Raw genomic sequence first — 69,814 nt, forward strand, 5'->3', positions numbered from 1 at the left:
CCTGGACTCCTCCGCGGCAATGCAGCCAGCATCACCTCTCAGCCCTGGCCAGTACAGACCAGCACTCCGCTGCCACCAGGGAGATCAGAACGGTGCAGGGTCGTCGGAGGGAATGGAGCCTGGTGCAGAGAGACGGAAGCATCCCTGTCATCCTCCTGTCTCTCCCTTCAGCCTCCCTGCCTCATAAAGTCTCCTGGGCTTCCCAGACCCTCACGTGGAGCCTGAGAATACACCCAACGAGTGTTACGTTAGGTCCGACAGAGGCTTGAGTGAATGAATGAGTGAATGAGTGAATGCTCGTCTACAGAGGAAATTCATCCATCTTCCCTGGCCCTGGCATACCTTCCCCCAGTCTTTCCAAATCCCTCCTTGGCTTCTGGCCCTCCTGGGCAGGAAGGGACAGTGGCTGGGAGATGTGAAGCCCACTTGGACAGGAGAGGGGGCACGTGCTGAGTCTCCCACATCTGTATCCTAAGATGGGCTGGCAGGACTTCCGAGAAATCGTGAGGTTTTCCATCTCTGAAATGTTTTCTGGTTCCCAAAGTTTGCTGTGGACATTTTAGAAATACCCGGGAACGAAGGTGCACAGCCACACGCACACACACACACACACACACACGATGCCACCTGTGATCCCCCCAACCCAGAGATGGTCTCCACGAGCATTTGGGAGTCTGTCCTTCCAGAATTTCTATGCATAATCACATCTATTTATATTTTCCAAACACCTTTCTGTTCAAACCATTGCTAACCTGTTCTTTCACTTAATGTCTGGGGAACACCTTTCTGCATCATTTTAATGTCACAGAATGTCAGCTCTGAGGCATTCTCCGTCCCCTACAGCTGGGCGCTGAGGTCGTTTGCTTCTCCGGATGTAACAATTTTTCTGATTGCGGAAAATACTGGTAACACAAGATTGACAATTTCAACCATTTTAACGTGCATGATGCTAAGGTACTGAGTCCATTCACAATGTTGCACGACCACCACCTCTATCTAATTCCAGAACATTCTCACCCCTGCAAGAAATCAATAACCCCGCACCCGGTAGCAGTCACTCCCTGCCCCCACCTCGCTCAACCCCCAGCAGCCACCTGTCTGCTCTCTGCCTCTTTGGTTTGACCTGTTCTGAACGTTTCATAGAGATGGGATCCTACCGTATGGCTTCTCCACGTAGCAGAATGTTTTCAAGGTCTATCCATGCTGTAACCTGTGTCAGTGCTTCACTCTTTCTGATGTCTGAGTAATATTCCATTGCACGGATGGACCAGATTTTGTTCTTCTGTCCATCATTTGGGCATTTGGGCTGTTTCTAGACTTTGATTACTGTGAATAGGGCTGGATGGACATCTGTGTGCAGGTTTTCGTGTGGACGTAGGTTGTCATTTCTTTTCTTGTTTTCATTTCATATCCCTGGGAGTGGAATTGCTGGATCATATGGAAATTCTACCTTTAACTCACTGAGGAACCGCCAGACTGTTCTCCACAGTGGCTGCCCTGCTGCACATTCCCTCCAGCAAAAGGGTGACAATTTCCGTGGCCTGATCATGTCCGTGGGCTACTGGCCTGGAGGCTGAGGTGCAGGCTGGGCGAGGGAGGAACATCTGCTTTCACCGCCACGATTCTCTCCAGAAAGACTGCTCCAGGTCACGCTCAGTCCTCATAGGACCCCTCTGGGTGACAGGCATCTTGAGGGGACGTGGATAGCCCTGGGCTACCTTGGGCACATCCTGCCCCTCTCGGGGACCTCATTTCAGCCTCTGGACTGGTGCTGTATGTACAGAGTCTGCCTCGAAAATCAGTGCTTCAGGGGGAGAACTTGGAGGGTCAGGGCTCCAGCAGGTGGCCCAGCTGGAGGCAGGGAGGCCAGCCTTGTCAGGGTCCCTGGGGTGGGGTGGGGGGAGGCCCTCTGTGCTCAGACTTCCTGGGCAAGCCCTGGTCATGTTCAGAACGCCGCTTTCTGTAAGTCACTAGTGTGGAGGCTGGGAGGGGTCCCCAGCCCCTCTGGCTGGGGTAGAGGGAGGGAACCGGAGCCGACTGACGCCAAGGGTGACGTGTGAGGCGTTTCAGCGGACATTTCTCGAGTGTGGTCCTCGGAGGCTGGGCTAGGATCACGGGCAAAGAGACGAAGAAGGGTAGTTTGGAGTCCTCCAGACAGGGAGTGAGGTGGAAGGATGCTTCCAGAGCATCAGAGAACACCCCCTGTGATGGGCGTGTGGGCAGACCAGGAGCGGGGGTAGCCAGTCCGTGTCTGGGGTTGGGATGCGACCCCTGAGGACCCCAGGGATGAGGAAATACATGCGTGACATGCCCAGGAGGACCCATTACAGAGGGGCGAGGAAGTCTCCCCGGGTGGCCCTGAAGGGGAGCAGACACCGGAAGGGAGGAGAGAAGAGGGACGTCTGGGCAGGAGAAGGGCAGGGCAGAGGCCCGGAGGTGGCCTGTGCCAGGGCAGAAGGCCGGGCTGTCTGGGGCCGCGTTGTGGGTCCTGGAATGCCGGTCCAAGGCTGGCTTCCCCAGCATCCGAGCAGCGTATCAGCATCCCCTCGCTCTGCCCTGAGAACAGCCTGCCCTGGAGGCTGCGGGACCCGCAGCATGGCCCGGGGTGACCCAGTGACGGGACAGGAGAGGGCTGGCCTGGGTGCCAGGAGCCAGATGACCCTGGCCACGTCCTTCCTTCCTTCTTTCATGGTTGTCACTCCCACCTGGGCCCGAGAGGGTTACCGAAGACTTTGTACTTCAAGAGGCCCTTTCATCTGCAGCCCTTCGAGGACTTTGCAAGCCTGGCTTAATTAAGGCTCCCAGCACCCCAGCCTCCTAAGTGCCGTTTTGCAACTGGATGGCGTACAGAACAGAGGGATTAAGTGATTTGTTCAAGATTGCACAGCAGAGCTGGGTAGACTCCTGTCCCTGGCGGGAGGCGGGTGTCGGGGTGTATGGGGGGGTAAGGGGTGGGCACTCCCAGCCTCTGCCAGCCGCCTTCTCTCTCCTCTTGTTGAGTCTTGTCCTGCTAGGCCCTGAGTGCCCAGCCGACGGCCCTCGGCCCCCTGGAAATCCACGTTGCCCCTCCTTGCCCGCAGCGAGCCCATGGGCGAGCCAGGCAGGGGACCTTTCCCGGATGGGGTGGCCAAAGGCGAGGGTGGATCTCCGGGCCTGGAATCTGCTCCCACGGGGCCTCTGGGGCCCCACAGGGCTGCTGCTGGCTCGGGACCTCTGGGCACTGGACCCAGCAGGGGTGAGGGGGCCGGGCACAGAGGCATGGCTGTGGGGAGGGGAAATTCCTGACGTTCTTTCTTTGGGTCTGTGAGCTCATGAGCAAGTGTGGTGGGTGCATTTTATAGACCGGAAAATAAATCATTCATTGAAAAGGAGAAAAACAAATGCATTTCCAATCTGAAGTGTCAGTGGCCATCAAAGCCAAGGCCGGGGAGGCCGCCTGGCTGCGTCTCCACGAACTGGGCCAGCGTGGGATTCGCAAAGAACTAGCTCCCGGCCCGCCTACCTGCCCCACCCACCTCCCAGCTCTCCTCTGGTCCCGGCCACTGACCTGCCGCCTGCGTGATTTCAGGGGCCACCAGGCTGCTCTCTGCTTCTTGTTCCACCACGGTCTGTTCCCAGCCCAACGGTCAGAGTGACCTGCTTACAGTACAATCCCGTCGGGCTCCTGCTCTGCCCTAATGGGCCCAGTGTCTCCCACGTCACTCCAAGTAGAAGCCAACGTCTGCCTCTGCCCTCTGCTACCTCACCAGCTCCTGCAGCCACTGGGCTTCTTCGTCTCGGCTGTGCCCTTGACCTGGCACAGCCTCACTTTAGGTCCACCTGCTGGTCCTGCCCCCATATCAGTGCTCAAAGTCCTTTTCTGTATCTGCAGCAAGGTCTTTCCCACCACTCGGATTAAAATGGCAGCCTCCGCCCCCAGCCCGTGCGCACACCGGCACTCCCGTGGCCCTTCCGTGCTATGTTATTAGAAATGTAAGCTCCTGGGGCCGGGAGGCTTGCACCTTCACTAGTATAGTGCCTGGTATACAGAGGGCAGCAGGAAATGTTTGCCCGATCCCAAGTGCCCCATGGTCCCTCAGAGGAGCGGGCAGCCTGGAGACGAGGAGGTCCTCAGTGTGTTACGTTCAGAATCAGCTGTGGGGCAGTTTGCTCAGAATCATGAATCAGGGAGGTGCCCAGGGAGGGAAGAGAGGGTCAGGGGTAGAGCTTTTGAGCAAAGGTTCCCTACGGCTGTGCCTGGGTGATCCTGGGGGAGAAGGGGGCACTGAGATGGAGGCAAGCCCTCAGGACAGCTCCACTGGACGGCATCAGACATGGGATCCCAGGGCTTCCGCAACACGGCCCCTTGAGAAACGTGAATTCCTCCCAAGCTACAGTGAGCCGTGAAATGACTTAATGCACAGCCCCTCGGTCAGGACCACCCCAAAGTGGGACCCCAACAGGTCAGCCAAATCCAAAGCTTGGGCTGGACCCTGCCCGTCCTGCCCTCGTCTTGCAGGTCACAGTCTCCCTGTAAGACCTGCCCTGGAGAAAGGGGTGCAGAAGAGTCCCTAAGGCTCCAGAAAGAAGCGCTGGGAATTAGGGTTGCCAGATTTAGCAAGTAAGAACAAGACATCCAGTTCAATTTGAATTTCAGATACAAAGCAAATAATTTGTAAGCAAATAATAAGTATTTCCCAAATTCAGTATGAGTATATCCCACGCACTAAACTGTTTGCTGTTTACCTGAAACTCAGCTTTAACTGGGCATCCTGGATTTTCTCTAACAACCCTGGAGGGGCTGGGACACAAGCCTCCTGGGGCAAGAGATTGAGGTCCTGGAATTCTAAGATTTTCAGGGTCGGAAGCAGATGGGAGAAACTACCGAGACTCATTTTACAGATGGGGAAACTGAGTCCTGCCTCCCTGCTCTCTGCACACACCCACTGTCTGGACGGAGTGTGGGCCAAGGCCTAGTGTGAACGGGACCAGAGGTGGGAACCCAGGCAGCCCCCAGGGACCCAGCTGCCTCGCCTCACACACCAGCTGGGTGAGAGCTCCCTGGGGGAGGGACTTGCTGGCCGGGACCCACAGGCCGGCCACCCACCTGCTGGGCCCTGTCTGTCTGCCCGGCCTTGGGTTCTGGCCCCTGAGCCAGCCTTCAGGGTCCTGTGCCCCTCACTCCGTCTGCCCCTTCCTTGTCAAAGCCCCAGCTTCTGGGGATCCCAGAGGCCCTGTGTTTGCACATGAATAGGTGGCGATTTCCTGAGACCATCTTGCCCCCAGAAATGCACATTTCTCACCAAAAGGCTCCAAGTCAGGCACTGCAGCAAGCCCGGCTGATCCTGTCCCCAGGGGTCTGCCTGGCTCAACCTGGGAATCTGCAGGAGCCAGGACTGGAGGCCCCCAAATGTCCCCAGGGCCCTGCCTGGGAGCAGATCTTCAGGGCTAGACTAGAAAGTGATGCTCTCTGCGCTCATTCCTTCACTCAACAAACAATGGTCCCGCCCCTGCCGAGTGCTGGGTGCTCTTCCAGATGCTGGTGATGCAGGGACTTGCTCTCATGGGCTCGGAGTCAGGGGCGGGGGGTGGGGGTGGACACATGACACATGTTGGTTTGGGTCGCTGGGGGGCTGTCGGGGAACGTCCAGGAGGCTGCTCTAGCTGGGGTCGGGGAGGTGGCTTTCAGATGTAGAGGAACTCACCTGGGAAGATCTGGGGCAAGGGAACTCCAGGCTGTGGGAGCAAGTGCCAAGGCCCTGGGGCTGGATGGTTTGGAGTGCTGCAGGAAGATGAGGGGCATAGGGAGGAAGGAAGGTGAGGCTGGGGAGGGGGCAGGGACCTTGAGGGCTGGGTGACGCTGGCTGGCTGAGGTGGGGATGGGCTTCTGCTTCCCCATCTGTGCTGGATTGAATGGTGCCCCCAAAGAGATATGTCTAAGTCCTAACCCCCGGTACCCGTGAGTGTGAACTTATTTGGAAATACGGCCTTTGCAGATGTAGTTAAGGGAAGGATATCAAGATGAGATCATCTTGGATTTAGAGTGGACCCTGAATCCAGTGACAAGTGTCTTTACAAGAGGAGAGAAGGGGGAAACCAGAAACAGAGACCGAGGGGAGAAGGCCAGGTGACAACGGAAGCAGACGCTGGAGGGATGCAGCCACGGCCCGGGAACACCACGAGCCCCAGAAGCTCGAAGAGGCAGAAAGGATCCTGATTTTGGACTCTGGCCTCCAGAACTGGGAGAGAATAACCTGGTATCACCTTAAGCCACCTGGTGTGTCATCATTTGTTACAGCAGCTGGGGACACTCATACGCCAGCCTTTGACCTCTCTCTGACCTGATCACTGGAGATGAGACTCAAACACCTGTGACCCTTCTCATCTCTCCAGCCTGGACAATCTCTCGAGCCCTTCACTGGGGAGAAGGGGTTAAGGGGAGTCTAGGGTTAAAGAGATTTGAGGGTCAAATGGGGCCCCTCCCACTAGCCAGGCGGGGAAATTTAGGCTGACTGTCCTTACCCGTGGAGTGAGGTGACCGCAGCACACACTTCACAGCGTCTGCAGGGCCTGCCTCTCTGGAAGACCCCGAAGCAAGGATTTCAGCAAAACTTCAGAGCTCTGCAGATGGATGGCGGCGCTGGGCTCCGGTCATCCTGGGCAGCCCCCCGGGAAGGTGATTGGGGGCTGTTTGGGTCCATTAACATATTCTGGCGACAAACGCGACCTTAATCACATTAGCTCTGAAGTACAAATCAGGTCCGGCCCTCGAGCTGGTTTCAAAGAGTCAGGGGCTGGGCAGGTTCTGGGTTTTTCTCCAGGCACTGTTTGCTCCTCTCTTGAAATCCACAGGCTCCTGGGCTGGTGTCAAGGAGCTGGGAAGAGGCCAGGGGCCTCCCCAGGAAGTGTGAGTGTGCGTAGGAGGCACGGACCAGACCCACAGGGAGAGAGACCATCTCCGCAGCTGGGGCGTGTCTGGGAGCCCATGGCTTGGCCCTGGGGCCTGTGGTCCCACACCTGGATCTGGGCTTCTGCCCTCGGTGTAGATTTGTGTGTCCTTCATCTCAACCTGGAACTTGCGGGCGTATTCATGACGGAAGATGGCCTCACCCACAGACCAAAGCAAGTCACATGGCCAAGCCCAAATTCAAGGAGAGATGGACTCCACCCTTTAATGGGAAAACTGAAAAGCTGTATTTCAAAGGCAGATGCTACAGGACTGGGAAGAATCTGTGGCTATTGTAGCCATCTACCAGAGTTGCTTTCCTTTTTTTTTTAATTTCCAAGGCATAGAAATTCTAAGATTCATCTTAGATTTGTTCATTTATTGTCTTATAACATTATACTTTTCTTGGGGTAAGGGGATTCATTAAGCTTTCTTTGTGGCTGGATATGCAATCCATCAATGTATTCTGTGCAATACATTCCATATGTGTTACCTCTTTCTTTAGAGCGGAGGGGTTTCTCTTGCTGATAAATTACTCAACTTCATATCCATTATGTCTCTGCTGATTTTTGGGGTCCTCCTTCAGTGTTTCCCAAAGCGTGGGCCACGTATGCCTGCTGGTTTGGAAATGGCACTGAGTCATGTTAAATGACCTGGTGGTGCAGGGATTGCCTTTTCATCCTCCTTCATCCTTCCAACGGGAAGTCTCAATGCCAATATACCTCTCAGATCTTTCTCGGACTTGCCAATCTTCACTTGTTGACATGGAGAGAGACAAGACACAGGCTGATGTTCTAGGGAGGACCAGTTCCATCTGGAATTTAATCAGGATTTTACATAGTCTGATCTATGTGTATGGTACTCCTTGTTAATATCAAGGGATAGCAGTTTTCCAATTACAGGATGGATACAGAGTTCCCTTTAAATGCAAACTGAGTGGATTTAAAGGAAAAAATGAAGTAAATAATTGAACAGATTATGCGGAAAAGGCAACCATCAGTCCAGGTGATTATTTACATTAGTAAATCGTCATATTTCTTCTGTTTCAAAGATCTGTTCTTAACCATAGGTAACCAACTCCAGTCCAGCTATCCTCAGATGTTCAGGTTCCAAGTATTCATTCAGTTATTCATTCAACAAGTACACAGGGAGGCTCCCCTGTGTGCACAGCCCTCCTTCTGGGGTACAGCCCTGACCCAGGAAGGCAAGGCCTGACCCAGGATCTCACCGCAGAGAGGAGGCAGAAACAAGCAAGTACGTGCAAAAGCAGACAACTATGGTCATTTCAGACGCTCACACACAAGGGGAGAGTGGCGGGCAGGCCAGCTCATCTGCTGGGATCCGAGAGTGCCCCTGAGCTGCTGCTCTGAGCGGGATGCTGAAAAGAGGCCCAGGAGGGGCAACGTGCAGAGGCCCGGGTGCAGGACAGGATGGAGGCCGGGAGGCTGGGGCGAGGCTGGGAGTGGGGAGTCAGAGCAGAGCAGCGAGAGGCCTGTGAGCTCTTTCTTCTGGATAAGCCTTCAGATCTCTGACTCAGGCGTCACCCCTTTCCCCTGCCAAATCCGTCTAGTGAATATTTTAGAAAGTAATTGTTCCATGTGCTTTGGACGCATGTCTTCAAGAGATGTCTTTCTTATTTTTGGTCAGTCTCCAGTCATGTCTCCCTCACACACTGGACAGGGCTTCCTCCCCAGGCAGCTGAGGGCCCCGGGACATGTGGTCATTTTTCTTTGCCTATTCATGGCTTTGTCTTCCCTCAGCCCTTAACTGCTCAGGCTGAACAGCAAAGGACGACAGGGACCGTGGAGGGCAGGAGATGCAGGAAGGCAGAAGGGAGGGCGTCCAACCATCCTGTCTCTGCTGACTCCGTGCAGAGGGAGTCAGTTCCTGGGCCTCTGGTGCACGTGGCAGCCCTCTGCCAGTTCCTGGGGCCAGAAACAATTCATCCTGTTAAGTGGCCCCCTCCTGGTGCCCAGGGCCATCCAGGAGACCCATCAAGGAACACGGCCCTTTGATGCTGGAGGTGCCCCAGGGCACAGGGAAATCCTAGATTCTTCCAGAAGCCTCCCAGACAAGTAAGCAGTGTTCTCCACCCCATTCCCTATTCCCCTCCCCACACCCAAGAAGCAAAATGCCCAGCTGGCCAGCCTGCCCTGGATGTCCTGTGGTTCCAGGGAACGAATGGGTTGCAAAGAGAGCTGGGTGTATGCTTCAGTCCATCTTCCCTGCCTCTCTGCCAGGGCCTACTCCTGTTATCTTGTGCTGTATAATCAACTCCCCCAAAACTTAGTGGTATAAGACAACAGCCATTTTACTGGGCTAGGCAATTCTCGTGAGGAACTTGGACAGGACACACAGGATGGCTCGTCTCCGGGCACGACATCTGGAGCCTCAGCTTTGAGGACAAAACGGCTGGGAGCTGACATCATCTGGGGGCTCCTTTACGTGTCTGGTGCCTGGGCTGGGATGATTTGAACTCCAGACACAGCCAGGCCTGTTGCCAGATGGCAAGGACACATGGCCTCCTCATGCAGCTTGGGCTTCCTCTCAATATGGCAGCCTTGGGTGGCTGGGCTTCAAGGTGGTGGCTCAGGGCTGTAAGCATGAGAGGTCCAGGGCACAGATGCTGAGTCACCTTTCATGACGCAGCCCCGGAAGGCACAGTGGCGCTTCCACTGGTGGGAGCAGTCAGAAGCCCACGCAATCACAGGAGAGGGGTCATAGACCCCACCTCTCAGTGGGAGGAGAACCCAAAAAATCACACCCACTTTTAAAACCTTCACAGAACCTCCTCTATCATTTTATCCGAGAGTCTGGACTTCTGCACAGAGAGGAACATGCCGGCAGATCCTCGTGGAGAGGGTGCTCTGGAGTTTGGCTCCAGGTCTGTCCAGAGTCTCTGCTGGTTTTGCCTTTTTTTGCCTATTAACAGGGTGTTGTACAAGCACAGACTGTCATGCTTGTCTCCATCAGGAGAGGGAGTTTAGGTAGGACAGAGGTGGCATTAAATCACAAGGAATCCCACAGGGAGAAAGTTATTCCCTTTCAGCCATTTTCATTAAGAGGAGAAAGTTTCTGTTTGGTGATAGAAAGCCCTTCACACATCTCTAACGCTTGCAAATCTCCCTTAAAAAAAAGAAAAGAGGGAGCGCCCCAGGCTCAGAGCTTTCGGCAGAACACCGCATCTTGCAAGAATTTCTCAGCATCATTTTGTGTTTGTTTTCTTGGGTTACCTTCTGTGTACGGCAAGTGATGATGTTTTCCCATTTCAGCTGGAGTTGTAAAGTTGGTTTTTAAAAATTAATTAATTAATTAATTTGGTTGCACCGGGTCTTAGTTGCGGCAAGCGGGCTCCTTAGTTGCAGTAGGCGGGCTCCTTAGTTGCGGCTCGCCAGCTCCTCAGTTGTGGCATGAAATCCCCCCAGTTCACTTTTAAATGCAAGAGATCTGGGGAAAGAAAGACTCGGAAATAAGTGAGCTATCTGCTATTTAAAAAAATAAGATCATGGGACTTCCCTGGTGGTGCAGTGGTTAAGAATCCACCTGCCAATGCCGGGGACATGGGTTTGAGCCCTGGTCCGGGAAGATCCCACATGCCACGGAGCAACTAAGCCCGTGCGCCACAACTACTGAGCCTGCACTCTCGAGCCCGTGAGCCACAACTGCTGAGCCCGTGTGCCACAACTACTGAAGCCCTCGCACCTAGAGCCCGTGCTCCACAACAAAAGAAGCCACCGCAATGAGAAGCCCGTGCACCACAACGAAGAGGAGTCCCCGCTTGCCGCCAACTAGAGAAAGCCTGCGCACAGCAACAAAGACCCAATGCAGCCAAAAATAAATTTAAAAAATAAATAAGGTCGCTTTATCTAACACCATACACAAAAACAAACTCAAAATGGATGAAAGACTTAAATGTAAGACCTAAAACTATAAAACTCTTGAAGAAAACATAGGGCAAAATCTTCACGATATTGGATTTGGCAATGGCTTTTTGGATATGACACAAAGACACAGACAACAAAAGAAAAAGTAGAAAAGAAAGGATCATTGTGGGATTATATGAAATCATGGAAGGGAAACTTTTGAAAACTGTAAAACACTGTATAGAATTTAAAGAATCTTTCATTCAATAAAAAATAGACAAATTGGACTTCATGAAAATTTAAAAATTTTGTTCATCAAAAGACACTGTCAACAGAGTAAAGAGGTGATCCACAGAATAAGAGAAGATATTTGCAAATCCTCTATTTAAAAAGGGATTAATAGCCAGAATATATAGAGAACTCATAAACTCAACGGGCAACTACATGATGAAAAAAATGGGCAAGGGACTTGATAGACATTTCCCCCAAAAAAGACATACAAATGGCCAATAAGGACATGAAAAGATGCTCAACATCGCTAATCATTAGAGGAATGCAAATCATGACTGCAGTGAGGTATCATTTCGCACCCATTAGGTAGCAACCATCAAAAAAAAAAAAAAGTTGAAAAGGATGTGGAGAAAGTGGAATCCTTGTGCACTGTTGGTGGGAATGTAAAATGTTACAGCCACTATGGAGAACAGTATGAAGGTTCTTCAAAAAATTAAAATAAAACTACCATAGGATCTAGCAATTCTACTTCTGGGCATATACCCAAAGGAAGTGAAAGCAGGGTCTTGAAGAGATATCATAGCAGCGTTATTCACAACAGGCAAAAAAGTGGAAGCCACCCAAGTGGCCGCTGACGTTTGAATGGACAGGCAAAATGGGACTATTACTCAGCCTTAAAAAGGAAGAAAATTCTGACACAGGCTACAACATGCATGAACCTTGAGGACATGATGCTCAGTGAAATGAGCCAGACACAGAAAGACAAACACTGTGTGATTCCACTTGTAGGAGGTCCCTAGAGGAGTTAAATCCGTACAGGCAGTTGAGAGAGCGGTGGGCGCCAGGGGCTGGGGCAGGGGGATGGGGAGTTAGTGTTTAACGGGGACAGAGCTTCAGTTGGGGAGGACGAGAGAGTTACAGGGACGGATGGTAGGGATAGTTGCACATTATGAAGGCATTTAATGTCACCAAGCTGGTATGCTTAAACACGGTTAAGGTAATAGGTTTATGTTCTATTTTCCACAGTTAAAAAGAAAGGGGAGGGACTTCCGTGGTGACCCAGTGGTTAGGACTCAGCGCTTTCACTGCCGAGGGCCCGGGTTCGATCCCTGGTCGGGGAACTAAGATCCCGCAAACCAAGCTTGCTCAATGAGCCGATGTGGACACCAGGCAGCCCTTCTGTTAGCCCCCAGGGGCTCCTTCACCAGCTGAAACTGGCTCCTGGTCTCCTGTCCAGAGGGCGGAGTGTGGACTCGGGGGAGGGCATGCACACTGAACTTGCACGTATGACCCAGGAAAGGCTCCCCCTGCCCAGACGCCTGCGAGGAGCACCTCATAGGTACCCAGGGCCGTCCTGGGTCCTGGGGATGTTTAGATGGTGAGCAAATCCAGGCTCAGCCCTGCCCTCAAAGATTCCTGTCTTGGGGAGAGAGAGAAAGCAGGCCCAAGCAAATAATTCATAATTCTTTAATCAGTTCATAACTGTGGGAAGGTTACAAAGAAGTGCTGGTGTGGTAGATGTTGGTGGTCCCCACCCAGACCCCTTCCCCGGGACGGTGCCGTTATCCCAAAGCTGCTGTTGCCTCATAACCCCCTGCCCCTTACCTTTCCTGGAAAGGCATCACCTTGCCTGTCTGTGCCCGGGGGAGTCCACTGTCCCCTGGGGCAGGCTGCAGGCAGCGACAGACTGATAAGAGGAACAAAGCAGGGACCCCATGCTTTCAGGTGGGACATTCACATCCAGAGCGCCCCGCGGGGTCAGGCGGGCCGGACTCCCTGCTGTCACATCTGTCTCTTTCCTGATCCAGGTCTGCTTCCCTCACTTTCTTCCAGGTTTTTCCGAGAGTTCCTCCCTTAATGAACCCCTTGCTCAAGAATCTCTGTCCACAGATACAGAGAACAAACGTACGGACACCAAGGGGGGAAAGTGGCAGGGGTGGTGGTGGTGTGTGATGAATTGAGAGACTGGGATTGGCATATATACACTCATATGTATAAAATAGGTAACTAATAAGAACCTGCTGTATAAAAAATAAATTAAATTAAATTTTAAAAAAAAGAATCTCTGTCCAGGTTTGGCTTCTGGGGAAGCTGACCTAAGACACAAAGGAGCAAGTCGCTGGAAACGTGGCTCCATTTGGGGTGGGAATCGTCCAGGGAAGGTTCTGGGCAATGACGATACCAGCAAAGCTGTATAAGCGTCCCTGTATGCCAGGCCTTTTCCTTCCCAACACAGGACCGGTGTTCATTTCTTTAGTCCGTATAGCAAATGGCCTTTGAGTTGTGATTTTAATAATAAATCAGGGTTAACGGATGTGCTGGGTTGATTCGTGCCCTCCAAATTCATGTCCACCCAGAACTTGCTTGGAAACAGGGTTTTGGCAAATGTAATTATTCAAGTTCCGAGGAGGTCATCCTGGCTTAGAGCGGGCCGGAAATCCAGCGACGGATGTCCCTGTCATGAGAGGGACAGAGACACAGAGGAGGCCATATGAAGTCAAAGGCATAGACTGGAGCCATGTGGCCACAAGCCCAGGGACACCTGGAGCCCCCAGAAGCTGAAAGAGGCAGGAAGTACCCTCACCTGGAGCCTCTGGAGGGAGAGCAGCCCTGCCCACACCTTGATTTCAGACCTCTGGCCTCCACGCCATGAGACAATACATTTCTGTTGTTTTAGGCCACCTGTTTTGTGGTCATTTGTTAGGGCCGTCCCGGGACTCAGACACACCTGGGTAAAGAGTTTGGAGGCCAGGAGGGCAGCACGTGCAAAAGCCCGGTGGCTGAATAGATGGTGCCTTTGGGCTCTGATAGCAGCAGTGTGATGGGAGCAGGGCTGAGCACCAGGGTAGGGGTATGGGGAGACAGTGGGGTGGCCGTGGGTGACAGCAAACTGGGCCTTTGCAATAGATTGAAGAGGCTGCAAGTTCTGTGCTTTTCTCTCCCCCAGAATCTGAGCTGGTCGGGTGGTTTGCGTGACCAGTGGCAGAAGTGGTGTTCTAGAACTTTCCAGGCCAGGCCATAAGAAGCCTTGGGTCTCTCTGAGCACTCTCCCTTGAAGCCTGAGTTGCCAGGGAAGAATTATGACCCTCCCTACCCCAGTCGAGCCCATCCAAAGGCTGAGTCCTTGAAAAGCCCATGTAAAGCAGAAGAGTCATCCCACAGGGTCCTGTCCAAATTCCTGACCCACAAAACTGGGACGTTTAATAAAATGGTTGTCTGAAGTCTCGAGTTTGGGGGTAATGCAGCAGTAGGTGATGAGAAAAGCCTCTGGGACCATGCCGTCGAGGGCTGTGCTCCTGACCCTCGTTGCAAAAGGAGGCTGTGGACAGACTTCCAGCAAGGGTGAGGGCAGGGATTGTTGGTGTGCTCTGAGAAGGCCCCAGAGAATGGGCCATTGTGGGTAGATGGAGGTAGGAGGCCAGCTGAGAGGCTGCTGCAGCCACCTGGGCCCATGCAGAGGTGACAGGCACAGAGGTCGCTGCCTGGAAGGTGGGGAGATGGTTAGATTTCAGAGCCAGGATGGCGAAGCCAACTCTGCTGAGTGGGGTCCGCAGGCGGGTGGGAAGGGTGGGGAGGGCATCCCAGGGTTCGGCCTGTGCACCTGGGTAGGAGGAGGGTGAGGCTCGGGTAGGGGTGGTGCTGGGGATGGAGGCTGGGCAGGGCTGCTGTCCAATGGTCCAGCCAGGTGCCCGAGCTCCTGGGTCTCCTCTGGCAGCTTGGCTCCCTGTATGCCCAGCATGTCCCCAGCGAGGACATGGCCCAGCGTGGGCACCCCTCCTTCTGCCCACCTTCTTTTGGCCACGATTTTTTTTTTATGGACGTATAGTTGATTTACAATGTTGTGTTAATCTCTGCTGTACAGCAAAGTGACTCAGTTATACACGCATGGACATCCTTTTTCATATTCTGTTCCATTATGGCTTACGGCAGGATATTGTGTATAGTTCCCTGTGCTATACAGTAGGACCTCGCTGTTTATCCCACTTTTTTTGAGTTGGGGGGGCCACACCGCGCGGCTTGCAGGATCTCAGTTCCCTGACCAGGGACTGAACCCGGGCCCATGGCAGTGAAAGCGCAGAGTCCTAACCACTGGATCGCCAGGGAATCCCCCCACTTTTTTTTTTTTTTTAAAGAAACACTTAGGATTCAGATTCTAAATCAAGAACAATTACAATTTATTCACACTGAAGAAAGACTGAGCGCAGGGCCCCTTGCCCCGTCACATTCTAGAACAGACAGGAGTGGACCAGTGCGGGCTCCTGGGTGGGAGGTGGGTTCCTGGAGTTCCCTTCAGAAACAGGGCGAGGCAGCCCTCCCTCCGAGAAGACCCCACCACACCCAGATGAGGGTCTTTGTTCTCTTTTTTTTTTTTTTGCAGTACGCGGGCCTCTCACTGTTGCGGCCTCTCCCGTTGCGGGGCACAGGCTCCGGACGCGCAGGCTCAGCGGCCATGGCTCACGGACCCAGCCGCTCCGCGGCATGTGGGATCTTCCTGGACCAGGGCACGAACCCGCGTCCCCTGCATCGGCAGGCGGACTCTCAACCACTGCACCACCAGGGAAGCCCGGGTCTTTGTTCTTTATGACAGCAACTCCTAACAGAGTTGGATGGGCCAGAAAATCAGGCCATCAGCACCCCAAAGATGAAAAGGGTTGGGACTTTAAGACTATAATTAAGTCTCTTAGGAGAATAACAGTGACGATAGGGAAGGGTGACTTTGTTGTACCGGGCACTTCACACGCATCCTGTCCTCAATCCACACACCAGGCCCCTGAGACACAGAGAAGTCACCTGCCTCGTCCAAGGTCACACAGCCAGCCGGGAGGCAGTGACGCTGGCCCGCAAGTGGGACCTGTTTGGTCACCAAGGACAGACAGAACTGAGGAGGAGGTGCCCTAGAAGCCAGGAGGATTTTGAGAAACCCCAGCAGGGCCCCCTGCTCTCCGCTGGACCGTCTATTCTCAGCCTGGCCGCCAGTGTCCCTTTTCCGCTGTCCCCAGGGCATCGAGACGGACTCCACAGCCCAGCCTCTCTGTCTCCTCCCGGCCCGTCATGTATCGTCCTCTCCCTCGGGATGAGGGCCCTACCCGGCCAGGGATCTCTGTTTTCCTCACTGGGGTATCCCGAGCTCTTAGAGCTGCGCCTGGCACACAGTAGGCATGCAACAAACAAGTGTGAAGTGAATGAATGACTTTTCAGTCCCCTCTTTGGACCCAACGTCAGTCTAGAGGCAGGAAGGCCAAGCGGTTCAGCTGGCAGATTCCGCCAACCATGGGCAGGTTCTCGCCTCAGAAGCTGGATGAAGCCTTCCATGTTTGGCCAGGGCAGATATGGACCTGGGGACCACAGGGGACAGCAGGAGAAAAGGCCAAGGCTGGGCCTCTTCACTCCTTTTCCACCCCCCACCCCAAGGAGTATGAAGAACTACCCCACTAAGTTCCCCTAGGGCTGCAGCTACAAAGGACCACAAATCAGGTGGAATAACGTATTGTCTCCCAGGCAATACGTTAGGTATTGTCTCCCAGGCCTGGAGGCCACAAGTCCGAGATCAAGGTGTGGGCAGGTTGGCTCCTTCTGAGGCTGAGGCAGAGCCCGGGCCAGGCCTCTGCACACCTCCTGGGGGTTCACGCTGTTCCCTGGCATCTCCTGGCTTACACACGCATCTCCCCAGCCCTCCTCCATCCAAGGCCTCCTCCCTGTGGCTGTCTCTTTCCACGACCTTCCTTTCATAAGCACGCCAGTCACAGAGGACTAGAGTTCACCCTAATGACCTCATTTTAACTCAATTCCCTTGTAAAGACCCTATTTCCGAAGAAAGTCCCATTCTGTGTGTGGGGTGGGGTGGGGTAGGACTCCAATGCATCCTTTTGGGGGGCCCACAGTTTAACCCATAACACGGCCCGTGGATGTCTCGGTCCTCCTTCGATCACGGGCGTCCAGAAGGAAGTGACGTCTCAGAGGGCAAAATAAGTACCATTAAGGACCCCGCAGCCCTGATGGCTTTTTCTGGGTCTCTTTGCCAAGTGACTGGATCTATTCTGGAGGGGGGAGGGGAACAGATTCTAGGCCCGTTAGGTCAGCGCTCAATTTTTTTTTTTTTAATTGCCGTCGACACTACTAAGACCTCCTATATCACATCCTATTAGAGACCAGTTGGATATATATATAGTGGACAACAGTGCTCACAAGACAATCTGTTCCCTTACTGTGATTGACACCATCTGGAAGGCTCTATTCTATAGGATTTTATTCCATTTCCTTTTTTGTGAAAGACGAACTGGGGTTCATTGTATTGATTTCAAGACTCATTGGTGGGAGACTGAAAAGTATGCTTGAGTCAGTCTTCTGAAGACCAGCTCTGGGGGCTGCATTCTCCACCCACAGGAAAGTACAAACTGCTTTAGCCTGGACCAGGCCAAGGTGAGGGGAACTGGTCAGTCCCCGGGTGGGAACAGTGTGAATTAACCCCATCAGGAGAATAAACTACAAGATTCAGTGTCATCGCAAAACTCGGTGACACTCACACCCCCCAGGCCCCGCCCCCGAGGCTCCTGTCTTCAAGGCCACATTTGTGTGGACACAGCTGGCTGAAATCTGTCTCCACGCCCCCCGCCCCAGCCCCAGCCAGGCGAGGCTCAGGGCCTCAAATAGACACTGGGAGACAGGGGGAGGGAGTCATATCTTGGCATTTCAAGGCAGGTTTTAATCGTTTGTGATACCTTCCCCGACTACGTCCGTCAAGTCCAATGGGGTTCTTTTTACACGTGATAAATGTTTTCCATTTATTCTGTATTTCGATGTGCACAGCACATACATCACAATATGGGTCAGCACCTGTATAAAACTACAGACAGATTCTGAAAACAGCAGTAAGTACAGAAACCTCAAATCCCCATCACAGCAATAGAAACACTTTACAATATTTCAAAGGTTCAACGACATCTCTACACGCTTCACATCCGATCCGCTGAATATATACACATGGTCAAGGATGGCCAAGTTCTGCCCTTAAGACATCCGAGTTCCTGACAATCTGACTGGGCTCTGAGACGAGACATCGTCCCATATTTAAGGCATCTGAAACAATCTGGTTTGTTACTATGTGAAAACCGTAAATACAGAAAGGCCACAAATCCCAGCTCCTTACCCCCGCCCCCCGCCCCACTCCCAACCCTACGCAGTCAGCACCGAGATCTCTGAGCATCGCTCAGTACTCCTGGAGTCTAGCGCACGGTTTAAAATTTTTTAAAAACATTTTTACGGCCTGGCCTGAACAGCAGTTTGAGATGTAAGGTCCTGTCTTAAGTGGCTTCTTTCTCCTAGGCCTCAGTTTAAGAATAGTATTTTAAGTAGATGATTTGCATTCGAACAAAGAGTTTTAAAAAGGAATGTGAAAGACAAAAAACTCCAATCAGATTTTTCCAGTCTTGCTGTCTGTAGACTCCCATAAAGTTAATTCGGGAGACAGTTCAGAAACATCTTAGGAGAGTATTAAAAGTCTTGAGGAAACATTCGGAGCATTTCTGGTAGCAAGCTAAGGTCATTTTGTATAAACTCGAAAAAGTCATTCATTAAAATTCAATGTTTACCATCACCTCGGAACTTTTTTTAAACCTCACCGACCCTGCCTCTTCCATCTTTGCTTCCACGACAGGGGTTACATTTGTAAAATATATAAAGAAAAATATAAGGTTACTTGGTGACCATATAGTGTACTCTCACAGCTGTCTGCAAATATTTTCACCATGATTATCCTTACTAAAAGTAAATCACGGGGTAAAGATAGCTCAAACGTGACAAGGTTCGAATGGGGCACACCAACGCTATCCGCGATCCTTTTTGGCTACATATGGAAAAAAAAAAAGCCACTTGGGATGGCAAACTCCTACACCCGGCCTGAGCTTTCTCCAGATTTTGCCAGATGAGTGGTTTAAGGGCTTTCGAGGTAGATGTTAAATCTACTTTATCAGGAATGCAACGGAGAGAAGCAGTGACTCCCTCCACGCAAACTGCCTTAAGTGTTTTTGTACAACGACAAGGACATTTCACCTAAAATGAACGGCTAGTTCTAGCCCGAAGCTTCCCAAACACAGGGAAGTGTGTGTGGTTTTTGGTTTTTTTAAATATATACATGTGTACGCTATTACTTATCAGAAGTCTCCACTATCACAGACTTTCACCCCTCGGGTTCTGGCCGTGGTTGTAAATCCCCCCAATCTTGTCCATTTCCAGGCTTCCAGGGCCATATCAATTCCTCTCCGACGGATTTTACAAAATTGCTTTGTTTCTGCCTTTTCCCCCACGGCCACAGAGAAACACGGGCTGTGGTGGATCCAAAAAAAGGAAAACAGGAGTTTATAAAGTTGCCCACGGGTCTCCCCCATCTGGTAGGTCGAGGAAGATTGACTGCAGCAAAGTTCAAAGGTCACTCCTGGCAGATCTAAAAACAGAGTGGCAGTGGTGGCCTCGACAGTGCGCTTTCTGTACCCGAAGTAAACCGATATGTCCTGAGGAATATCTTCAGGACACAAAGGGAGTGGGGCGCTGCAGGATGCTAGGAATGAAGCCAAACCTGGGAGCTTCCTTAACTGGATTCTAGAGCCCCAGGAAACCTTTCCAGACAGAGAGATGCTCACCACCAAACCGCAGGGGACAGTGTAAAGCAGGGCTGATGTCACAGACTGATGTCACCGGTTTTTAATACACGGAATAGCAGCCGTCGCTTGTGACAACTTTTTGACAAGTTAAGTCAACCCAGTGGAAGGGTCTCTACTGTTTTACCAGAAAAGTCAGGGTTTGGTGGGATTTTTTGTTTGTTTTTTTTCGGAAAAATACAAAACACATCCACAGAGCCATAAATAATCTGGTGGCAATATATACACATTTAAATAATTAATTTAAATATCTTACACCTACTCTTGAGTTAAACTGTCCATTCGAAGAAAGTGCACCAAGGTGGCCCTTGGCACTCCCCTCCTGGGGGCTCTGAGGGTCACAGCCTGGGGAGGAAATGGGTGACCTTCATGGTGGGTGACACCCGGTTCCCCTTCTTGGTCTTCCCGTTCTTACTCAGGGCGATGAACATGCCGGGGTACCTGTAGCACTCGTAGGCGTTGTAGTTGTTGGGGAGGAGTATCTCTTTGAACTTGCACTCATCGGTGAAGAAAGGCTGGCGGGGAAGGAGAAGCGGTGTCAGGTGGAGCCGTCTCTGGGCCAAGGGACCCCTGTGGGCGGTGGTCAGGGAGTCCTTTCTCTCCCCGTCCCACCCTGGCTGCCAGGCCTCTCCTGGGAAGTCAGGGTGCCAAGACCTTCACAGGGTGATTAGAGGGACCTGGCCAGCCCGCAGCAGCTGCTGCTCCAGACACCTGCCCAGCACCTGGCAGCCAGAAAATTTCATCACCACTGTGTCCACCCTGAAGACTGCAGTCCTGCCCACGGGGACCCCCCACCAGGGACTACAGTGAGGGGCTCCCAATGACACCCTTTGACCGACTGGCGGGTGCCCACTCAAGGATGGCAGGAACGCTGTCCCTGTCTTGGGGCTGTGCCTCTCGTTTGGGCTGGCCCGGGGTCAGCCGCACTGCCTTAGGGCCTTGGAGGGGGGTGTCTCCAGTACTGTGACCCCACCGCAGTTCCACATCCCGGCGTCGGGTGGCCTGGAAGCGTCGCGATCCTGCCCGGCTGCTCGGCCGGGCCCCGCGGTACTCACCGAGCCGTAGAGTTTGCCTCTGCTGCTCATGGCCACGAAGAACCGGCCGGCCACGCCGAAGATGCTCACCACTCCCCGCTCCACGGGCGAGAGCTCCAGCAGGCCTGGGGGCGGGGCGCGGGTCATTCCCGGGCACGGGACCCTCGGCCCTCGCCGCCCGACCTGGCCCCCTCCTCTGCCTGCGCGCCTCCGGGACGCCCACTTCTGGGCTGGAGGTGAGTGTAAAGGACCCGGGTCCCCGGCGCAGGTCGCTCCCGAAGGGCCCCCGGAGCCCAGCGGGCTCGCCCTCAGGGTCGGCCCAGCGACGGCCGCGCCCAGTCCTGGACGGTAGGAGAGCGGTGGCCCCGGCGGCCCCCGAGGCCGGCCCCAACACGAGCGCGCGTCCCGGGCTCCCGCAGGTGCCGGTGGCTGCGCCGCGCTCCCAGTGCCCACGGGCGAAGGCGCTGGAATTCGTCACCCGGAGCCCGGACTTCTGAAGGCGGGGAGGCGGGGCTCGGCCGCCCGGTTGCGCAAAGCCGGTCGCTGCTGCGACTCCAGGAGCCGAGCGCGTTTGCGTCCGCGGCGTCCCCACGCCAGAGGGACCGGAACCCGAGTCCGCCCCGGCTCCCAGAGCCTGCGGGCAGGTGTCAGCCGAGATCTTCGGGTGCGAGTTGGAAGGGGCGGCCGCTGCCCCGGGGCCCCGACCCTTCCCGCCCGCCCCGCCCCACTCACTGTCACTCGTGTCCGCGTGCACGCCGCCGATGCGGCCGTCTGGGAGCACCTGGAGGTGGAAGCCGATGCCCACGTTGCAGTAGAGCCTCCGCAGCCTCTTGATGCCCAGCAGGTAGTCCCCGGCGCCGCTCTGGACGGCAGCCTCCTTGGGCTGCGCGGCCACCGGCAGGCGCGCCAGCGAGCGCGCCACCAGGCTCTCCCAGCGACGCTCCAGCTCGGCCTCCAACGTGCCGTTGGGTGCGGTGGGCGCGGCGGCGCCCCCTCGGCCGGCCCAGGGCGCCAGCACGGCCAGCAGCACCGCCGCGAGCAGCGCTGCCGCGGCCGCCCCGGGCCCCGCCATCCCCGCCCTCGGGCCGTGCGTCCGTGGGTGGATCGCTGCGCCCGGGAAGCCGGGGGCCGAGCTGCGCCTGTGGGGGCTTTGCGGGAGTGCACGGCCTGGGCCGGGGCAGGGAGTGCACGGCCGGGGAAGAAGCCGGAGGCGAGCGACGGAGCCCCCAGGCGCCGGGAGCTACCCGGGCTGCATGGAGAGGTTGGCAGTGGCGGAAGGACGCACGGCCGGGACTGGGACCCTGCGGAGCGGTGCGCGCCTCCCTGCGCGCTGGGCCGGCCCGGGCCGAGCCGCTATATATAGCAGATCGCCCCCCCACCACTCCCGCAGGGGGCCGTTTGCGTTCGCCTGGGCGCCCGGGGCGCTGTGGCGCTCGCGGCTGGTCGCAGGCCGCCTGCCAATCAGGGCTGGGGGAGGGGAGGAGGCCGGGGACCAGCGCCGCGAGTGCCACCTGGAGGGTCCCCGGCCCCCACCCCTGGCTTCGCTGGGCCCTTGGACCTCTTGGTCCCGACCCTCGCGTCTCCTCCACTCTCGTCTTGCAGCCAAAGTTTTGCTTCTTGCACTTTGTCCCTGCCTGTCCCGTCTCCGCGGGGCCCCTTCTCCGCCTCTGTTCCAGCGGCCTGGGTGCCGCCCTCACCTGGTACCCTCAGCTCAGAGAAGTCACTCCTTGCACTGTGCCTTTCAGGGACTCCCCGGAGCCTGTTCCTTCGCTGGGACCCTGTGGACCCACCCGGGAATGAGGGGCGGGTAAGTGCTGTGAAGCACCAGCAGCGCCTGAGCCTGGAAGGAAGAACCCAGAGCTACAGGGCGGAGGGAGGCAAGGGCCGGGGTTTGGCCACCTGCGCTCTGGCTGGTTCAGGGATGGAGCTGTGTGTACCTGGCGGAGGCATCACCTGAGCAGGGGGCCTGAGTGGGCGGTGCTAAGAGAAGACGGGGGTGAGCTGGTGCACCCTGGGAGGCCATGGCACTGCACCCCCTACACACACACCCGTGCAAGGACAGGGGCCAGGGCCATAGGGGACACCCTTTGTCCTCCTCCCCTTTAATTCTGCAGCAGGAATATTCAAGTGCTGTAGTCAGAAGCCAACCTAGCAGGGACCCAGGCCAGGCTTTCGGAAGGCTCCCTTCCCCCACCTGCTGTCCCCACCTCCCTCTGTGCCCATTATGGCCTGATGGGGGCGGGGTCCAGCTAGATGCTGGCTCACCTAGGTGTGAAAATCCCTGTTCTCAGTTGTACCTGAGGGGCCTTGCTGTCACCTCCCAGCAGGTCCACCCAGCCACCGCTGCAGGGGGCCCGGAGCCCACCCTACCCCCTGTGGTCACCAGCACCTGTGACCAGAGGCATCATCCCCAGGCCTTTTCAGCCTCCCCACCTCCCACACCATTCCTGCCTGAGGAGCCCTTGGACCGACCTCTGAACCCTGCTGGGGCTCATTCAGACCACAGAGGGGACCTAGGAGGTTGGAGGTCTCTGGCTTGAGGCCAGAAAGGGGGCCCCCAGGGCTCAGTGAGTGCCCCCGGCCGGACCGGCACCGGGTGTCTCCAGACGTCTCGGTGAGAGCCTTGGCTCCCTCTGGGCCTGCAGCGGGACCAAGCAGTGGCCGTCCAGGCCGAGCCTTCCTGGGAGGCCGGGTACCGGCTCAGGGCTGCAGCCACGGCTATGAGGTCAGCTCTGCAGCTGCTTGGACCCCGGGCCCCCCACCCCCATGGGGCACAGGAGACCAGAGCCTGCCCCAGCCTTGCGCCTCGCTCTCTGTGTGGCCTGGGCGAGTCCTGCCACCTCTGGGCCCCTAAACCCCCATTTGCAAAACTGCTTGGAAGGCGGGCTCCCCTCCTTCAGTCCGCGTCCATGTGGGCACCTCCTCTGGGGCAGTGGGACCCAGGCCCTCTGAGGTCTCCCCCCAGCTCCTGGCAGGGTGTGACCCCTCTCTTCCCAGCAACCCCACAGAGAGCTCCCTTTCCATCTCTCCTGTTTGCTGGCAAGTTCAGTGAAGCACCCTGTGCTGGTTCATCTCCCAGAACTGCCGTCCCACCCTCACGGCAGGTGTTCTCAGTGACTGTCCTTTGAAGGGCTGGCAGCCAGCAGGGGTGTTAGGAGCTGAGCCCTGGTTCCCCCTTCACCCTGACTCACGGTGGGTCCCTGAGCCCGTCAGGCCTGGGCTTCCTCAACTGTCCAAAGCAGCCAGCAGAAGCCATGAGGGTTAATCCGCCAGGATTGCAGGCGGAGGATATAACAGGATGGTTATTTCCACCTGACTCCTGCCCTGGCCCCCTCCTCGCCTCCCCCGCATCTCCCAGATGCTCCCCATCGGCCACTGTCCTCAGGGTCTTGTTTCCGTCTCTCCAACCTCCGCACTGGAAGATGATGACTGCTCCCCACTCAGGTTTCCCCTCAAATATCAGCCTCTCGGGAGACCTGCCGCGACCCCCACCCCCAAGGCGGTCTCCTCTGCCCAGTGCATCTGGTTGTTGCTTCTTCTCAGCCCTTAAGGAATCTTCCTGTACCTGCTGACCCCCGCTTCCCCTAGAAATAGTCCCTGATGCACCTGAAGAGCCTAGTTTACCAAGAACCTGGGGTGCAGGGCAGCCTGCGGAGCGGAGCTTCTGGGCCCTGTGGCCCCTGCTGCAGCGTCACATTGGGGGTCCATCTCTGTTGCTCAGTTTAGCTTCTGATCATGCTCAGTTTCTCCATCTGTAAAATGGGCATGACAGTTACCCCTTTCAGGGGTCGCCAACCTCGACAACAGGGTGTGGGCCGTAGGAAAAGGCTGAATACAGTCAGACCCCAGCCTCCTTGCGCCCGGCTAACAGTCCATACCCAGAGCGTGTGAAATAAGCAACCCACATTTTTATCCTACGGGAGGCCCTACATCGCAACACCAGCCGTGACTGGAGGGGTGAAGTGTCAGATGGGAACAAAGGCTCAGAACTGAAACCGGCCAGTCCCTGCCTACAATTTTCTCGTGACCTTTTTTTTTTTTTTTATTTTTTTTTTTGTGACCTTTTTTAACCTACAGAAAAATTGCAATGTCATTACCCTCTTGGTTTCTTCTCCTTTGAAAGAGTGACAGAGCTTCTCAGAACAACCAGCCCAGCTGTTAAGAACCTACTTGGCTTCATAGTAATAATAATAATAAAAAGTGCAGCATAAAAATTCAATTCTAGTTCTTAGGGTGGAGTGACAGGGCTCAGCCTGGGGCAGGGCTCCCAGGCTGCAAACTTTGCAAATGGCTCAACTGTTTTCTTGTTGAACTTCCTTTTCTTGGCCTTAGTGAGAAGACCCTCACAACGGCCTCAAGGAGAAGGGTAAGGCCGGTGGTAGAGACATGTCTACACGGGCTGCAGCAACCCAAGAAACACAATTTCTTTTAGAACCTCCAAAAGAAAGGGGGGATTAAGACAATCTTTTAAAGCTTTTAAAAATTGTGGTTAGGACTTCCCTGGTGGCACAGTGGTTAAGAATCCACCTGCCTATGCAGGGAATACGGGTTTGAGCCCTGGTCCAGGAAGATCCCACATGCCGTGGAGCAACAAAGCTTGTGCGCCACAACTACTGAGCCTGCGCTCTAGAGCCCATGCCACAACTACTGAGCCCGTGAGCCACAACTACTGAGTCCATGTTCCACAACTACTGAAGCCCTCACTCTTAGAGCCCATGCTCCGCAACAAGAGAAGCCACTGCAATGGGAAACCCACGCACCACAACAAAGAGTGGCCCCCGCTCGCCGCCACTAGAGAAAAGCCCGCGCGGAGCAACGAAAACCCAACGCAATCAAAACTAAATAAATTAATTTAAAAAAAAAAAAAAGAAGAACCACATGTGTGTGACCACCACCATCGTCCACCTCCAGAACTTTTTCTTCTTCCCAAACGGAAACTCTGTTCATCAAACAGTAATTCACCGTTCTCCTGTCTCCATGAGTTTGATTCCTCCAGGGCCCTCCCGTAGGTAGAGTCGCACAGTTTGTCCTTTTCTGTCCGGCTTATTTCACTGAGCATCGTGTCCTCAAGGTTTATCCACGTTGTCGCCTGTGTCAGGATTTCCTTCCTTTTGAAAGCTGACCAGTATTCCATTGTATGAATGGAGCACGTTTAGTTTATCCATTCTTCTGTCGATGGACACGTGGGCTGTTTCAACCTTCTGGCTACTGTCAATCGTGCAGCTCAGAGCACAGGTATGCAAATACCTGCTCCAGATCTTGCTTTCACTTCTTTTGGGTGTAGACGCAGAAGTGGAATTGCTGGATCACATGGTGATTCCACGCCGCACAGCTTGCGGGGATCTTAGTTCCCCGACCAGGGATCAAACCTGGGCAATGGCAGTGAAAGCACCGAGTCCTAACCACTGGACTGCCAGGGAATTCCCTGTTGGTTTTTTTTTTTTTTTTTGATAGGGTTTTTAAAAATTTTTATTTTATTGAAGTCTAGTGTTGTTACAGTGTTGTGTTGATTTCTGCTGTAGAGCAAAGCGATTCGGTTATACACATATAGCCTTTTTTTTTTTTTTGGTCACCTTGATCACGGAGCATCAAGGGGATGGGATTCGGAGGTGGCTCTGTGCCCACCTGATCCCCCTCTTTGTTTCTCTTCTGTCTCCTCTTCAACCCTGGGCTAGCCCAGCCAGGTCTGAGTGACAGGCACGGGGCCAGTTTTTACAGCTGGAACTCAACAGAGCAACTCACCAGGCAGACACGTGCGTGTGCAGGTCTCTGCACATATTAGAGCCTCGAGCCTGGGGAAGTGGTCTTCTGGGGGAATTAAATGAGGTGATAGGTGTTGAGCACTTAGCACAGGCTGACGCACGCCCACCGAGCATCACACAAAGTCTTAGTGGGTTGATAGGAGCGCGGGGCAGGGTGCCAGGTGCCCGGGGCGCAGCCCAGCCCTGCCCTCACCCGCGTCCCCTGGGCAGTTTGCTTAGCTCCTTGGCATCCAGTGTCCACGTTCACATGGTCGTGGAGAGAATCGGAGGAATCAGACCTGTGAAGTGCTGGGCGTGCTGTCCTCACTGTGAGCCACTGGGGACTGGCCGCATCTCTCCAGATAATGTCATGGCTGGGATGTGTCCCCGGCACTGGGCGCTCCAGGAATCCAGCATGGCTCTGGCGGGCTTTGCACACCCGATGGCCTTTTCTCTTCACCCAGACCTGGAAGGTGGGGCTGGACTTACAGTCACCGTTTCACAGAAGAATCATCCGAAGCTCAGAGCCTTTGAGCAACGCGCTTAAGGTCACCAAGGTGGCCAATGGCAGAGGCAGGACGCACACTTGGGCGCTGGACACCAAACTAGGCTCAGTTTCCTCATCTGTAAAACAGAGCTCGTGTCCCCAAACTTGTCAGCCTCACAGGATGTTAGAGGTCCAAACCATGCAGGTGAAAATCTTTGTCAGCTCCAGGGTGGAGATCCAGCTCCACGTGCTGGTACCATGACCCCAGTAGATTTGTTCACTCAGAAAATCATAGAGGGAATTCCCAAGCAGTCCAGTGGTTAGGACTGGGTGCTTTCACTGCCGGGGGCCCAGGTTCAGTTCCCGGTCGGGGAACTAAGATACTGCGAGCTGCTCAGTGCTACCAAAAAAAGAAAAAGAAAATCATAGGCACACAGTCAAGCGCCCAGCTCCCCACCTGTTCCTTTTAATATTTCAGATCAAAAACAGAGCTACAGAGACCCACCCAGGGGCATTGAATCCGACCCTCTGGTTTCACGGCAGTCAGCAGAAGACCAAAGAAGGAAAGGGCCACCCAGGGTTATCCCGACGCCCAACCCCCTGGCTCAGGTCCATCTACTTGGCATTCTAGGTCCCAGGGCTGCCTCCCTGCCTGAGTGACACAGCTGCCGATCTCCCAGAATTTACATCTTGGGGAGGGAGAGACCTTAAACCAGCAAACCAGCAAGAGGCTGCAGTGTGGAGACCGTGGGACACGCTCCAAAGACACAAAGGGTCATTGGAGAGGACGATACAGCTGAGACCTACAGGCTGAGAAGGACCCTCCGTGGAAAGGTGGAGTGCCCCCAGCTGAGGGGTCAAGGGGGCAGGATCCACAGGTGAAGACATCTGGCCATTCAGGAAGAAAGAGGGAGCCAGTGCTGGGAGAGGTGGGCAGGCCTGTGGACCTGGGGGGCTTTGGATCCCCTTCCAGGGGTGCTCAGGCCAAGCCTGAGTTCACCCTGCAGGGCGTGGCCGGTGGGCCTGGCGGGCTGAGCACCGGAAAGGCTGGGATGCGGGCATCAGTGGCGTGGTGAGGGCGTGGCTCCCCCATCCCCAGGCTCAGGGTCCCCCATCAGCCCTGACAGTGGGGTGCACCCTCTTCCCCGCAGCCCCCGGGGTCAGTTGCAGAAGTACGCACGGGACTGAGCCGGTCTCAGTGTGAGAAGGTGGACGAAGCCCCTTCTGCTAGGAAGAACAGGGCGAAAGGGCTTGCTGTATTTTCCACACTGAAGCCAGACACAAGTTCTGATTCTCCTTGCGTTAAGTCGAAGGGGGCCCGGTTAGTTTCTGCTGGGGTGGAAAGGCATCGTATTATAGCTAATGGTCACGAAGGAAACAATGGTCATAGCTGTTCTCGTGTGGTGGTTGGCGTGGATAGGGGAAAGGAGCCGCTTATGAGGAGTACGGCTAGGAGGATAATGGCTAGTGTTGCTTCGTATGGGATTGTTTGTGCTACTGCTTGGAGGGCTCCAATTAGTGCGTATTTTGAGTTAGAAGCTCAGTGGGATCATAGGATAGAGTAGACGGCTAGGCTGGATATTGCTGGCGTAAATAGTACGCCTAGGTTTATGTTGATGAGGGGATATGGTATGGGTAGAGGACTTCATATGGTGAGCCCTGCTCCCCAGCCCACGAGGGGCCCTCAGCGGCCCTCAGAGGAATCACCATGGGGGCGCTGGGGGTGGAAGAAAGGTCCTTTGAAAGGTCAGCTCAGGACACTCCACCCCTCCCTCCCGCTCTCCCACCTCCTATTCCTCTCACTTCAGCACCCTGGACGGACTCTCTGGGCCCAGGGAAGGTTCTGGACCTCGTGCTCAGGCTGTGTGGCATCTGTGCCCCAAACGGGTCTCTTTTCTTTCCCTCTCTGCCCCTCCAGGACAGCGAAAGCAGGAAAATCCTCAAAATATCACCTGCCCCTACTCGCCTATCCTGCAGGGCAATAATCAGTCACAGGCCCCAAATCAAGGAGCAGTGACTTCCCAAAGGCTGCTCAGGTGATGGGACGTGTGGGCCAAGCTGGCTCCAGCAGCCGGCCCCTCCTCTGAGGGGCTGTGTGGCCTCCGGCAAGTCACTCACCCTCTCTGAGCCTCTGTTGCTTTTTCTGTCAAGTTGAGCCAGCCAACCCACCTGGGAGGGTTTCTGGGAGGATTGAATGAAATGAATGGAGGTGGTGTGGGGGGATGGGGGAGTGAAGCGGGGGGTTGCATTCTCCGAGAAGGTGGGTTTCCACAGCCAGACCTCAGCTTCTCAGGGCCAAAATGGAACAAGTCATGACCCGGCGTTTTAAGAACCCCTGGTGTCGGGCTTCCCTGGTGGCACAGTGGTTGAGAGTCCACCTGCCGATGCAGGGGACGTGGGTTCGTGCCCCGGTCCCGGAGGATCCCACATGCTGCGGAGCGGCTGGGCCCATGAGCCGCAGAGCCTGCGTGTCCGGAGCCTGTGCTCCGCAACGGGAGAGGCCACAATAGTGAGAGGCCCGCGTAGCACAAAAAAAAAAAAAAAAGAACCCCTGGTGTCACTTTCCACGGCCCACCTGGTCTTCGGAGGCCGTAAGACATGAGGCTGATGGTGAGGCCGGCGGTACTCTCCCTTCTGCTTCCATCCTACTCCCTGGGAGAGGGGCATCCAGGGACCATATTGCGGGGGAAATCCAGGAAAGCTGTCTGCAGTGATACCTGGTCAGAGCATCCTACTTGGTCTGGACACTTTCGCCCTGGGGGTGGGGGACAGGCTCACGTGATCTTAGGGCAGAAACGAGACTTCAGCTTTGGGGCCAGTACCTCCCTGGATCTGTCCCTCAGGTCTCCTCTACCCCCGGGCACTTCTGAACTTGGTGTGTCACCTGCCTAAGATGCTTCTGGCTGTTTAAGGCCCACAGAGTGTACCCTGAAGGCCTGGATAAGTCTGCCCTCCCCGCAAACGGATTTCGATTGACCTCAGTCTGGAAATTATTATTTTTTCTTGGGAGACATGTGTGTTTCTTTGTCCCCAGGGATAGGCAATCAGGGGTGAGGACCTCAGTGGGGAAGAGGGCCAGCGTGTCTGGGCCTCACCCCTCAAGCCGGGCAGCCTGCCCAGAGCAGCTTCGCTCAGCCCAGGTTTCTTTCCTCCAGGGAGGCAGGTGTTCACTGGGAACCCCAGCTCCTTTTCTTTTCTGGTCCACTGTCCTCAGTGTCAGTTTCACCCTCATGTACGGGAATGAGCCGGCTCCCTTGTACTTTTCCAAGTTGAAATCCAAAATCTGTCGTAATTACTTGCAAAGAATGTACTCTCTAGTGCGTTTTAAATATTGACGTTTTAAAATAAAATTCTTCTGTTACTCTTTTTAGTGTGTCCAACGGAGTCTAAAAAACCATAACGATTTATCTTCCATTTTTTCCATCTTTTATTTAAAAAAAATATTAATGAGCTTTACACTAGCAGCCCAAAATCATAAATCCTGGCCTTTTTTCTTTGCATCTATATTTCCCCCTCCAGTTTTATCCAAATTTAAGGTAATTTTAACCTTGAAAATCTTTTTTGATCATCCTATCATGATTCTCTGGAACCAAAATATTTCTGTGAATTTAAATATTTTAAAAATGAGTTTCTTGTGACTTTTATTCTTTCTTTCTTTCTTTCTCTCTCTCTCTCTCTCTTTATGGCTGCGTTAGGTCTTCGTTGCTGCCTGCGGGCTTTCGCTAGTTTCGGTGAGCAGGGGCTACCCTTCGTTGCAGTGCGCGGGCTTCTCATTGCGGAGGCTTCTCATTGCAGTGGCTTCTCTTGTTTCTGAGCGTGGGCTCTAGGCGTGCAGGCTTCAGTAGTTGCGGCGCACGGGCTTAGTTGCTCCATGGCATGTGGGAATCTTCCCAGACCAGGGCTCGAACCTGTGTCCCCTGCATTGGCAGGCGGATTCTTAACCACTGCGCCACCAGGGAAGTCCCTCTTGTGACTTTCAGCATTAAACATTCTTGTTTAGGATTTTGTTTTCATCGCAATTATTATCATACATGATCGATCAAAATACCGTGTGTATGATATCAAATAATGGACAAGTAAAAAGCACAAATAAAATTCGTTGGAAATGAATCTTTTAATTTGATAGAAGACAGACTTTGGGTTTTTTTTCAATTATTTCATATGATCATTATTACTTATTGCTGGAATAACATGGAATTTGACCTCAATTTCATTCTCATTTTCCATTTCTGTTGATGTAAAAGCCAAGAAGCCTTATTTACAGAAATGATTAGATGGAATGGAAGATCTGTTATGGTGATGTCACCCGGGGATTTGAACACCTGCCAAGCAAAGTATATGTTCAAAATCACATGCTATTTTATCATCAGAAAAGTCTTTTCTTGCTCTGTCTGCTGACACGTCCAGTAGATCCTAGTCAAATTTGTTGACAGCAAAGACTCAGAAGCTGCCGGAATCAGCAAAGCGTGTATCATCAGTCGTTGGAGTCACACTTCTTCAGCTTCTGAGAAGTGTATCCAGAGGTCTTTTCACCAAGACCTGTGAAAGGGCGATTAATTATGCCAGTGATTCTTTTTCTCAGAAGTGCACTGTTAAACCCATTATCACGGAAGGAAAGAAAAAAGGAGTGGAAGTGGGATCATAGCTGATTTCAATGTGGCTTGGTCAACACTGGTGATAAAAATCTTCCAACATATCATATGTTTACATATATTTCTTTCCACACCCAGAAGCTATGGGCTTCATTCATCCAACATATAGGAAATTTGCACCATATAACAACATAATCAGCAAGGTCAGTCCCTTACTGACCTTACTGATGATCAGGTGAGAGATCAGATTATCATCAGAAGACATCTAACTGCATTTTTTCAATTCAAACAAGTGAGTTAATATGCGTCTCTATCGCAAACCTCCTACTTGGGACTTTTAACTCTGAGAAAGGCCATAGGTGGACATATCTGTAAATAGAGAGAAAGGACCAGACCTCTGCCTTGAGCTGGGAGCCTGCTGGTCTAAGGGACCTCTCTGTCAGAGAAGTGCATCTTTGTCAACTGTGGGATTAGGGAGACAGGGTCATCGAATGGAATTGTCCTGCCTCTGGCCCTCTGCTCCCCAGGGCAGGCCAAGCTGCCTTTCTCCAGCCATCCTTGACCCTAGCAGGAGGCTGCTTCCAGGTCAGGGAGAGCAGGAAGGAGTATCAGCTGGTACTTCACCTTGCGCCTTTGTTTGTTGCCCTGAGGCTTCTGCACCAGAAGAGATCTCCCGGAACTATAGCTACCTGGAGAGGTTTGGCACAGAAAGCTGAGCCTTTCTTTTGCAAAGTGGGAGGAAGACCCAGTGAACAGAGATGGGAGGGGTCCATCCTAGGAGAGCACACGCTTCGCAATGGGTCTTCTGCTCCTATTCACCAGGCCAGAGGTGATGGGGGCTTGGGCTGCAGGGGTGGCCCGGGATGGAGCGGAGGAGAAGTTCTGGAAAGGCATTCCTTCCCTTTCTGGCCTGGTTATCCCCTACTCACCTTGCAGACCTCAGCTCGACCTTGACCTTTCAGGGAAGCCTTGCCTGACCTCTGAAGTCCAACCCCCATCACAGGATGGCCATAGGAAAGTCCATCCTGGGGCTTTTAGAAAAACGAGGTGATCTAGACTCTGGCACTGGGACGAAAGGGGCACACCTGGGCCATTCTGGGCAGACGGGGACTCACACGGACACCTTGCCTGTGTCCCATCTTCCACCCACTGAGTCCCCGAGAACGGCCCGTGTCACTGGCTTGTGCTCACGCTGCCTCCAGGCGGGGACCCTGGTGCTCCTGGGGAGGGCGCGGTGCACTCGGCCCCCCTGGTGGCTGGCTCCTCCTTGGCCGGTTGGGAAACCAGTATAAAGGGCTGTACTCGGCCCTGTGAAAGGGACGCAGGGGACGGAGGCCAAATCTGGGCAGGATCCAGCAGCAAGCCTGGGAGCAAGGATGCTTGAGAAAGGTGGCCTGGCCACGGGTGGGCTGGTCTGGACCCTGAGCTCTGTCTCACTTGGGGCTACAGTTGGTGCGGCCAGAGCACAGCCTCACTGAGCCAAAAGTGTCCGGAAGTCAGCGCTCGTCCAACCCCTAGAGGCAGTTTTTCCTCCACCTTCGGCCTCACTGGCTGTGTCCTTGGTACCCACACTGTGCTGCTCACCAGTCCCTACTCGGGGCACACAGGGACACGGAGTCCAGCCCCCAGGTGCAGGGACGAGGGAATCCCTCCCCCATCCCCCGCCTCCTCCAGGCTTAGTAAACAGCAGGAAGTATCGCCCGCAGTAGGTAAATTAATGTTTCCCCATCACCGTTGTTACATTACTGCTGCCACTGAGGGCGGAGGCCACACAGCCTCCTGTGGTCCATTCTTGGGGTCTGTAAGGACCATCTGACTCTATCCATTACTCTGGCTGTGAGACCTTGGGAACATTCTTACCCTCAGCCTTCCCATCTGCAAAATGGGTAACAATGGGGAGGAAGATTTAAGTTAATGCCTAAAGCAACAGGCACTCCATTTGCCTGTGCTCTCCTGAGCCAGTCCTGCCACTGAGTCACCCCATGGGGCCTTCCCGCAGCTCCAGGCCTGGGGTGCTAACCCTCCAGGGCAGCCCAAAGGCCTTCCTGGGCCCCTGGTCTCGATGACAAGAGGCCTTTTTCTGCCTCTGCCGCCTGCTCCTTGACATCCCACGCGCCTGCCTCTAAGCCTGAGATGCGCTTCTAAGCTGGGGCAGACCCAGCCTGCTATTCTGGGGTCTTCTTTCAACTATTTTGGCAAAGACCAAATGGCAGCCTTCTTTAAAATAGATGCTCCCAGCCCGGAGGTCATTCCCTGAGAACCAGGTCAGACCAGGCCCGGACTTCTTCCCAGCAGCTCATTCAAGTTAAACCCAGACCCTGGCATGTCGTAGCTAGGACGAGTGCCCGACTGAAATACCGGCGGCAAACGTGGAGCAGAAGCCAAAACAAAATCTGGCAGACCCCCCAAGATGCCTCGGGCTTCTCAGTTTCACAGACGCTCTGCTTTTCTTTGTGAAATCGCAGGGGCCAGCCAAGGAGGCGGCCAGGAGGCTGGAGCGAATTTGAATCCAGCAGCCATGGCAGCCCAGCCCGCTCCAGTTCGGGGTCACCCCATGAGCACGCATCTGGGGAGCAAAGCCTCCTGCGCCTTGAGTCCCAGGAAGCCCACACAGCAACTGAGTTTCTGTGAGCCCCACTTCCCCTCCATGTCCTTTGCCAGAGGAACGAGTTTGCTCACCTAAATATTTTTGGTCCCTTAAGATCATACACATGTAATAGCAGAGGAGATGTAAAAAAATATGGAAAGGAATTCCAACTATAAAGTGATGCTACGTCTAATTTTACTAAAGATCTCGAGCTGCCGCATCCCAAAGACATCAAATTGCGAAACAGCTCAGGTGCGCATCCTGTCACCTGGTACCTGAAGTGCTGGCCATTGACTGAACAGGTTCCACCCCTTCGGCTCGAGTGGTTTTCCTAAGTATTTCACCAGGCTTGGCCGTGCCCTCCTTCCCATTCTGACCTTGGTAAGATGGTCTTGTGATGGCGTCAGGCCAGCAGGGCAGGGAGTATTTTGCCCAGGGTTGAAGCTCACTAAGTCATTCAACAAACGTTGACTGTGCTCCTGCAGGTGCAGGCTCTGTTCCAGGCACGGGGACGTGGCAGAGATGCCGTCACCACCCCTGCCTCTCGGAGCTGCCTTTCCACGGGGAGGAGACACTGAGCAAGGAGTCCCCCACGGGGTGGGAATTTAGAAACGGGATCCAAGTTCCTCCAGGTGGGTAGGATGGGGGCGAGGGGCCCTGACCTGGTCTGGGGGTCAGGGAGGCATCCCTAAAGAAGTGGTAGCTGGTTGTCCTGAAGCTCTGCTCGGGGTGGAGCAGGCGACGTCGGCCAAGTGCAAGGTTTGGAGGTGAGACCTGGGGGCCTCTGGCATGAAGGGCAGAGAGCCCAGAGGGACAGCCTAGGGGGCGCTGATGTCAAGGGGCTGTAGGGACTAGCAGGGCTTTGTAAAGGCCCCAGGGCAGAGCCCTCTGGCCTCTGTGAGCCCTCGGGGTTGGGGGGGGTACTTTTGGAGGGGGCTCAAAGGAGTCTGGCTTAGGGGCAACAGAAAAGGCTGTACCTTTCATGCACATTAAACCAAGTCCCCAGCAGCTTCTGACACTCTGAGGGCTGTCAGCCCCTCTCCTCCCTGCAGTGTCTGGGCGGCCCCAAGGGTCCAAGCTGGGCCCTGGGATCTGTGTTTGAGCTGCTCACCCATGGCCAGCCTGGGCTGCCCTTCACCCCATGGCTGAAGGAGCACATGTAGGAAACAGGGGCTCAGGGCACACAGTGGGATGGAGACATGGGAGGTGGGTCGCGGGGGTCTCCTGAGCCCCGGAGAGGCATTTCTATCTTGACCACAGAGTGAAGCGGTTGGAGCACTGAAGCTGGAGTACGGCTCCATCCCATCTGTCCTTCTGAGAGCTTTGCTGCCACGGTGCAGGGCAGGCACACAGCTTCAGAAGGAGCCAGGCGGGAAGCCTTATGGACACATGGCCTCTATCCTCGCTGCTCAGCTCTGCCACACGTAAGTCAGCCACACGAGCTTAGGGCAAACCCAGACATCTGACGCTGTGATTTTCCATCATCGTTTCCCAAGGCCCCGCCCACGCCTGATTGGACCGCGTTACTTTGTAGTAAGTCGTCTTTACTGAGTCTTTCCAAAGCCAAGTCTTCGTGGGCCATCAGCTCTCTTTTTGCCTTTGTGTTCCATCCATGTGTTTTATACTCCTTTAATTTCCCAGTTGCCCTGACAAAGACAGTGGGCCCAGGCGACTCGGGAACAAACCCAGCAACTGTTACTGGAGGGGATGGGAACATATTGATGGGAGACCTGTATGGGGTTCCGCTCTGCTAACCACTTGCTGTGTGACCCTGGGCAAGTCGCTCACCATCTCTGAGCCTCAGTCCCCTCCTACCCTCCTGGTAGGGATTCAGCAAGAATGAGGAAGGTAAGAGCCCTGATATTTCTTCATGGGCGCCTTTGAGAGCAGCGAGGGCCTTTGTGGGCAGAAGGATCCTGCACTGCAATGCAGCGGAGGGGCCCAGAGCTTCCTCTTCAACACAGATGCTCCGGGCCAGGGTGAAACGGGCTTCTTGCCGACCTCGGTCACAGCCCAGGCCCCCGTGTGGCTCTGCTTCCCAGGACCCAAGCTTCGGTGAGATCGGGCATCATGTCAGCCCGGGATGTTTGGTTTCTCACGAGCCATTGTGGTCCCAGGGGGCAGGGGATGTGGACATGCCAGAAGCAGTGACCGTGCACTCAGAAGGGGCCCGGCCTCCGTCCATCCTGATCCCCCAGGCCGGGAATGCAGCAGCAGAAAGGCCCCATGAGATGGGGGCTCTGATAGGTTCTGAGGGGAAGGGCCGTTTCCTCTGACCGAGGACGCGGGTCACGGTGGATGGGCTGCCACAATGCGAGAGGGGCGGCCAGGGGCCAGAGCCCAGGCGGTGCCTCCGGAAGCAATTTGATCTGGTCACTGCCTCTTTTATTTTTTTTAATTTAAAAAAATTTTTTTTGAACTATAGTTGATTTCCAATGTTTCAGGTGTACAGCAAAGGGATTCAGTTATATATACAGTCCTTTTCAGATTCTTTCCCATGATATGATTACAAGATATTGAATATAGTTCCCTGTGCTATGTAGCAGGTCCTTGTTGTTTATTTATTTTATATAGAGTGTGTGTGTCTGTTAATCCCAAGTTCCAAATTTCTCTCTCCCCCCATTTCCCCTTTGGTACCCATAAGTTTGCTTTCTATGTCTGTGAGTCTGTTTCTGTTTTGTAAATAGTTTCATTTGTATCATTTTTTAAGGTTCCACATATAAGTGATATCGTATGGTAGCTGTCTTTGTCTGACTTACTTCACTTAGTGTGATAATCTCTGAGTCCATCCATGTTGCTGCAAATGGCATTATTTCCTTCTTCTTTATAGCTGAGTAGTGCTCCATTGTGTATCTGCACCACATCTTCTTTATCATTTGTCTGTCGGTGGAGTGGTCACTGCACCTTTACCCTCCGTGTCTCCCCTTGCCAGACGGAAAAGATCCGATGGCCTTGCCTGTGCCTTTAGGTCTTGTCTTCCTGCACAGTACCCACCAGATGGGACTCCGTCCACTCCACATTCCCCCTGGAAAGCGCATCCCCACCTTCTCAGGAGGCGACTGACTCAACATCGGAAAGTCCCTCCCCCGCCCCAGGGTCCAGCACGGTCACGTCCATGGACACCCTTACCCCAGGGGCTGATAACCGCTGGCTGTCTGGTCCGCTCCTCCTAAGCGTAGGGCAGCCTGGCACAGTCAAGGCCTCAATAAATATTGATTTGCTGAATAAACAGACGAATGTGTGAACCATCCTGCAAATACAATTTTTGTTTTCACTTAATAAACACACCCTGTCATCGTCCCACATCACTGCGTGGTCTTTGTAAACTTCCTCACTTCTGTAGAGAGGATGGACGTACCATGGTTTACTTAACCACTCTGCTCCGTTAGGTAGTTTCTGAGGTGTTTTTTTGTTTTTTATTTTTTGCTTTTCTATTATCAACAATGCTGTGATGACCATCTTTGTGGATAAACATTTTTTTTCTGCATTTGGGGTGTGATCTTCAGAAGAGGAATCTCTGGATCCAGGCCAAGAATTTGGGGCTTGAAGTTAACGGTCCTCGAAAGCACGCATGTACGCTGACGGCACCGTGTCGGAGGCTGTCCCACATCTCAGCAGCTCTGGGTTAAGTCGGTTTTGTTCTGGTTTTTTTCCTGCTGTAGTCTTTACTAATTTGACAGGCAAGCAATGATACTGGATTTTTAATTTTATTTGTTAATAACTTTTCATTTGATAGTAGTTTTAGATTTATAGGAAAGTTACAGAGATAGTACAGAGAGTTCCTTTATATCCCACACCCAGGCTCCCCATTACAGAATTAACATCTTACATGCGTGTGTTACACTTGTTACAATTAATGAACCAATACTGACACGTCGTTATTAACTAACGTCCAAGCCTTAAGCAGATTTCAGTGGTTTCTCCCTACTGTCCTTTTCTGCCCCAGGAGCCCACGTCACATCTGGTTGACTCCTCTCCTTAGGCCCCCCTTGGCTGTGACAATTTCTCGGACCTGCCTTGTTTTGATGACCTTGACGGTTTTGAGATGGCTTTTGATTTTCATTACTGTCTTTGACAGTGGCCGGGGCTGACGCTGATTCCACGAGTTGCTTTGCTGCGGGTGTCCCCTCCTCGAGGCCCCTTTATCTCTTGGGATCTCTATGCTTCCCCCAGAAATCTGAGTGACCCTGAGATACTGAACACGAGCCCTCGCTGAGCACGCTGAGCCCCCCACACTCTATAGGCACCTGTTTTCCTCTTTTTTAAAATAATTAATTAATTTATTTATTTTTGGCTGTGTTTGGGTCTTCGTTGCTGCATGTGGGCTTTCTCTAGTTGCGGCGAGCGGGGGCTACTCTTCGTTGTGGTGCACGGGCTTCTCATTGCAGTGGCTTCTCTTGTGGTGGAGGACGGGCTCTAGGCGTGCGGGCTCAGTAGTTGTGGCTCGCGGGCTCAGTAGTTGTGGCTCGTGGACTCTAGAGTGCAGGCTCAGTAGTTGTGGCTCGCGGGCTTAGTTGCTCCGGGCATGTGGGATCTTCCCGGACCGGGGCACGAACCCGTGTCCCCTGCATTAGCAGGCGGATTCTTAACCACTGCGCCACCAGGGAAGTCCCAACACCTGTTTTCTTCTTCAAGTGGGTCTGTTGCTTGGCAGAACTTGGGAATGGGCTTTCAGGTAGATGGCGCTAGGGTAGTCAAGGAGCAGAGCCAATACTGACATTGATTTCCTCAGCTCTGGAGGAGATCAAGCGAAGACCTGATCAGGGGGCTGGTGGGAGGTTAGCAGCTACAGGAGCGACACCAGTCGCCTTTAGGGAGCAGTGGGGGTCTCTTTCCCAGGGCAGGCCAAGGCAAGGTCCCCAAATCTCTGCCTCTGCCCTCAGAGCCACAGCCCCAGACCCGGTTGCTGACCACACACAGGACAAAATGCAGAGTCCCCAGCACGGCCCTGCACGGGCTGTCCTCCCTGTCTCCCCCCACCTCGTGCCCCTCTGCCCATGCTCCGGGTGGCCCCTCAGCTGGCCTGGCTGCCTGGGGCCTGGGCCAGGACTCTCCCGACCACAGGACCTTTGCACTTGCTGCCCCACCCTGCCATCATCACTCAGGTCTCAGCTTGGATGTCTCTTCCCCAGACAGATCTTCTTGGTCAAAGTATTACCTGTTCCCCTATCACATCACTCTCCGAGCTATACTGTATGACATGGCACATCTGAAAGTAGCTATTTGTCCCTTGTATATCTTAGGGGGGCCTCCATAGCATTGGCTGCACAGGTTGGGGAGCCAGCCTGGCCCGCTGTCCTCTCTCCGCTAGGAAGGCGCCAGGCTGGTGTGAACAGGATGTTAGTGAGTATCTGTGAGGGGAGCGAGAGTGGGCGGCGGGCGGGGAGTGTAGATGGCACTAAGCAGGCCTTCCCCACTGTCAGGGACACAGCACCACCTGCTGCCGGGGGAGGCCTCAGCGATGGCCGCCGCAGAGCGCCAGCCCTGGGGACAGAACTCCATCCTTGTGACGGGGACACTGGGGTGGGTTCGGGGGTGGGCACAGTGAGGAGGGCCCAGCACTGGACAGGGGTGAGTTTTTCCCAGTGACAAGGGGTTGCGTCCTCTTTGACCAGGACGCAGTTCCAGCCTCATCCCCCTCAACAGCATGTCCTACAGGACCCCAGACTCTTAGGGTGGGGCAACTCTCGAGAAACCCACCTGGGCCCTTGTGGACATCACATAGGGACTGGAACCGGTGACCTCTGGGTCTGCCTGCCTTGGGGACCCAAGGACCTTCTCACCCGAGTGTCTCACACTGCCTTGTTTACAAGGTTGTCTAAGGGGGGTGGGGCATTGTTTTTTTGTTTTGTTTTGTTTTGTTTTTTGCAGTACACGGGCCTCTCACTGTTGTGGCCTCTCCCGTTGCGGAGCACAGGCTCCGGACGCGCAGGCTCAGCGGCCATGGCTCACGGGCCCAGCCGCTCCGCGGCATGTGGGATCTTCCCGGACTGGGGCACAAACCCGTGTCCCCTGCATCGGCAGGCGGACTCTCAACAACTGCGCCACCAGGGAAGCCCGGGGGTGGGGCATTTTACAGGGAGAAACAGGCTCAGGGACAAAGCAACTGTCCCATCCACACAGCAGTGAGTAAGAGGTGGAAAGATCGGAATTCACGTCCGTGCTCTGACCATTAAGAGCCAGTGCTGTGTGACCTTGGGCAGATGGCTTTACCTCTCTGAACTGTTCCTCAGTGGAAAAACAGGGATGATAATAACAGCACATACTTCTTAGGATAATCCTGAGGCCCAAGCGAAAGACCCTGTGCCCAGGGCTCAGTGAGGCCAGCATCTCATGTGGCTGGTAGCCAAGCTGGCAGGACAAGAACTCCCGCTCCTGGGCCAGTGCCCTCCTCCCCCCAGCCCTCTGCCCTCCAGCCCTCTCGAATCGTGGTGCATTCTGTTCACGGGGAATGGAGCTGCCTGGTTCTCTCTGCCAGGGAGACGCTACTGAGCTGGAGCCAAAGTCCAGCTGTGTGCCCACTGCAGGCCCCAGCTGAGCCCCCATGACCACTGCCCCACGGAGGGCTGTCCAGAGATCACACATCGCCATTACTCTGCACCCACCTTGCCAGTATCTCTCCTGGGGGTGCTGAGGACCGGGCCCAGGAGGAGCCAGACCAGGGACTGAGACCTAACACCTGTCCCCCGCAGGAGGTGGCCAGAGGTAAGAACTTCCAGCACCCACGGGGGGCGGGGGTCAGCTCCTGGGCCCTGCACGTAGCCTCCCTCAAGGGCTGGCAGCCCCTCCCTGCCATTCCCCTGCTCTGCCCCCCGCCAATTCCTTGGGTTGTGATTCTGAGGAAGGTGCTGGTCTGGCTGGCGGCCCTCTAAACGGCCCCACCCGGGGGGGAGGGTGGGAGTGACAGGTGAGGGCACCAGCCCCTGCCCCTGTCCAGGGAGGGGCCTCTGACGACAGCCGCTCAGGGTCCTGTTGGAAAAGCCTCTATGCATCCCTTGGGCCCTGGGTAGGGAAGCTCCCATGGCCAGGCTCGGGGTGGGACCGGCAGGGGCTCTGACCTCCAGCAGGTGGCCTCGGGCTGGGCTGGCAATAAATCTTAACTCCACTCTTGCAGCAGGGAGGACACCCAATGGGCCACGCATTCTTCTCCCGTGCTCCCGACATTTGAAGAAGCCGCCAGGGAGGAAGGACTTGATGGCTCCAGGAGGCAAACAGGTGGAGGAGGTATCATGGTGTCCACCCTAAGGAAGCAGAGACCCCTGATATCCTTTCTCTCTTTTCTCCTTGGTAATAGAAACTCAGAGTTTTGCCTGCTGTAATACTGTCTGGAGTAAAGACTACATTTCCCAGCCTCCCCTGCAGCTTGGAGCAGCCATGTGACTAAAGCCTGGCCAATGGAAGGTAAGCAACACTAGTGGGTATTCTGGCCAATGGGAGGTAAGCGACACTAGTGGGTGTGGTTTCTGGGAGATGTCCTCTGAGGTTGGGGACATGCCTGTCTTCTTTGTTACTGTTGCAGGGAATGTGAATGGGATGGCTGGAGCCCGAGCAGCTATTTTGTACCATGAGGTCAAACCCAGATGATTACTATTAAGGAAAAAGATGGGAGGAAGCTGAGTCCCTGATGAATGTGACATAGCCTTGTCACCCTGGACCTCCTTTACATGAGAGATAAATGGTTTTATCTTCTTTAAAGTACATTTATCTTGAATTTTCTGGCCTTTGTAGCTGAGCTAAATTCTAACTCCAGAGGGAAAACAGATACTCTGGGAAGTTTAACTGGGGCCAAGATGAGCTATGAATCCAAATCCATTTGGTTCCAAAAGCAGCCTCAAGGTGGGGACACAAAGTGAGGAAGGACCCAATCTGATGCTGCTGGGGCTGGGGCTGCCCCAGACTATGTGTTGGTGAGCTATAGGGGAACTGTTATCCCCACTCCCACTCCAGCCTGTCTCCTTCCAGCAGAAGGCCCGAGGTAGCCCCAGACAATGAGGCCCATATTTCAGTGGCAATGACTTTCTCAAGACCCACGTACCTGGGTGAAGGTAGCACTTTTTGCCCAGCTCTCCACCTGCCCTCTAGCCCACAGAGAGAGAGAGTATGCATAATGGTGGGGGCAGCCACGTACCCCAGGGCCATCGTCTGTCCACAGGGCAGCAGGCACAGCAACCTCTCAGACCCATGCTTGGGTCTGGGGACTTGGGGCTTTACCCCTGAGCCTCAGTTTCTCCACCTGTAAAATGGGGATCATAACCACCAGCCTTGCAGAGTGACTGGGACAGTTCAGTGCGGTGATGGGTGGGAAGCACCCAGCTCGTAACAGTATTTTATGTGCTAAGTTAATACATGTGAGCAACCCATGGAGATGTCCCTCTAACTCAAGGGTTCCCAAACGCTAGCGCATCACCTGGAGGGCCGGTTAGCACAGACTGCTGGGTGCCTCCCCTGGGAGTGCGTTTCCAGCCAAATCCCAGGTCAGGAGACCACATTTTGAGAACCACTGGTTTAATCAAGGACCCTAAGACAAAAATCTGAAATCGAGGCCCTTTTTAAGACCACCTGAGCCCAAGCGAGGTTCTGGAACCAGGTGGCTGGGTTGAATGCAGGCGCCAACCTCGGAAGCTGTGTGACCTTAGGCAAGTGGCCTCCCTTCTCTGAGCCTTGCCTCCTCACCTATCACATGGAGAGAATTAGAACACAACTCAGAGCCGAAATTCAGATCAAAGTGATGTGGGAGGTGCCCAATATGTGCTTCTCTTTTTCCTCTTCCTGCTCCCACCCCTCAGTGTTGTCACCACCACCACCATCATCTTGTACACGTAAACACCTTCTCGGCAGGGGGAGCAGCTCTCTGTCTCCCGTCCAGTCAGCAATAGTAGGTACCTGCTGCATACCTTACCCAGGACCCACGCCCACTGCCTGCTCCTTGCTTTGTGGCTGGGGAAGGGGCCCTTTGCCCTCCAAGGATCATCCTAGGCGGGCAGGTTGGGATGGCCTGGCAGAGTCCAGTCCTCCCGGGTCTAGTCAGTCCTGAACTGATGACCGACTCCTTCCCGACTGCCTGACCCAGGGTGTGACCCAGCAGGTGCTGCGGGCACGTCACCAGCAGAGGCACCACCTTCGCCCACCAGGCTTGGGCAGACCCTGTGGTCCTCAGTCAGCTGGGCCCACCTGGGGCTTGTCTCTGAGGTCACTGCCACCTGCTGGTGGGCGGTGGTACTACAGTCAGGGGTGCCCTCCAAGACCACTTGGGACAACCCAGTCTCCACCTCCTGTCCCCCACTTGCGGCCAAAACATAGGAGGGCCCAATCAGTCCCACTCTCATAGAAAGCCTTGCAGCCCTGGCTGTGACGATCTAACATTTAATTAATTAATTAATTAATGTATTTATTTTATTTATTTATTTATTTATTTGCGGTACGCGGGCCTCTCACTGTCGTGGCCTCTCCCGTTGCGGAGCACAGGCTCCGGACGCGCAGGCTTAGCAGCCATGGCTCACGGGCCCAGCAGCTCCGCGGCATGTGGGATCCTCCTGGACCGGGACACGAACCCGTATCCCCTGCATCGACAGGCAGACTCTCAACCACTGCGCCACCAGGGAAGCCCCTGATTTATTGATTCACCCATTTAAGGTGTCAATGGGCTTGTATTGTGTTGTGCGGCCATCACCACACCAGTGTTAAAACATTCTCTTCACTCCCAAAAAGAAACCCCCCATACCCATCATCAGTGTCCCTCCAGCCCCTGGCAACCATCAGTCTACTTTCTGTCTCTACAGATTTGCCAGTTCCGGACTTTTCATATAAATGGAATCATAAGTATGTGGCCTTCTGTGTCTCGCTTCCTTTGCTTAGCATAATGTCTTCAGCCTTCATTCATGCTGTAGTATTTACCAGAACACCATTCCTTTTTATGGCCAAATACTATTTCATTGTATGACCACAGTATTTTGTTTCTCCACTCATCAGCTGATAGACATTTGGGTTATTTCCATTCTTTGACTACTGTGTGTGCAGGCTTTCAAGTGGGCATATGTTTTCAATTCCTTTGGGTCCATAACTAGGAGTGGAATTGCTGGGTTATAGGTAACTCTGTGTTAACATTGTAAAGAATGGTCATACTGTTTTCCATAGCAGTTGCACCATTGTGCCCACCCCTTGATGTCCTGCCTGTCCTTGGGGACCATGCAGGGTAGTAGTACAAGCACTGGGGCCCAAGGGACCTTGGGACCAGCCCAGACATGCTCTTCACTGGCTGTGTGACCTCAATGAAATTGCTTACTCTCTCTGAGCCTCAGTTTTCTCATCTGCAGAAGTGATGACAGGATGTAGCAGATGCTGTTGGTGTTCTGTCCATATCCACTTGGCCCTCACTGTCCTATGCACTTGGACTCCAGGGCTTCCTATCACAAGCCCTTGGGTTTCTTCGTCTGAGGAGAGTGGGCCAGACGTTCAGGGAGTGACTGTCTCTGTGTTGGCGGATAAACAGGCCAAGTGCCTCACCCCTCAGGTGGGTGATAGGGATAGGTGGGGGACCAGCAGTGAGTATACAATTACTTACAGATTGCGTCTGGTTCTATGAACGAAAATAACAAGTCACTGCGAGAAAAAATAAGAGGGGACCCCGATTTTGGGTAGAATAGTCACAGAAGGTCTCTCTGAGAAGGCGACACCCTGAGAAGTGAAAATCAAGGAACCAGTGAGGTGAAGAGTGGAGAGAAGAATATTCCCAGATGGCAGCATGTGCAAAGGTCCTGTGGCGGGGAAGAGCCTGGTACAGACCAGCAGTGGGTCCGGAGTTAGGAAAGGGAGAAAGAACAGAGGATGTGGGAGGCAGGCAGGGGCTAGAAGAGCATCTTGGTGAAGAGATGACCCGTTTGAAAAAGCCATTAATGCTGCATGCTTGGAGGTTCAGTCCGCTCTCCTGAGACAAGAATTTGAGCTTGCATGGGAAGATTCATGGAGACATGAGGTCAAGGAGGAATGTCTTGTAAAGAAAAAGGAACCCAGACCTAAGAATCAAACGGGTAGGGCAGGTTTCCCCTGACTCCCTCCTTTCCTTCGCGTATTCAGCCAGCATTCCCCAGGGGCTCCAGGGATGGCCCCATCCTCCTTGAGAACCGGGGGGCAGGCTCTGGAGCCTTCTGTCTGGGCAGGAACCCCAAGTACCGTCTGGCCAGCCTTGCCATTTTGCCCTTGTTCTGCATCCACTCTGAGTGTCAGTTTCCTCACCGACTGGTGGAGACACAACCCTTGTCTCCTAGGGTTGTTTTCAGACAACCTGAGTCATTAGTTGGAGGGAGTTTGGAGAACACGTGAATTGCTTGGACCGGGCTGGCCTTGAGTCAGTGCTCAGTGAGGGGGAGATTTTAATCCTACTCACCACGACGGCCTCCGACCCACAGCACAGCCAGGTAGTGACATCACAGCTGACACAAGAGCCCTGCCACCTGTGTGCCAGGCACCAGCCTCCACGTCTAAGCTGTACTGAATCTTCAAGACGGCCCTGTGACGTTGGTGTCATTAATTACCCCCATTTCACAGAGGAGGAGACTGAGGCTTGGACAGGGTAGAGCACCTTACCCGGCTCCACAGCCTATGAATGGGGTTTCAAGACTGGGTGGGCCTCGATGAGGACACAGCTTGGCCCAACTCCAAGGCCTAAGGTCCTAAACAGCCCTCACGCCATGAAGCCAGTTCTCCTGCCCCATCTCCCACCTCCGTGCCCCCAGCCCAGTCTTGCCCTTGCCCTGTGCCAGGGTGGCTCCCAAGGGGTGTGGGGATGTTGTCAGGTTATCATCTCGCTGGTGGTGGTTGGTCACAAGGCACTGGCTCTCAAGAAAGGGGTCCTGAACGACGGTGTCCCATTGTCCTGACCGGAGATGATCTAGTTTTCCTGAACTTCTCCAGGTCGCTGCTCCCAACCCGCTCCTTTAGAGAGGCACCCCTGTCCCCCACAAGGCTGCAAGCTCCCGATGGACAAGGTTAGGCTGTTTTACCTGTGTAGCTGCTCTGCTCAGCAAAGGGCCCGGCATTTGGCTGGCGTATGCTCAATGGGTGGGTGGTGGATGGGTGAATGGATGGATGGATGGAGAGATGTTTGGGGAGAAGGATGGATGAATGGGTAGATAAATGCATGGATGGATGTGCGAATGGACGAATGTATGTATGGACGGATGGACGGATGGATGGATGTTTGGAGAGATGGAGAGATGGCTGGCTGGATGAATAGATGAATAGCCTGCCCAAGGCATAGAGTTTCCCAGGAATTCCCGCAATGCCATCAATACTCACTGTGTGTTGCCCCACGAAACTTTCCCTTCACTCCGCACCTTTGAGCCCGTCAGAGGCGAGCACCGCATGGCAGGCACCTCGGGGAGGCTCGCTCTGTTCTCGGTGGGTCTCCCAGATCTTGCTGGAAAGCTCAATGCCTGGCCTTCTCCTCCACCCGCTCATGGCTGTGCAGCTATTTTTAGAGACCAATCACCCCTTGTGTCTCCTCAGTGGATCTGGACGATCACTGTGGGAGCCCATTTGACAGATGAGGACATTGAGGCTGGAATGGGGAGACAGGGCTGATCCTGGGCTCCCACAGCCAATCATGAGACAGCAGAAGTGGCCGAGGCCGCGTTTGAATTGGTGCGTCTGAACCCAACACCTGTGCTGCCTCTCTTCCCACTCAGTAGCCCGTCTCCCAAATCCCATTCCAAGGGATGGACGTGCCGCCCGACCCGGGCGTTCAGGCACAAGTGTGGCCGCCCGGGCATTCCAGCTATTGCAGCTGAGAGGGGCTGGGGGGTCAGCTCCAGGGCTATATCTGGCTCTCCCTGGAATGTGGCCCAGGCAGGGTCGCCCTCCAATGGGTGGGCGCTAATTATAGACCCGCTTCTTCACCTTTCAGAGTCCTTCAACCCCCTTTGAACCCGCCGTGGGGTTCAAAGGCCTGCTCCCAGCAGCTGAAGCTTGGTTACCCAGGGCCCGTCCTGCCTTGCCCATTACAGGCGGAGAGGGACAACAGGGCCGTCCAGGGCCAGGGCTCAGGGGCCAGCAGTGGGTCTGTTGGCTTCATGCAGGCAGCGGGCGGACAGGGCCTGGGAAAGCAGAGCGGCTCACAGCCCCCAAGGCCAGTGGCTGCCTCTCCCATCAGCTCTGTGCAGGGAGGGGTGACCGACTGGCCACAACTAAAGATTCTTTCTTTCCCAATTTATTCAGCACTGTTTATTGAGTGCCTCTGGTGCTCCTTCTGACTTTGGTGGAGAGGACAGTGAGGCCAAGACCACGGGTCCTGCCGTCCAGGTGCTGCAGCTGCTTTTGCTGTTCTTTTACAATTTTATCCACTTTTCCTTGTCTTCAGCTAAGACAGCAAGAGATCATTTATTGTCCGCATTTTACACTCAGCCACAGCTGAGAACAGAACTAGTCCAGAACGTCACAGGTTCAGGGCAAAGGACCCAAAGGGACCATTTTGATACAAGCCAGGTGGGTCTCTCAAAGGTGGCTGAGGGGATCAGAATGGCCATCGATGTTCTAGATCCATTGAGACAAGTTCTAGACGGTGGGCATGCCGTCCAGCAATTTGTATGAGTGCTCCTGGCCTCTGGCGTCCCGTGTTTCTGCTCCTGTGGCTTCCATGGGTGAACAAGTTTACTTGGACCTCTGCCTCATCTTTTTATTTGCACTTCAGCCTGTGCATTCGCTTCCTCCCCCCACTTCACCCTTAGGGCGCGGAGGTTTCTCAGAAGGGGGCGCGAAGGCCAAGAGCCGTTTTACCCACTTTTATTTTCTTTATTTATTTTTTTTTTCATTTTTCCCACTTTTAAGCCTACAGTTTTGTGGCCCACATTCTCGAGCTTGTGTCACCGTCATCACTATCTGTTTTCAGTACTTTTTCATCATCCCAGATCGAGACTCTGTCCCCAGGAACCGCTAACTCGCCCTCCCCCTCCCCCAGCCCCGGGCCCCCACCATCCTTCTTCCTGTGTCTATGCATTTAACTACACTAGGGACCTCAGTATATGGCATCATGCGGGATTTGTCCCTTTGTGTCTGGCTTCTTTCGCTGAGCATAATGTCCTCCAGGTTCATCCACATTGTAGCCTGTGTCAATTTCCATCTTCTTCAAGGCTGAGTAATGGTCCATTGTACAGACGGATGACATTGTGCTCGTTCGCTCATCCTTCGACAGACACCTTTCGATCACTGTGATTCACCCTGCCAGGCACTAGGGTGAGCAAATACCCATCGGAGCCCTGCTTTTGCTCCATTTGGGCCTCTGTACCCAGAGGTGGGGCTGCTGGACCACATGCTTATTCTGTGCTGCACTTTTCAAGGAACTGCTGTTCTGTCTTCCACAGCATCTGCCCCATTTTAGGTTCCCACTTGTGTGGGTTCTGACCCAAAGGCCCAGAGACCCCTGATGACCCCAGACCTGCCCCATGCCCTCCAGTCTCTCCCCCTGCCCCGGCTCTTTCCCCCTTGGCTGGGCAGGTGTGGGGGAGGGAGTGAGGTTGTTGATCCTGGAGCCTCTGGGACGCCCTGTCCTGGCTCAGGTGGCATCACGTCTTGGAGCTCAGGGACCCGGTCTCCAGCCTCTGCCGCTCCAGGCGGAAGCAGGAGAGTCCAGGGTGCTGGGCTCACCGGGCTCCACCCTCGTCCTGGTTTCTGTTTCCCGGGATCTTGCCTGCTCCCACCCCCTCCTGCATGCAGCCCCCAGCCCCTCCCCCATGAGGGCCCTTTGGGGACTTGATGTTTCATGAAGGAGAGAAGGCAGCGATTAACACAGGACCAGCAGGTGGGCTTGGAGGGTCCGGGGCCTCCTCAGTGGAAGGAGATGGGAGGAGGGATAAAATGCTGGGTATGCACAACGACGTCCCTTGGGGCTGCCCGGCCAGAGTGTCGCCCAGAGAGACCCCTACCAGCTTCGGAGTCCTGCAAACATGCCAACCGGACAGAGGGAAGCCAGGCGGCTGGTGGCTCTGGGGTGGGTGGGCCTCACTCCCCGGGTCAGGGGAAGCAGTGTCTCCCCTGGCAGGGCCCCTGGGGCCTCCTGGGGGCCAGGTGAGGCAGGAGGGGAGGTAGAGTGGAGCAGGGCAGAGGCAAAGCCACCTTTCCCATGAACCCGACTTGGGCCCAGGAGCCCTGGCAGCTGGTAGACACCCACTCCGTGGGGACCACACCTGGCCAGCCCTCAGCCTCCCTCCCAACCTTGGGCAAGTCACACTCCAGGGTCCCCTTCTGTGAGACGGGCGTAGCTGTGGCATTGCCACACGGGTGACCCCCTCCCCAACCTGCCAGAGTGCTCTCAGGTACAGGGCCGTCTGCCCAAAGTCCCAGGGACGCAGCAGCTCTTAGTGACTTGGGGGCCGGAGCCTGGCTTCCACTACATTTACTTAAGTGCTTGTAAACTGACACACGATGCTTCTTCCCTTTGGGGTTCATTTGCGTTGCTTAAAAAGCAAAAAGCTGGTTTCAGGGGCGTGTCTGGCGTTCAAGAACAGAAAGGGATGGGACCACGTGTGAAGGCCCCTCTTTGGAAATCCTCCGAGGCCCCATCCTGAGCACCCCAAGGTCCCCAAAGCCCATGTTAGATGGGCCTGGTGTTGGCAGCTTGGCGGACACCGCAGGTTAAGCTTGGGGGCCTACCCTGCTTTCTCCTCAATCAACAACAGCAGGGTCCCTCTCCCTTTGGGGGGGGTCACCTGAGCGGATAGGCAGCTGGGCCCCTTTTCTCCTGTATGAGTTTGCTCAGTCGGCTGCAACAAAGCACCCCAGAGCCGGCGGCTTAAACAACAGAAATTTATTGTCTCCCAGTTCTGGGGGCTGGAAGTCCAAGATATGCATGTGGGCAGGGTGCGCTCCTTCTGAGTGTTGTGCGGTGTGGAATCTGGTCCAGGCCCCTCCCTAACTTCTGGTGATCTGCAGCGATCTTTCCCGTTCCTCGGTGGTGGAAGCGTCACCCCAATGTCTGCCCTCATCTTCACGCGGCATTGACCTTGTGCTCAAGTCTGCCCTCATACCTCCCTTCTCACAGGGACACTGTCATATCGGAGCAGGGCACACCCCGCTCTAGCACGGCCTCATCCTCACTTGGCTACATCTGCAACAACCCTATTTCCAGATAAGACCCCATTCTGAGGCACCGGTTAGGTTAGGTACTAGGCAGGACTTCAACATATGAATTTTGCGAGGGTGTAACTCTCTCCTGACCCACACCCGAAATGAAGCTGCTTGGCCTGCAGAGGGCTCCGGACTGACCCAAGCACAGTCAACTACGGAAAATACACTCGTTTTCAATATTAACCAAGATCCCAAACGTCTCCCTCTGCCTTGTTTAGGGTCTGTTGGTTAACGGTGTAGCAATGAGTGCCGGGGTGGATGCCGCTGCATCCTCCCAAGGACACGCGGGGACCAGTTCACCTGCTGAGCCTCAGTTTCCTCATCTGCAAAATGGGAGCAAAGGTAGCACCTTCTGCATCTTATTCCAGATACATCACAAAACTCAAGGGGGACAGCCCAGCGTGAACTCCTGCTCGTGATCGTACCTGTGAACGTGCATTCCTGCAGGTGAGGTGGGGGACAATTCCTCGGAATCTGACTTGCCGAGGGGGCTGTGGTGGGGGGGCAGCGTCCTTGTCTTTATGCCCAGCAGCTCTTTGCCAGGATTTTCACATGTTGCACAGGTGTCGGTGCTGAGCCGGCCTTCCTGTGTGTTTGGCTCGTGTGGGTGACCCCAGCAGGGGGGCAGTGCCGGTCCTCTGTGGGCACAGGCTCAGGCCATACCCCTCACCTGGGCCCCGGCCGTGAGGGAGGGCTGCCCCCTGCAGGATCCAGGAAGAGTGAATGCACTGTCCGCGCCATTTGGCTCTCATCTGGGCCTGCCCCAGGCGACCCCCACCCACCAGCACTGTTGGGGAAGCAGGCACTGGGGGGCCGGTAGGGACGGCAGCTAGTCGGGCCACCTACTGGCTGCGGCCTCCAGAAAACCACATCACCTCTCTGAGCCTCGACTTCTTAGGCAAAGGCAGGACCGCTCAAGGCCCTGGTGGTAGGTTGCGAGGATGAAGGAGATGGGGGATGGCCATACCTGGCCTGCAGCCCAAGTGCACAAAATAGTCCACGCGGGGCTTCCCTGGTGGCGCAGCGGTTGAGAGTCCGCCTGCCGATGCAGGGGACATGGGTTCGTGCCCCGGTCCAGGAAGATCCCACATGCCGTGGAGCGGCTGGGCCCGTGAGCCATGGCCGCTGAGCCTGCGCGTCCGGAGCCTGTGCTCCGCAACGGGAGAGGCCACAGCAGTGGGAGGCCCGCGTACCGCAAAAAAAAAAAAAAAAAAAAAAAAAAATTCCACGGAGAAGCACACAGCTTCAGGAGAGAGGGAGTTTTGGGGATTTCTAAACAAAGTAGATCTCTCTCTTTCTCTTTCTCCACACATGTGCACATCTATGCACAACCAGGAACACACAAACACACATATACATGCATACACTCACGCACACACACACAGGCACAGGAACGTATCCACACACACGCAAGCACTCAGGGGAATTCACACACACACATGCTCGTTAGCTTCTTCTTCCCATCCACACAAACCATCCATCAGTTTCAAAAAAGTCCTGCCTTTCCAACCCAGGGGATTAAAATGCGTCTTTCTCCCAGTTTCTCAGAACACAACCTTCCATCTGAAAACATCGATTTGGCATGGACTCTGCCATCATCATAAGCAAACATGTGCAAGTCAAAACTGTAAGTGTCTCCTCAGGCTGCATCATTATCTGTTAAATAACAAAGTAGAATAAAATACTTTAATGTTTTGACCACACACATCACCCGCCCCCATTGTCCCACGTCTGCCCTGCAGGGAGATGCCTTGGTCGGCCGGATCTGGGTGGTTGGGGTCCTCCTGGCCGATGTAAACCCACAGGTGTCCTGGTTTAAAGCGGCCCCCTCCGAGCCACGACGCGGGGCCCCTAGCTCCCACGTGACCCTTGTTTGGGAGAAGCAGGAAGGGTTGAGAACGTGTTCTGTTGGCCCTGGAAACAGCAGTCAGCTCTGATGCACCCAGGGGCGGGCTGAGGAGAGTCAGAGACGGATTCCTGCACACACTGGGTCAACTCTGACCGTGGACACTGGGCGTCCGTCGGCTGGTCCGCACCCTCCAACCAGGCGGCCTGAGCTCGGAGCCCAGCCGTGGGGCAGGGATGCTCAAAGCCTCCGCTCCCCAGGCCACGGCTAAGCTCGGCCTCCCCGGACCCGCAGCCTCCTCCGCTGTCGCCGCCGCCGCCGTCAGGGCTGGGTGGTCCTGCCTAGAGGCCTGGACTGCCTGCGGCGGAGCCCGGCCGCGCCCTGGAGCAGCCTCACCATCTCGTGGTCCTTGTGGTCCAGCACCCGAGGCAGGAACAGCGAGGACTTCTGCGTGCGGCGCGTCTTGAAGCCCCTGCGGGGCCGGCCCTTGCCGTTCACAGACACGTACCACAGTCTCTCGGCGCTGGGCTGGTGCCGGGCCCCACGCCCGCCGGGCACCGTGCGGTACAGCCGGGAGGCGTACGTGTTGTAGCCCAGCTCGTGGATGCGCTCCACGAATTCACACTCGGCGTTGTAGCTCTCCTGTGGGGCGGGCAGGGGCCAAGGTCAGCGGCACAGAGGCCACGAGGATGTGGGCGGGGAGGGATGCCCTTAGCAGGGGTCTGTGCCAGCCCGGGGCAGGGTGGGGAAGGCGGGTCCCTACCCTCTTGGAGGTGGGTGTCTGGAGGGACGAAGGTGCAAACCCAGAATGTAAGGAGCTTTCACTAGTGTCCCCGCAGGCGGCTGTGGGTTCTCTCCAGTCAGGGGCTAGAGGAGGGGCAGGTATGCCTTACGCCAGCTCAGCTGTGGGTGGACGGGCATGCCACGGGCCATCCCCCAAACTGCTTCCCTCCCCGCGCTGTGCCAAGGGGCAGGGCTGGGGGCGCAGGGAAAGCTCCTGGGACTGACCGCGGGGCAGGAGACCCTCGGGACCTGTGCCCATCTGCAGAGGGGGAGGGGAGCAGCTACTGATGCAGGTGGCCCAGCGGCCTGCAGCCCCACTCTCAGGGGTCACAGGCTGTTCGGGGCCAGATCCACGCATCGGGCAGCTTGGGACCCCAAAAGACCTCAGGAAGCAAGATGTTAAGCACCGAACACCTGTTCCCAACGACACGGGAGCCCAGAGATAAGGCTGGAGAGCTTTGGTTGAAGCGTGGTGGTGGTACCTCCCCCATAACTCCAACCTCCCCTCTCTGCTCTCCAGACCCTCGGTGGATGCCCAGAGCTCCTTGGGTCTGAGTACGGACTCCATTGCCCGAGACCAACTTCCAGACTTTACAGATGGGGAAACTGAGGCCCAGGGGTGGTACCAGACCCCAGATCACAGAGGGGAGTGATGCCCTCCTGGCCTGTGCCCACCCGCTGCCCTCTGGGGTGGGTGGGCTCGGGGCAGACGTGCCCCATCCCCACGCCAGGCTGCTGATCTGATCCTTCACCCCCCCGCATTGAGTTTCCGTGAAAATCTCAGTGGCTGAACCAACTCTCCTCCCGGGCCACTCTGTCCTGGAGAAGGTACGTCCTCCAGGGCTGAGGCCCATCGCCCAGGGGGCCTGGCGGGCTTGCTCTTTGCTGGGACACTTGGGGGACCACCAGAGGGGTACAGTCCTGTGAGCCTCAAAGGGCAAGGGGCTCAGGTCCTATGGAAGGGGTTCTCGGGGGCCGGGCATTTGTTTGCATCTTGTAGGGGCCCCTGGGTTGGGGCGGGGTCTAAGATCACCTGGAAAAAGGCATCACAGACTCACCGTGACAACAGTTCCCAATGCCAGTCCCGTCCCTGCGGTCCCGCCTCAGACTCTGCTCCACACGTGCCGCCCCCAGGGTCCCCCCAGCCCTGGGCTCCACCAGCTCAAATTCTATTTGCTGCTGTCAGACTCCGCCCCCCGGGGGTGCTGCTTTCCCAGCTCGGCCTCGCCAGCACCTGGAGCTGGTCCAGGAGAGCCCGCCAGGGCAGGGCGGAGGCGGGGACAGGCAGCGGTGCACAGAGTGGCCAGATAGCTTCCCAGTGGGGCGACGCTTGGAGGGGAGGGCATTTTCTGGTGGGCATTTGGTAGCAGGGACACTGCAGGCAGTGAGAGTACAGGCAAAGGCGTGCGCAGCGGGCGACGGGCAGCAGCACTTGCCCTGGAGGGCCAAGGGGTCCGGAGCCTGGAGTGGGGTCACAAGCTGTGCAGTGATGGTGGGACGTGGGGGCAGAAGGTGCCCTGGGTGGTTCCTCCGTGAGCTGAGCTGAGAAATCCGGGTGATAATCTGTGGGTAATGGGGAGTTCCCAGAGGCCATCACATGAGTGGATTTTCATTTTAGGAAGATCCCTGAGCAGGTACCTAGCATAGAGTATGACATATGGTAAGTGCCTAGGACAGTGAGGAATGAAGGAATGAATACCAGATGGATGGATGGATGGAAGGATGGAAGGATAAGTGGATGGATGGATGGGTAGGTGGATGTTGATAGATGGGTGGAGGGATGGATGGATGTTGATGGATGGATGGATGGATGGGTGGAAGGAGAGGGAAGGGAGGGAGTGTGGACTGGAAGAGGGAGACCCTGGAGCCCAGGAGCTGGGTCCCAAGGCTGTTGTGACGGTCCAGCTGGGAGATGATGAGGGCCTGAGTTATAAGGGCACTGGTCACAGGAATAAGGCAGAGGGAGGCAGAAATTGAAGAGAGAGATTCAGGAAGTATATTCGAGGACTTGGACTGAACATGGAGCTGAGACAGAAGGATGTGTACACCAGGACTCCTAGCTGACCTTGGGCTTGAGTGAGTGGCCGGTGGGGTAACAATTACGGCAGAGGAGTCAGGGGAGTTGCTGGGGTCTGTTGGGTCGTGCTGCCCTCTGCCAGGGTGGTCTCTGTCCTCTGCTGTCAGGACATTTCGGGGGCATCTATAACAGAAGGGAGATCAGAGCTGGAATTGGGGGCTGTGAGGGTGCAAGGGCCACTGACTCACAGAGTGCATGAGCTAGCCTGGAGGGTGGGAAGCACGGGCATGGCAAAGACCGGGGAACTCAGACAGCCACGAGGCAGGGCGGTGGGAGCAGGCGACGGTGGTGGCAGGATGGGGACGGGGGCGCAGGTGGCAGGACGGCACCTAGGCTGCCTCACTTCCCAGGTTATCTGCAAAGCGATGAGGCCTTCCCTGCCAGGTGCTCTGCAAAGTTCCACCCCATCCAGCTAGACCTCCTGGCTCTCCCGGGTGGGCCCAAGAACCTCTTCGCCGTCTCCAAAGCCACTGCTATCAGCTCTCAGGGATAGAAGCCACAGGGAGATTCTGACCCACTGGGATCCCCCAGGGCATGCTTTGTTCTGTCCCCCAAAGTCCTGGGCCTGGGTCTTCCATGCAAGAGATGGCAGAGACCTGAGGTTTCCCTCCTGATTCAGCCCTACCTGCCCCACTCTGTGAACTTTCCCAGCGTGAACAAAGGCCGTCTCTGGTCCGTAAGACCTGCACGAGCACTGCAGGCCAGCAAGGTGGGCCCTCTCCATAAGGGATGGGAGCAACAGTGGGAGGTCTGAGGCCATTTCAGGGAAGAGGAAGTCAGTTCTCCTCACTTGCCACCAGGGCCGCAGGGCCGGAGGGGTCTGGAGAGCCACCGTCCACCTCAAGAAAAGTCACACCAGACCCCGGGCTAAGGGCATGTCCTTATAAACCACGACTGGTGTTTGCAGACTCTAAAAGGACATACAGAAAAGGCTGGGCATCCCAGGGTCCCTCCGCTCAGACACAGCTTCTGTCAAGGGGCCTCGGGGGTCAGAGAAAACAAATGGGTACATTCCAACTTCCGCATTTCCCTTAGCAAAGCTGTGAAAACTCTGTGATGAAATCATCTGCTTGAAGGAGGATATTCCCCTGCAATCCTTGATCGCGCTTTCCCTGACTTCAGAGGGGCTGGGAAATGCTGGTGTATTTCCCCTGCAAATGCGACTGAATGGAGAAAGGTAATTGCAGGGAGGTGGTCCTCGGCTGCGTCGTCTAGGTGATGTGTGGATGGAAAACCTCTCGTTGCTCAGGGAGTATCAGCCAGATCGCATGTAATGATGAGTTGGAGGCAGCAAAGTTCCCAGCACGTGTATTTTACTCCACGTATCCCCCGCCCTTGGGGGAGGGACGCTGCCAATGCCCACAGTTACAGGACACTTTTTGTTGCAGAGACGCAGGCGGTGCATAGCCTGGGCTCCAAAGCTGTGTGTCTGGGACCTGGGTCCTGTCTCCCTTCTTCTTGGTTCCCTTTTATGAACTCACAGCTCTTGCCTTTCCACCCTTGGGAAGACCTGGCTGTGCTGTGCCCTGCTTCTTCCCCTCCTCACTCCCAGGAGAGCTCTGGGGAGCCCACAGAAGAGCTTTTTTTTTTTTTGGCTGTACGCGGGCCTCTCACTGTTGTGGCCTCTCCCGTTGCAGAGCACAGGCTCCAGACGCGCAGGCTCAGCGGCCATGGCTCATGGGCCCGGCCACTCCGCGGCATATGGGATCTTCCGGACCGGGGCACGAACCCGCGTCCCCTGCATCGGCAGGCGGACTGTCAACCACTGCGCCACCAGGGAAGCCCCACAGAAGAGCTTTGGCCCAACGCACATCCCTGCTTCATCCCAAGGCCTGCTAGAGTCCATTTATCTTGGTAGAAATTTGGGGGACAATCTCTCCCCTACTCTCAGCTACCTTGAAGGTGACCACAGAATGGCTGGAGGAACATTTTCTAACCGGACAGCACTGGAGAACATAGGACGTGTCTCCCCCCAGGCAAGAGCTGCCTCTAACAGAAGCAGCCATTGGCCGAGGGGCCACGGGACCTGGGGTTCCGGCCCCAGCTCAGTCCTGCACGTCCCTGGACAAAGCATTCTACTGCCCACGTCCCCTTATGTCCTCTGATGTGATGCTCAAGGGAGACGGCCCACCCGCCCCACATGAACAATTGGACTCACCGAAGCATAGAGCCGTCCCTTCTTGTTCATGGCCAAGTACCGCCCGGAGAAGAGCCCTTTGATGGCCACAACGCCCACCTCCACCGCTGTTATCTCCAGGATACCTGGGAAGAGTCGGGAAGGCCCATCACTCCCTCCACCTCCCACAGAGCCCAGAGGTGAGGGCTGAGCCCCTGATGGCCCTGCCCAAAGCCAAGCCCAGCTCCGGGAGCGGGAGGTGAAGGCAGCACACGCCCAAAGGGGGTGACTTTGGAAGTTCAGGGGAGGGAGAAACCTCTGGGTGGGAGGTGCAGGAGAAGAATTCAAACCTGGGAGGGAAATAATCAAACTAGTATTTCTCCATGCTGACTCTCTGCAGGACATGGAGCCCCTTGGAGCCTCTCCGCTACTCGGTGAGCTAGTTTCACGATGGGCCAGACAAGCAAGCTGAGACCGCGGGGCTGTGTGACTTGCCCAAGACCGCGCAGGTGTTTGAATTGGGATTCAAAGCCCTGCTGCAGATGGCGGGGTCTGGACTCCCCTGCTCACGGCAGCACTGGGTGCTAGGAGAGGCCCCGGAGAGGGAGTTGGGCCCTTGCTGAGGTGAGTTGATAATGGAATCCACTGGTGCATTTTGGGTGCCACCCAAACCCGCTGGCAATGTACGTGGGCGTGAGATCATTGTCTCGGGCCTGTATGCAGGTTACAGGATGTTGGCAGGAGGCCGGATTAGACCCCGGAGCTCACAAAGGGAAGCCACCTGCGCTCACCGCTCTCCACTGAATGTAAGAAAGGTGAAATCTCCCCCAACGCCTCCCTTTTGGACCCGAAAGCACTTTTTTCCGGGGGCCTGCAACGAAGCCCCAGGTGGGGCCATTGTCCCCCGAGAATGGCTCTGAGGAAGGGCGGCTGGGGTAACAGCCGGTGCCCTCTCCAGGAGGCGCATCTCTGCCAGTGCGTCTGGCCCCGAACACGTCAGCCATCCTAGGGCACAGACGCGGGCCGCCGGAGGCTTGTGCGGAGCGTACGGGGGTGCAGGATGCTGGCCTCTCGCGTCCCCGGACGCAGGCTGGGCGGATTCCGCGGCGCCGGCCCGAAAACCAGAGAAGCGCGCATCTGGATGCGGGACAGGGGCGGCTGCAGGCGCGCGCCCTCCTCCCTCAGCCTATGGGCTGCCCGCCCTGGATGCCTCAAGAATTTGGATGCTCTACGACTCCAAGGGGGAGGCTGGATTTGGAGAGAAACGAGGTATCGCTACTAGGCGAGCGCAGGCGCTCCCGTAACCCCGTCCTGAGCGCGGGGACATCCTGGCAACATTTGGCTCCCACCGCGCGGCTCCGGAGGCGTCTGCCGAAGACGCCCTCGCACGACTGCAGCTTTCCTGGAGGAAGTAGAGTTTTCCGGCCACCGCCGTGAATCCACCGCACCACTTCCTGCGCCCGGGGAGGGAGCAGAGCGCGGGTCGCAGTGGAGGACCCCCGAGACCCTGGCCACACTCCCACGCTCCCCACTGAGTTCCTGCCTCGGGCCTCCAGCTCCCCAGCGAGCGGCGCTGCTTCCAGTCACCCTGGCCTCGCGCTCCTGCAAGGAGGGCTCAGCATGAGCCCGGGTCCCCCGGCCGAAGGAACCAAACCTTGGAGCCTCGCGGGACTTCGGCTCCAGCGCAGTCCGGGCGCGGGTCCTGGCTGCTGGGCGCCGTGAAAGTGTATCTGCGCCCCCAGACCCAGGCAGACGCCCCTGCGTGCTCCTAAGCCGCAACCCGCGGCCCCCCACCCGGCGGTCGGGGCGCGCACCCGGCCTGTCTCTCTGCGGCCAAAGGTAGAGGCGGGAAGCCTGGGGATTCCGGTCTGGGGACACGATTCTCTATCCGTGCGGCCGCCTCCCCAGAGCCCCGCTATGTCCGCGCGAGTGTCCTCCGCGCACAGGCGGCGCGGGGCGGCCGCGAGGGCGGAGGGGATGATGGGGCGCCCCGGGGCGGGCAGCAGGAAGAGAAATCGTCAAAATTAAATAAAGAGGATGAGAAATGCCTTGTCCGGGGCCTTTTCTCCGATAAACTCCAAAGGGTCAAACTTGGCAGGACCTCCGAACCCAGCCGAGCAGGGAGCCCCCGGGCGGCCTACTTCGCACCCCCTCGGACGAACGGGCGGGGTTGGGGGCAGGCTGGGCCAGGCCAGTCGGCCCGACAGCGGGCAGCCACCGCCCCGAGCCCCCTTCAGACGTGTCCCGCGCCCCACCCCAGCTCCACTCTCGCTCTTCTCCCGGACGCTGAGGGAGGCCAGGGGACCCCGGCGGTCTCCCTCTGGCAGCAGGGCTGGTCTGCGTCCCTGGGCACCCTTCGCGCACCAACCCCTCCTGCGATCCTCCCCGGGGATGCCCCGCGCGGCGCCGCGGGGCCGCACACTCACTGTAGGCGCTGTTCTCTAGGCTGCCGTTGACGCGGCCGCTCGGGTGAAGCTGGAGGTGGTACTTGGTGGCGCAGTAGAGCTTGCGGCGCCGGGGCGCCCCGCCGAGGTGTTCGTAGACCCCGCCGCGGCCGCCCGCATCGCGCCGCAGCCGCCCCCCGGGGCCCGCGGCCGGCCAGCCGGGCTCCAGCAGGCCGAGCAGCAGAAGCCAGATCAGGCCCATCGCGGCATCGCGCCCGCCCCGCGGCGGCGGCGGCTGCAGCAGAGCGCGGCGCCCATGGAAGGGACGGCGGCGGAGCCGCGGCGAGGCGCTCGGAGCCGGCTCCGCGGGGTGGGGGGAGGGGAGCGAAGAGGAGGGGCGGGGGCGGGTGGGAGAGAGAAAGAGAGATCCTTTAATTTTCACCCAGGATCGGGTGAAATTTCCGTTGTTGCGCAAAGAGCTGAAAGAAAAGACGGTTGGGCAACAAAAGGCCGACGTGGTCCCCAGGCGGAGGCGCGGGAGGGGCGGGAGGCCGGGCGGCTGGGGAGCCCGGCGGGGCGCGGGGTTCGGGCCGGGCGCCGCCAGAGCACACTCGACCCCCGCGGCCAGCCGTCGAGCCGCGGCTCGGCTCCGCCGCGCGGCCCGCGCCGCCGTGCGCCCTCCCGGCTCTGAAAGGTCCCTTCCCCGCCCCTCCCCCGCCCCCTCCCTCAGACCAATTATGCCTCCGAAAATTATAGACCGAGGCCTCGAGGCGGCCGCCCCAGGCCCTGTCACCCCCTCCCGCCCCCCATCAATCCCAGGGCACAATGGGAACGCCGCCGGTGACTGATGTCCGCGAAAACAACTTGCGGGGAAGTCGCGCTGACAAACGCCCATTAAAGGCGGCGCATAATGAAGGGGGCTGAAGAGCACGGCGGAGGGGAGGGCCCCGGGCGCGGGCGCGCGTGGGGGACCCCAAGGTTCTGACTGCGCCCAGGGCTCCCCGTTGGAGCCAGGACGCTGTTCTCGGCGGTCCGAGGCTTGGCGGGACCGGTCGGGAGGTGCCGTATCCCGTCGCGCATCCCAACCGGGCAGATCGGGAAGGGTGAGGTTTGCGCTTGGAGGGTCCTGTCCCAACAGCAGGCCGGCCAGAGAGCGGGCTGGGGAGGTAGGAGGGGGACAGGAGAGCCAGAGAAAGGGGCACAGAGTCAGAGAGCCCTAAAGCCGGAGAGACAGACACAGAAAGACAGGGAGAAAGATCTCAGAGAATGGGAGAGAATATGACGGAAAGGAAAGAGACTGAGAAACAGAGATGGAGACCAAGAGAGCAGGGGAGTGATGCCCAGAGAAGAACATGGGAAGCCTGGTGGCCACAGAGAAGGGAGATGGGAGGAAAGTGGCAAAGGTGGATGGATATCCCGGCCTGGTGGGTTCCAAGTAGCAGTGTCGATGCCCCTGGAGACTGCGTGGGGGCCCCTCCCCTAGGGACCCCAGTGAAAGGGCGCTGAGCATGGAGTGTTGGGAAAAGCCACATCCCCACTCCCTCTCTTGTTCCCGCAGCCTCTGTGCCCCAGCAGCCCCCTGGCCAGCAGCCAGCCTGATACTGACACCCATGCTCAAGCAAAGGGCACTTGCGAGGTCGGGGGGTGGGGTGGGAGTGGGGTGGGGGCGTGGGGGTGTGGGGGGGTGTAGGGTGGGGGGGTTGGGGTTGGGGGGGGCTGTAGGGTCCAGTAGTCTAGGCTACAGCATTGGCTCCCAGTCCAGGAGCTCAGGGGTGAGCCAGGTGGGCTGGCATCTCCCATCCCTTCTACGCACATCAGGATTTGGAACTTTGGTCCTTCCCAGGGGAGGGGCATGTGGGGAGTGCACCAGGGACTCTCTTGAGCTGCAGGAGGTAGCAGGGCCCATTGGGATATGTCTCACCACCCTGGCCTAACACAGGGCAGCATGTCCCCAGTGAGCCCTCCCCAGTACACTCAGTGCCTGATTGGCTGCGGGACTTCACTCGGTACCCCAGTCCCAGAGAAGGTGGCTTCTGGCTAGGGTCTGTCTTTAGACTTAAAGACCAGGCCACTGATTGCTAGAGCCCCTTAATGGTGGAGCCTGTTTCACAAGGGATGGAGGACAGCCCCCAGGCAGCCCCCGAGGTAGGAGCCAAGGGGAGCCCATTGGAGCTGTACCCACAGGGCTGGCCTGGGGCTGCTGGTCACTTGAACTTCCAATGAGAACACAGGAGAGACACAGTGAAGGCTGTAGGTGCCCTAAACGCCATTTGCTCTGCTTCTGGGGGTCAGATACCTCCAGAAGATGAGAGGAGCCAGAAAACTCCAACTTGGGAAGCTCTGGGTTTGCAGCCTCCTTCCTGCCCCATGCCTGGGGCCCCAGCAGTGCCCTGGGACCAGTTTCAAAGCTTCTTATGGTGGGTCACCCTGCACCCACCCCAGTCTGCCTGCACCCTAGAACTGGTGGGGGGAGGGGGCTCCACAGAGCAGGGGTCCAAGGGTGGTGAGAGGTCAGGAGGGCAGGAGGTTCTGCTGGGTTTGTTCATTGTTGTACCCTCAGCTCCTAGACTGTGCCTGGCTCACGGAAGCCTCTCAGAACCGATTCCTTGAATGAATGAATGAATGAATGAATGAATGAATGAATGAATGAATGAGTGAATGGCTTGGCTGCTTTCTAGCTCTGTGACCCTGGCCATTCGGCATCATCCCTCTGAGATGCTGCCTTCTCGTATATAAAATGCCTCAGATAGGGACTTCCCTGGCGGTGCAGTGGTTAAGACTCCACGCTTCCATTGCCGGGGGCACGGGTTCGATCCCTGGTCGGGGAACTAAGATACCACATACCACGTAGCGAGGCCAATAAAAACAATGCCTCAAATATAGCGAGAGAAACTCAGTAGAAGTGTCCCTGCAAGGGTCCTGCCGCCGCGTCAGTGCAGACCTGGCCCCATCAATGGGGAGCCACAGTTCATTCTGCAAACCGAGATGCCTCCAAGAGTGAGACAGGGCACCGTGAACAGACATGCCTGGACAGCTGGCCCCCCTCCCCAGGTCCCTTCCAGTGGGCCCGGCTCACCACGGCTTAGGGGGATTTCTCCAAGGCAGCTGAGTTCCCCGGGCCCTGGCCGTAGCCTCCAGGCTGAAGGCATAGGTAGTGCCTAAAACCCAAAGCTGCCATCTGCGCCGCACCCCGCCTCGCCCCGCACCAGGCCCTGCGGCAGCCCCATCCTCCGCTAGCGTTGGGGGGCACTCGCCCACCTGCCTGCACCCCCAGCCCACTACCTGCGGCCTCTCCCTCCTGGCCCCGTGCCTCTGCTTCCCCACCCGCTGAGGTTCCTCTTCATCAGAATCTCCCGGCCCCGTCTTTCCTGCCCCCCGTCTTTCCTGCCCCCCGGACACTCGCACACACTGGGATCTGACTCTGGATGTCGCTGGGCTGCCAGGCTCTCGGACACTGGGGCCCAGCTGAGGGAAGGGTGCCTGATTTCATGGAATCTTCTGGGCCGGGCAGAGATGTCTTTCGCTGAGTCGTGCTGGGCTGGGTGGTGCGCTCACACATCCCCACCGCGGCGACCTCCCCTTCACTACGGAACCAGCTTGGGGGGTAATGCGGTAATAGCCATCCTGTTAATTGCTTCCAAATGGTCTCTGCATCCATTTGACTAATTGGTCTCGTCCAGACCCCAGCCTGGACACCCTCAGGCTTGGCCCCTGTCAGCCTCACCACTGCTCTGGGACTTCTGCTCTGGGTGTCCTCACCCCCAGATCCCCTCCCAACCCTATCTCGTACCTGGATGACCCCCTGTGACCCCACTTAGGTCCAAGCCGACACCTCCAGCCCTTCCCCTGGAGAGGGAGCAGGGGAGGGGAGGAGACAAAGAACGGTGTTCTGTGACGTGGTCCCAGCCTGCCCACCGGGGTGACTATCAGATATGGCGCTGGCTTCAGGCCCCAAACTCACTCTAATTACCCCCCCTCCCCAAGAGCGGGGGAGAGAGGCCTTGCCTGCACTGGACCTGCTCAGAGCCAGCGGGCCCTGAAACCCGACCGATAGCCCTGTTCAGCCCCACCTTAGAGGTGAGAAACGGAGGCTCAGAGACATGAAGAGACTTGCCTGAGGTCACACAGCTGGGAGGTGAGGTGACGTGACAGGAGCCTCCACCTGCCTCAGTGTGGGCATCTGGCCATTTGACCCCCCGGTAGGCTGCAGGGTCCAGGGATGAGCAGGGGAATCTTTATTCTCAGGCCCCGTCTTTGCTTCCAGCAAAGTCAGAAGCCAAGGAGCAACGGGGATGGTCCTTGAGGGCAGACTCTCCAAGCCCAACCGGGGCCAGTTTTTGCCAATAGACACTGCCTCTGGGTAGACCATTTGGCTGCCCTCCCCAGCCAAGGCCGCCCCACTTCTAAGGGCAGAGCCTGGTCCCAGCGCCAGGCAGGAGCCCCCAACTGGGGGGCACAGCTCCCTCTTGAGGGTCCTCCTGGATGCACCTGGCTGGGGGCCCCCTTCTTGCCAAATGTCCCAGGACTGGGCTGCAGGGGTGGTGACTCTGCTGGCACCCAAGGGGTCTTGAACACTGCTTGTACCCAGGGAGAGTGAGGGCTGCTGGGCACAGGGAGGAGGGGACCTGCCACTTTCCTATATGCCGGCAGCACCTTGGTGGAGGTCAGTTCCAGTACCGGGTCATGGGTCAGGAGGATCCCAAGTGCACAGCGGCTCACCAGCGGGGTGGAAGGAGACCCCCGGAGGGTAACGTGAAGTCTGGGGGCCTAGGGGCTGCGACCACCCAAGCTGAGTCTTTTAAAAAAATTATTTTTATGTTTTTAATTTTAAAGAGCTTTACTGAGATATAAATCCACATACCCTACGATTCACCCCTTTAAAGTGTACAATTCAATGACTTTTAATGCATTGTTGCTGTGCAGTCATCACCAGGTCGGTTTTGGAATCTTTTCATCACCCCAGAAGAAGCCCTCAGCTTTTAGCTGTCATTTACCTATTCCTCCCTCCCTGATCCACCTTAAGCAACACGCGTCTACTCTCTGTCTCTATGGGTCTCCCTGTTCTGGACACTTTATAGAATGGACTGGGACGTTATCTGTCTCTGTGTGTCTGCTTTCTTTCACTTGGCGTAATGTTTCGACGTTCGTCCACGTGGTAGCGCGTGTCCGTGCCTGCATCCTTTTCACGGCTGAGTTATAGTCGCTTGTATGCATGGACCACACTTCGTTCATCCGTTCTTCTGTCGATGGACCTTTGGCTTGTTTCCTGGCTCTTACGAAGCTCCAAGCTGAGTCTGAAAGGAGGAGGAAGAGGAATTGTTTCAGGATTGAGGGCTGGAGGGGAGACACACTGTGAGCTGCCCCCGCCCCTGCCCACACCAGACCGAGGGCAGCCTCCGGCCCCTGTGCCCCCTCAGTGCCTGGCCTGGGGCCGCACACGGGGCAGCTGGAACAACCAGGAGCATGGCCTCGGGGACGTGGCCTGTGGCCGTGCCCTCCGGTGCCTGGCCAGACCTCTGCATGCCCCAGTCTCCCCCTCTGTAACAGGAGTGACCGTCCCTCCCCCTGCACACACTGGGTGTGAGGGTTCAGTGAGGGAGCGTTCAGATCAGTGCCCACTGCAAGCCATCAACTCACCCATGGCGACCAGCAGGGACCAGTGCCTCTGCAGCTCACCTTGAAAGGTGACGCAAGGTAAAGGGCAGGGTGATAACCACGCAGCGAGGGCCATATCAGTTACCTCGGGCCATCATGACAAGGTCCCGCAGCCCGGGGGGCTCACACACACACAGTCCCTGTCTCCAGTCCTGAGGCTGGAATCTGAGATCCAGGTGTGTGCAGGGATGGTCCCTCCTGAGGCCTCTCTCCTTGGCGTGTAGACGGCCGTCTTCTCTCTGTGTCCTCACGGGGTCGTTCCTCTGTGTGTGTCCATGTCCTGACCTCCTCTTCCTATAAGGACACCAGTCCTATAGGATTAGGGCCCCAACCTAGTGACCTCGTTTTACCTTAATTACATCTTTAAAGATCACATCTCCAAATACAGCCACATTTTGAAGTAGTAGGGGTTAACGACTTGAACACACAAATTTGAGGGTACACAATAGCCCATGAGGAGTGCCAGCCATGAGGTGTGCCCCCAGGCCTGTGGATGGGGAGAGGTGGAGACAGGGGCTTGGCCTGTGATTTCTACCTGCCGCCCACCACCCCCATCATGGCCTGGCAGAGCTTGGTAAGAGCTATGGAAGCAAACCCACTCCCACAAGATCACCCCTGCCCCACCCTCACCAGGGTCTTTACACATGCTGGTCCCTCCGCCACCCGGGGCGCCCATTAGCCTTTTCCTTCTAGAAACTCCTGCAAGACCAGTGCACGGCACTTGGAAGCCCCCAGCTCCCCAGGCACGGTGAGTCTCCCTCTCCTCCCACGTGCCATCCTGACCCCGAGGCCCGCGTCTCCCGGCTGGGAGGGCAGGCAGGCCCTGTCTGTCTCTGTCCTAGTGCCATCCTGTGTCCCATGGCCAGGATGGTGGAGACGGCCACCAGGAGCTGTGGGGCGCTGGCCAGTGGAGGCCGTGGCGTGAAAGGTGCTCTCAGGGCGCTGGCAGGGAGGAGTGCCCTGGCCCTGCCCCTAGGGACTGGCATGCTACCTGTGTGTGCCTTCACTTCCCACAGGACCTCTGGGCACGGCTGTCTGACCCCAAGCCTGCAGAGAGAAGGGGCTGTGTTCTGGGCCTTCACTGGCTGGCCACCCCCCACCAGCAGACTGCCTGCCAGGGGACAGGCTGCCAGATGGCATCAGTGGACCGGTGGGTTCTGAATCCTAGTCTCTCATCACTGTGGGCCCAAATCCTGGACCAGGCAAAGGCGTGAGGGAGTCAGGTCAGGAAGGGGCTGGTTGGGCGCACGCTTACTTTTGTTGTTAGGAAATGTTCCTATTTCCCAGCTTCAGGAGGCCGGGGAAGGACACTCACCTCCCCTCTCCCTACTGGGTGAGCAAGACAGAGCCCCAGGGGTCCCCTGGCATCTCCATCCTGGCCAGCGGCCAGTGTTGCCTGCAAGCCCTCTGGGCCTGCCATGCATAGCCAGTGCTACAACTCCTCACCTGCAGGGTTAGGACCCTGACCTCAGGCATGGTCCAGCCCCTGCCCATTGGCCTTGACTAGTCACTGCTCCCGGCACCCCCCTGGGAGCAGGGGTTCTGCCGGACCTTGGGATCTCTGCCCTGGCTGTTCACACCACCTACAGCACCCAATCCCCTCTCTGTTCCCATTGTTGGCTTGCCTACATTCTTCCTGTTCTTGGTGGTCCAGCTCAGAGAGTCCCTCCTCAGACGGGGTGTCCCTGCATCCCCCTCCCCACACTCCCTGACTGGATCAGGAGTCCCTCCTTCCTGCTCCCCGAGTCCGTCTCACCCACGGGGCCGTGAGGTTCTAAGGAGGCCAGGACTGGTCTGCTGTTCTCTACTTCCTCAGTGTCTCCACCTGGGGCTTGGCCTGAATCAATCCCCCTGGAGATGATGAATGAATGAATGAAATCCCCGTAGCATCCTTTGATCTGATAACATTGGTCATTTGAGTGCAAAAGTGCAGAAAAGAAGTTGGAAATACGGGTCCTGACGATACTGGCACTTAAGGCGGGCGGGCGGGAACAAAACAGCATCATCTCATCTCACCGCCTGGCAGGGTGGGCAGTCCATTTGGAGTCACTGCTTCCAATAGGGATAGAGGGGGTTTTCTGGAACATCGGGTCTGGCAAAACTCCAGAAAATTCGTAGACTAGAAAATGACCCGTCATAAGAACTACTCATCAGAGGCGCGGAGCTGATTCTGAGGCAGTTTTCAAACGGGAGGGAGTCCGTCCAGCAGACAGAACTGTCCGGGTAGCTGCAAAGCAAAGGGTTGCACTCAGGCGTGTCCTGCAGAGCTGGAAGGCGTGCAAGCCAGGGCCACCTCCAGGAAGGACATCGGGCAGGATCTGTGACGATGGTCACTGGAACGCCCCTGGCTCTAGGAATCCCACAGGTGGCACGTCATCTCACAAAGTCCATAAAGAAATATGCCTAGGAATGCCCACTGCAGCCTCATTCACCAGGATATCAACCCAGATACAATGCAAACCACCCCCACGTGGAGACTGTGGCGTGCAGTCGTCGCCGTGACAGAGAGCTCCCTGGACGGAAGGCTCTTGGGATGGCCTGTACGGGAACCACACAGTAGCATCACAGCGTGGGGACTGCGATCCCATTTGTGACTTGCTGGGTTCAAATCCAAATTCTGCCACTTACTACCTGTGTGGGTTTGGGCAAGTGAACCTCTCCAAGCCTCAGTTTCCTCATCTGCAAAATGGGATGATTACCGTGAGGCTGAGATGAGTTAGCACAGGCAAAGCACTCGGGGCAGCATCTGGCATGCCTGGGTACCGGACCTGTGCTTACTGCGTTATTAGTATTTGCACACACTCGTGGATACGCAGAATGTTTCTGAAAGATACGGGAAACTGTAGGAGTGGTTAGTTACCTCTGGGAAGGAGGATGCAGGAAGGGATGAGTGGGAAGAGGACGCTTCACTATCACCCTTTGGTGTTTTTTTTTTGCGGTACGCGGGCCTCTCACTGCTGTGGCCTCTCCCGTTGCGGAGCACAGGCTCCGGACGCACAGGCTCAGCGGCCATGGCTCACGGGCCCAGCCGCTCCGCGGCATAGTGGGATCTTCCCGGACCGGGGCACGAACCCGCGTCCCCTGCATCGGCAGGCGGACGCTCAACCACTGTGCCACCAGGGAAGCCCCACCCTTTGGTGTTGATTTCACTGTTGTTTTGATTTTTACTGTGAGCAGGTATTGCTTTGGTGATTCGTAAGGCAGTTGGTGCTCGAGACACGCTTAGCCGAGGCCATTTGGCTGGGGCAGAGGGGACAGTGAGGGATCAGGATTAACGCCTACAGAGACGAGAAGGAAGGAAGCGGACGGGGGGCAGCGGGGTCCTGCCCTGTGCCCTGTACACGCGCATTTTCCTCTGACAGCAGCTCTGCCCAGGAAGGATGCTGCCTCTGGTGGGAGCCCAGGCAGCAGGAGCTCGGTGCGTGTGCACGGCGGGGCTGGATTCTGACTCCACAGCCAGGCTCTCTTCCACTCATCAGCCGGACCCGCGAGCGGGAAATCAGACCCACCAAGGGTCCCCTTGCAGGTTATTTTGGGTGAATGTCTCAGCACACACAGGAACCTTCCCGCCACCCACCTCCGCACTGTAAGTAATGAACGACAGTGTAGACCTGGGCAGGGCTCCTTGGAGACCCCAGGCCCTAGACCCACTCTCCCAATTCACACGCAAAACCCTGGCACAGGGAGATGAAGGTAGGTCCGACTCGGGGACTGACGGACGGCGGCATTTAAGCCGAGACCCCACTTGACTTAAGAGGGGCCTTGGGGCCCAAGAGATGTGTCCACGGCGGCTTGAGGCCCACACAATGTAGCTAATTGGCCTCCGCAGTTCTCTCTCTTGAATTTTAAATCCTTTTAGCCACAGATTACGGGACAATGGGTTGAATTCTTGGCGCTGTCATTAGGCTGGAGGACGGCGCGGGGTCGCTGTCCCTGGGCCAGCCTCGTTACCGGGTGGTTGAGAAGTGTGGGTGTCTCTCCTGGGGACGTGTCTCAGAGCCACGATGCCAATTTCATCCTGACGAAGGAGCCTCTCCCCGCGGCTCAGGGCCTGCAACCCAGAAGGCCCTCAGCCTGCTCTTTGGTGCTCTTGTTCTGAGTGAACAGCGGGCACCAGAATCCAAGTCAAACCCCGACCTCGGCCCTGTACAGGCACCTGTTCCCAGGGCGGGGGATCCTTTGGAGTGTGGGCCCGAGGCCGGGCTGGGCTGCACCGCTCCCCAGAGCACCCTGCCTTTGCTGGACGATCACCTCGGCCCCTCTCGTTCCTGCGGCTTCTGATCTCACCTGCCTGCAAACTGGCAGCCATTGCCCCCACCCCATGCCCTGCATCCTCTTACCTGACCCTCCCTGACCCGCGGGGTCGCACCAATGCCATCTCCAGGGCGCCGGGCCATGGTGTGGGGTGGAGGCTTTGACCCAGTCACACCTGGACTAGTAAAGATGCCAGAGCCCTAGGCCCCTTCCCACTGCCCCCCGGCCCGGCTACGAATGTGGGATCACGGGAGTTTGGGGAGCGTAGGCCCCTGAAACAGAGCTCCTGGTAAAGGTGGAAGACAAGCGCTTTGCCCCATGGCGGGCACCCCTCCCAGGCTCTGTGTTCCCCACACGGCTGCTGCAGCCTCCCTTATAAATCACCAGTGATGAGCTTTTTTTTTTTTTTAATTACATTTTATTTTTGGCTGAGTTGGGTCTTCCTTGCTGCACGCGGGCTTTCTCTAGT

General features: G+C 56.2%; 2 protein-coding genes across 2 annotated transcripts; both read right to left on the reverse strand.

Annotated features, from left to right (window-relative positions):
• Positions 1–20,011: 20,011 nt before the first annotated feature.
• Positions 20,012–21,779, reverse strand: FGF4 (fibroblast growth factor 4). Its single transcript, XM_027090794.1, has 3 exons — positions 21,440–21,779; positions 20,729–20,832; positions 20,012–20,188 (listed from the first exon to the last, which is right to left on the reverse strand). Exons 1-3 carry the CDS (start codon positions 21,777–21,779, stop codon positions 20,012–20,014), a joined length of 621 nt encoding a protein of 206 aa, XP_026946595.1.
• A 30,564-nt stretch (positions 21,780–52,343) lies between these two features.
• Positions 52,344–59,750, reverse strand: FGF3 (fibroblast growth factor 3). The gene is given in 3 exon segments (XM_027089889.1): positions 52,344–52,718; positions 57,095–57,198; positions 59,479–59,750. Coding segments are annotated over 3 exon segments (699 nt in total). The 5' UTR covers positions 59,699–59,750.
• Positions 59,751–69,814: the final 10,064 nt, after the last annotated feature.

This window comes from Aethalodelphis obliquidens, unplaced genomic scaffold, assembly GCF_003676395.1.
Source record: "Aethalodelphis obliquidens isolate GAN/ISIS:26980383/991018 unplaced genomic scaffold, ASM367639v1 scaffold69, whole genome shotgun sequence".
NCBI lineage: Eukaryota > Metazoa > Chordata > Mammalia > Artiodactyla > Delphinidae > Aethalodelphis > Aethalodelphis obliquidens.

What these genes read in the sequence shown, in the direction of transcription:
- FGF4 (XM_027090794.1), bottom strand. Translation starts at nt 21,779, where the DNA reads ATGGCGGGGCCCGGGGCGGCCGCGGCAGCGCTGCTCGCGGCGGTGCTG. An exon ending in GCACGCGGACACGAGTGACA is followed by an intron (nt 20,833 to 21,439) that starts GTGAGTGGGGCG and finishes CCCCGCCCCCAG; the next exon opens with GCCTGCTGGAGCTCTCGCCC. An exon ending in GAGGCAAACTCTACGGCTCG is followed by an intron (nt 20,189 to 20,728) that starts GTGAGTACCGCG and finishes CTTCCCCGCCAG; the next exon opens with CCTTTCTTCACCGATGAGTG.